Source organism: Danio rerio, chromosome 25 (genome assembly GCF_052040795.2).
Source record: "Danio rerio strain M-AB ecotype USA chromosome 25, GRCz13ab, whole genome shotgun sequence".
Classification (NCBI taxonomy): Eukaryota; Metazoa; Chordata; class Actinopteri; order Cypriniformes; family Danionidae; genus Danio; species Danio rerio.
Genome location: NC_141045.1, coordinates 10,257,501 through 10,315,000, shown reverse-complemented (window position 1 = coordinate 10,315,000; position 57,500 = coordinate 10,257,501). Strand labels below are relative to the sequence as shown.

At 34.6% G+C, this 57,500-nt stretch overlaps 1 non-coding gene across 2 annotated transcripts; it reads right to left on the bottom strand.

Annotated features, from left to right (window-relative positions):
• Nucleotides 1-4,907: 4,907 nt before the first annotated feature.
• LOC147830798 (uncharacterized) lies at nt 4,908-49,245 on the bottom strand. Of its 2 annotated transcripts, XR_015526202.1 has the most exons (4): nt 49,112-49,245; nt 9,055-9,124; nt 6,554-6,696; nt 4,908-5,716 (listed from the first exon to the last, which is right to left on the bottom strand). It is a non-coding gene; the product is annotated as an uncharacterized LOC147830798 (transcript). The 2 variants fall into 2 exon arrangements; XR_015526201.1 differs by lacking the exon at nt 49,112-49,245 and having other exon boundaries at nt 9,055-9,574.
• Between the last annotated feature and the right edge of the window lie 8,255 nt (nt 49,246-57,500).

The window sequence follows — 57,500 nt, the reverse complement described above, 5'->3', positions numbered from 1 at the left end:
ATGCTTATGATTGCTTGCAGTTGGTCTCGCATTATCCAATTTAAGATTCACCAATCAGATGATTCCTAAGCCACTATAAATACTCTAAGTTCTATATTACAGCCATCTTCGTTTCGAAGAATTTCCCCTTCCACCCCTACTCCTCCTCCAACCCTAGATGGGTGGCCTAGTGGTTAACACTGTTGCCTCACAGCAAGAACGTCACTGATTCCAGTCCTTACCAAGCCAGCTGGCGTATCTGTGTGGAGTTTACACGTTCTCCCTGTGCTCACGTGGGTTTCCACGGGTTCCCCGGTTTCCTCCCACCATCCAAAAACATGCTACATGCAATTGACTAATCCAAATCGGCACCAGACATGCTCCTAGTAAGTAGTTATCTCTTAAGAGCAGTCGCTATCTGTTCATTAGCTATTACAGCAGGGGCGTTCTCCAGATCTACCTGAGCTCAAATTCCCCTCTCACCTTGCAAACGGGAGGGAGGGAGTCCCGGGCTCGAGGATCTTATGAGCTTAGGGCTCTCTCCTGGAACAGGATACTAAACTAGCTTTATAATCAATCATCAGCTGAACACTTTTCAAGAGTGAACTCTTGAAACATTTATAAGCATAATAAGCATTAAACAAAATCTCTTTAAAGAGCCCATATTATGTTTTTTTGAAAATTCCCCTCCATGTAGTGTGTAACACAGCTCTAAGTGAAGTGAAGTATCTGAGGCCCCGCCCTCTGACACAGAAACCCAGACACACACACACACACACACACACACACACACACACACACACACACACACACACACACACACACACACACACACCCACAAACACACAAACATGCCGGTCGATTGAAGTCACACTGCAGATGGATATATTGAGTCTTCCCAAAGATGAAACCTCAGCATTATAGCCAAGCAGTTGGAAACTACTGGAAACTTCTGGAAACTACATGCTACAAAGAATACTTCATCTGCGTTTGTTAAAGGAAGGATCAGTAAAGAGTAACTTACTGATGGACGTCAGGATGGATTTTTCTTCCTCCATTTCTCAAGTGTAAGTACGTGCGATTAAAGTTGCTTCGTTGACTCTTGCTTGCAAATGTATTTAGTTGTGATTTGTTACTTGTAACCGCGTGTACTGTATCAGGTTAACTGGCTATATTCTCTTATCACGTGCAAAGTCACGTTAAAAACGCGACGCGTGCTGCTTTGTTAACGGAGCTCCGTGGACGAGGAGTAGTGTGTGTGTGTGCATGCACTGTCGTCCGGAGGTGTGTGTGTGTGTGTGTGTGTGTGTGTCTGTGAAAAGAGCAGAGTTTTTGGAGTTTTTGCTCAATAAAATAGTTAGTCGTCTGAATTCAAGTCCATAGTCTGTATTTACATTGACCCACTGGCAGCTAAAATCCACGCCTACACTATCGAGCGTGTATGAACTGTGATTACTTTTATATTGCTGATTAGCTGTTTGGCATTTCACTCTCTGACTGAAGGCACTCGACCAATCGCAACAGACTGTCATTGGTCCAATCAGCGCAGATTAGCTTCGCGCTAAGTAGGGGTTTGGGAACAAATGAATCACTGGACGATTCATATGGGAGTCGCTTGGATAATTAGGTAAAAAATAAATGCAGATTATAAGACCATGAAAGTGTTTTTTGACCTTGCATGCATATTAAACTTGTTGGAGACCCTTACAACCAAGATATGACCCTATTTCATGTATAATATGGGCTCTTTAAGAGTAGTATGCTTAAGTGTCCTCCTAGGCTTCAGTTCAAGGCACCAGGTAAACACAGTGGGGGTTTCCCTGCTTCAGCCTATGTAACCTGGTATACGATAAAGCAATGCAGTCCTGTTTAAATTGTTTAGAACACACCTCATGAGAACATGCAAACTCCTCGCAGAAACACCAACTGAACCAGCCGAGGCTCGAACCAGCAACCTTCTTGCTATGAGGTGGCTGTGATACCCACTGCGCCACCGTGCAGCCCCATTGAAATTGACATTTTAGTGCTGAAATTCAGTATCGTGATGTCTAATATAGCAAAAATCAGTTAATTTACTTGAGTTTGATAAATGGCTTCTAAAACATGTGTTTGGGAAACAACTTTAGCTAACTAGTGCCATTTCCCTTAACTTAGCGGAAAATGAGGTCCGATATCCCTTTTTATTTTCACTATCCATGCAGAACAGACCTTCAGGTCACTCGGAAAGCAGTAAAAGGATACATACACAAATGATACAAAGAGTCACTTTCTTTTTGCTGAATTAGTCTAAAAAGGAATAAGTCTTGTTGCTACTGTCCCATGTTGCAACCGTCCCCACTCTCCCCTACTCTAGATAGTTCACAAACAGTTTACTATCTCCAGTAGAAAATCGAAGTGGAGATCTCTGTGTGCTTTATTGGCTAATATTGCATGCAATACATTGACTGTTGGATGTGCAATCCTTTTAGAACTACAAATGCGGCGAATTTTTTTTTTTTAACAAACTACAAACATGGCTGATGCGCGAGAGTCTTCAGTCAAGACGTTTAAATGATCAGTTATCGCCTAACTTTCAGTACTGGAAAATATTTAAATCACATTTTCCGAGTTCTATTTCATTTGCAACAACAACGCGGACTTTTAAAAAAAGAGGTGTTTGGCCATTAACCTCTGAATACATAATTCTGCAGACACCTGAGGAGATGTCTCTGCTTGAAAGACTCACAGATGGCAGATTAACCTGCTGCTGCTTCTTCAATATGGAAAGAAATTAATTGCGAAACAATTGTGGGTGATGTCACAAGATGATTGACAGGACAGGTAACTGAGCAATATAAAAGTCAGTTAATGAGTAAGTAGTTTGTCACAAAGCCATACTTTTCTGTTACACACTCAAAATGTTCTTTCTTCACTAAAACGTAGTAGGCTATAAGTAGGCGAATTTGGACACAGCAGAGGAGACTGTAATGATATTAAATGAGCTCACAAAAACACAGAGCATTCAAACAGCCGGAAATGTCCTGAAATCACCATGAGAAATGATGAAATATCAGCAGGATAGTCTGTTTGAGGTCAGTATCAGAGGGATTAAATGACTTTATGATGAAACGAGAAGTTCATTTGAATCATTTGTGATGGCCGGCCATGTTTTCATCATTATCCACATGAATGAGTTTAGTTTGATGGCATCAAACTTGTTTAATATGTTTTGCTAATCTGCTTAGTGAATGCATGAAACTGTATTTGGAACAGCACTGATTTGATCAGAAGTGACTAATAAAACATTGTCATTGCAAGTGTCTTTTATTATTGGCTCACAATTCTGAGATATTATAGACAATAACTGTTTAACTCTGATGACCTGTTTTATTTAAAATAGACATTAAAATATGTGCACAAAATATTTCGGAAAAGCAAAAATAAATGAATGTTTCGAGCATTTATGTAATGTAATTTTGAGTGTCTTACACTCACCGGCCACTTTATTAGGTACACCTTACTAGTACGTACCATGTTGGACTTCCTTTTGCCTTCAGAACTGCCTTAATCCTTGGTGGCATAGATTCAACAAGGTACTGGAAATATTCCTCAGAGATTTTAGCCGATATTGACATTAAAGCATCATACAGTTGCTTAAGATTTGTTGGCTTCACATCCATGATGTGAATCTCCCGTTCCACCCCATTCCCAAAGGTGCTCTTTTGGATTGAGATCTGGTGACTGTGGAGGCTGTTCGAGTACAGTAAACACACTGTCATGTTCAAGTCTGGCAATTCTTTGACATTAACAAGGCATTTGCGCCCACAGAACTGCCACTCACAGCATATTTTCTCCTTTTTGGACCATTCTCTGTAAACACTATAGATGGTTGTGCGTGAAAATAGATCAGCAGCTTCTAAAATACTCAGACCAGCCTGTCTGGCAACCAAACACCAAGCCACGTTCAAGGTCAGTTAAATCACTTTTCTTCCTCCATTCTGATGCTCTGTGTGAACTGCAGTAGATCGTCTTGACCATGTCTACAGCTAAATGCATTGAGTTGCTGCCATGTGATTGGCTGATGAGAAATTTGCAGCAACAAGCAGTTGGACAGGTGTACTTAATAAATTGGCCAGTGAGTGTATATATATTATGTAAATATATTTGGTAAATTTCTACTATTTACTTATTTTAGACATTTTAGTAGCCTAATTAACTAAATATTACACTTTTAATGTAATAATATATTGCATATAATCTTAATTTGAATTAATTACAAAAATCGTAAAAGCTTTATTTTGATATAGTAGATTTTTTTTTATAATTTATTAATAATTTCATATTTTTTAGTTTCATTAAATTTTGATCATTTTATGTCTTCAATATTTATATTATTTTGTTGACTTGTTTTAATATATTAATAGATTTTTATTTTAGCTTCAGTAAAAACACCAAAGAAAGCAATATATTTTGAGTAAAACAAAAATACAAGACAAAAGAGCACCATAATAACAATACTACTACTTCTAATACTAGTAATAATAATAATAATAGTAATAATAATATGAAGAATAACAACAATACTACTACTAATGATAACAACAACAAGAATATTATTAACAACAACAACAATAACAATAATAATAATAATAATAATAATGATAACAACAATACTACTACTAATAATAATAACAAAAACAATACTAACAATATTAAGAATTATGATAATAATATTAATAATAATATTAATAACAATAGTAGTAAGAATAATAATAATAATTATTATTGTTATCTGTATTATTATTGTTGTTGTTGTTATTTACTAATTATTATTAATAATACTATTAATACTAATATCTGTTTTTTAATAAAAAAGTATGAATGAAAATGATAGGGTGTGTTATCTGTTTGTTTCTTTAAAATAATTGTTTGTGTTCTTGCATTTTCATAAAAGACATTTTATTATTTATTATATTATTTTGTAATATTGTTTATTGCACTATAATACATTTTTTGTTTGTTTCAGAAAAAAAAAACACCAAAGAAAATAAAAGCTTTTGAATAAAAGGTAAAATATTTGACAAAAAAGGCTCCAAAATAATTATTAATAATTCACAAAGTTTAAAAAAAAAATAATAAAAGTAATCAGGATAATACTCAAAGGTTTCGATTTTTCCCTTCTTCTTTAAAATAGTTTGTTTCCCACATGAGCCCTGATAAACCTACAGCATCAAAACCCAAATGACATGTTAAAAAGACATTTTGACTGCAAATAATATTTTGGGTATGGATATGATAGATATGAACATAATGTTCCAGGGAAAAAAATATTTTGTTGAGGCATAGAATGTGCCGAATGTAAACAGCACTAGAAAAAAAAAATCTCGAAACAAACTCATCTCAGGTGAAAAAGAAAACAGCTCCTCCATAACAGCTGTTAAGCCACCATTTCTCACATTTTCAGCAACGGTTCCGGCCTGAGATTGCACTCATTTCTCACACTCTATAAAACACACACACATACACACAAGCTAAAATGGTGAGCCACATGTGCGGCACACGCTGTGCCCAGTCCTTGTTCTCTTTGACAGAAAGGTCTTTTCCAGGTCGGACGTCCATGCATTGCTTGCTTCAAAGCGCTGGGTGCAAAGGGGACACCTGGTGCTCCTGACGCCCTGCCAAACGGCCCCAAATGAAGGGCTCAGCTGGTACAATGTCATGGGATTGTTTCGAGCAAGCCTGCTGTTCGGCCCACACGCTGAAACAAACACACACACGCTCATGTACATGATTCTCCTACAGGTACATCAGTGCTGCTACTCGCTCATCTATGAGCAACAAAAAAGGTTGTTATTATTACTTTATGTTCCTGTAAACGAGTCAAGAATGGTCAAGTTATAAATTTTGTGGGTTTTTTTTGTTGAGCATAAAAGAAAATATGTTGGAAACCGGTATCTATTAGCATCCATAACAAAAAAATATATACAATTGAAGTCAATGGCAATCGGTTTCCAATGATATTCAACATATCTTGTTTTGTGTTTTTAAACAGAAGAAGAAACTGGTTTGGAAAAGGAAAAGGGTAAGTAAATGGTGGACAAACTTACATTTTTGGGCAAACAATCTTTTTATTATGGTATCTGACAAATTTTTTGGCCAATCCGGGCTCATTCTGAAAAACTACCCCTGTATTCATTTCCAGAGAGTGCCAAATACATCCCAGGAGGTACTTTTTTTTTTTTTTTTTTTGCAGTTTTTGTTTTTACAAATTCACCAGAGGTCTCTGTGTACACTTTTTGAGATCTCAAATTTTTCTCGCAAGTCCCGTTTGCGCCTACTCTTCTTGTATACATCTTCTTGTAACATCGCTGTTGACTGACCCACCCTCCTTCTTCCCTAAACCCAACCAATAGTGTTTTCAAAAGCACAGATTGACCCACCCACCACCTTCCCTAAACAAAACCGACAGTTTTAAAAAGCAATCGTGAAAAAAAAAAACCCTTCCCTGATATTTACCACGTTTTCAGATTTTACCACATTTTCACTCTGTTATTTACTTGTTTATTTTATTTTTTTGTCTTCTGTTTTTGTCTACCTGCTTTCTGGAACTGTTCTTCACCAGACTCAAACCCAGTCCTCGTGATCAACTCCTCTCTGTGTCTCAATTCCGCCAATGTTCATGGCGAGCTACTGGACAAACTGGTAACAGCGGGAAAGCCATCCTTAGTAAGCGCCCAGCTGGCAAGTGAGAAAAAGAACGGCATCTCCATAAATGTATATAGGGCTACGTTTTCAGATTGAGCCTGTGTTGTTTGGGCAGCTCCTACAAGATGTTTACATGGATCCAAGGTAAAAATAAATACATTTATAAATGAATAAAGGACACTAAAATTAATAGTCATTGCAATATCTGTTAAAAAGCCTGCACTGTTGTGATTGATCAGATCTGCCCCAGTCAACAAATTGGTCAACAAATACAAGTGTGAGAATGAAACAGAAAATGAATCATTTTTCAGGTACATCACCTTTTATTTTTACAAAAAAATTGAAATAAAAAAGTCATTTCCTTGTGCAGTATTATTCTACTTCCTCTGTAAAAAAAAAAAAAAAAAAAACAAGAAAGACCAAGAAACAAAATGACTTGTACCGTTCAAGTGACTCAATTATGATTTTTTTTTCTCCTATGTGGAACAGATCGGATATGGCCCATGTACGTGTAAGCAGGAACAAATCACATGGATTCTGGTTTGCTCAAATCATATTCAGGCCGTGTTCATATGTGAAAATTTATCCGATATGAATCGAATCTGTGTTCTCATGTCAGCAGTGTAAGCGGGTAGATCGGGTTTTCACCTGTCAATCTTAGTCGCGCATCATTAAAAACTTTAGCGAATGACGTCAAGTCTGACACTTTCATTTGAGAACAGACTTCAGCAGAGTCCCAAACCCTAAATCTCATACACGAGGACTTAAACAGCTTTTATATTGTCATATAGCACAGGTATATAAGCATGTTAACGAGAGCAAGAGAGCGCAACATCTGCCACGTAATCAATATAAACTATTATAAAACTAGTGCATTCATCACGTGCATAAATCACGCTATGGACATTACATTAAGATGCCTAAAGATATAAAAAAAAAGCCTATATATCAAAAGAAGATAGACAATGAGAACTTTTCTGTCATAAACTACAGTAAAACAGCTTGTCAAAAGTTGCGAACAGATTACATACAGGAATAGAGAAAAGAGCACTCTTCAATTCTCAGCTGTTAGTCAGCGCCTGCTCTTTTTTTCCTGGTCATTGCGCCTTTGCTGTGTGCTGTGTAATTGCAGACGATCGGATACAAGTCACTTTTAAAAGGTGATGTAAGCAGGCCATCAAAATAATCAGATACAGTCACAAAATCGGAATTGACCATCAAGATCTGCAGTGTAAATGCAGCCTTAAAGTGTCCTTATTATGGAATTTAAAGTTTGTTTGTCTCCAACCACAGGTTTAAATACTTTGTGGATGGTTCAGGTAGGGAAGATATCCCAAATTTGTACTGTTGGTGTGCCTCAAGGAACAAGGTTTAGAAACACTGCTCTATATTACAGATCATTAAATTTGACGTTTAAAAAAAAATTGTCAATAAAAAGCATATTAAAATCTCTCTCTCTCTCTCTCTCTCTCTCTCTCTCTCTCTCTCTCTCTCTATATATATATATATATATTTATATATATATATATATATATATATATATATATATATATATATATATATATATATATATATATATATTTATAAAATCAAACACAGGCTCATTGTGAAAACATACCCCCATGTACATTTCTGGAGAGTGCAAATTATGTAGCCAGAGCTACATGCTGTATGTATGGTACAGGGCATTATGACACCACTGACGACTTCTGTTTCTTTTTGCACCACTAGCTGACCGCTTAACTCTGTGTGGATGGCAATTCTGCTGTTACCAGTTTTCCCAGTCGCTCACCACATACCTCCCAGACTTCTAGAGTTGACCACGACAACAGGATTCGAATAAGGCGAAGAACAGTTTCAGAAAGCCAGTAAAACAAAAACAAAAGGCAAAAACTAAACAAGTAAATAAAAGGGTGAGAATGTGGTAAGATTTGAAAAAGGGGGAAAAAATCAGGCAGCTGAGATCTGAAAAAGTGTACACAGCAGCCTCTTGTGGATTTGTGAAAACAAAAACTAAAAAGAAAACGTGTATCCTGGGCTGTTTTGGGCTTTCCAGAAATGTATACAGGGGTACATATCAATAATGAGCTTGGGTTGATATGTTCACATCCATCAAAAAAAAAATTAAATAAAAAAAAATCTCTAAATAGGCATTGTTGTTTCTGAGGCCTGAGTTTTTCACTCAGTGACAATGATGAAAATTACCACCACCCCCCCACCCCCGCTGTAACAAAATGGCTTCTATTGTTTTATGAAGCTTATTTGATGGCATTTTATGCATCTAAATAGACATAAATAAAGCATTTTGACTCACGCAGCCTGCATAATTTGACAGAATTGCTGCTTGATTGGAAATGACTCAAAAATATACTGTTCTCAAGTGATACTTACCTTGATGTTTCTTTTCTTCACGCATCGCATGCCTCACATTTCCTCTCCAGCTCTTCGGTGACACCGCTGTCTCCTCGGTAAACAAACAAATGATGAAGTCAGGCTAAAAAAGTTTGTAAGAAAACAGTCATCGTGACAATGAAAGCTAGAAGTTAGAGCTCCAACCCAGAAAATAAAATCATCACTCAATTGTTGTGGATTAAAAGTAATAACCCAGCATTCTTTTGCTTTTAAATAATGTCAAATAGATGTCTAATAGACGCCTCAACATAGTCGTCTTGCCTAAAACAAGGCTAAATTTTGGCTGTCAGTAAAAATCAAATAGACGTCGAAGAATAGGCTAGACTAGTCATCAAATAAACAGAAATTAATGTCTACACATATAAAGTCTGTCTAATCTGTCTATTGACGACTAGTTTTGGGTTATTTTTAGATGTATATTAGATTTTCACTGACAGCCCAAGTTTATCCTTGTTTTTACTTGTTAATTTTGTGTTGCCTTTGTGGTTTTTTCACTCTCAAGGTGTAGGTAAGCATTGATGTGCATTTTGCAAATCACCACAGACCACAGTCTCAGCTAAAAACCTAATTGATTGATCTACTGAAGAAGCAAAAAAGTAATCTACTGTACATATCTGTTTTTTAAATAACTTATATTTTAAAAACGTATATTTTACATTTCTATTTCTGTTAAGTAAACCATTTTACAGTGTTAACAAAGAGTGTAATCAATCGATTAAACTACATTGGAAGTTTGAGGTCATAAAGGTTTTTTTTTTGCAGCAGCATTATGCAAAATGTATGCAGCAGCATTGATTTACAACAAAATGTAAATACTATAGGATAGCAAAACACAAAAAGTGAAGCAAACGATGCCAAACATTGAGAAAATGCATCATTTCTGGCTGCAAATCTATTTTTAAAAAAGTTCCGTAAAATCTTGGAGGGACTGTAGAGTTGTCACAATACTGGAATCTGGTACCAATCGATACAAAAAAAATTTGTAAAAACTTCCATCCACTAACATTTGTGCGCTGTTAAGCACGTTCTTAAACAGTGCTGATCTGCCATTGTGTTTGCGTGCTCAACAGAAATGACTGTGATTGGTCGTGAAGATCATCAGTTCACCAAACTCAACGCTGTTTACCACAGATACAGGGACACGTTTTAAAACCATTTCTGCAGTGGTTTGATTGTGTTAAAGTTGTAAAAGTTAACCTAAAAAACAATAGACTTCTCAAAAAATGATATATACGATAGATAGATAGATAGATAGATAGATAGATAGATAGATAGATAGATAGATAGATAGATAGATAGATAGATAGATAGATAGATTGATTGATTGATTGATTGATTGATTGATTGATTGATTGATTGATTGATTGATTGATTGATTGATTGATTGATTGATTGATAGATAGATAGATAGATAGATAGATAGATAGATAGATAGATAGATAGATAGATAGATAGATAGATAGATAGATAGATAGATAGATAGATAGATAGATAGATAGATAGATAGATAGATAGATAGATAGATAGATAGATATATTTTAACACATTATAATAAAAACATGTGAACTGTGTGTTGAACTGAACCTAAACTGGCACACTCAGAAGAATCATAATATTAATATTAAATCATAAAAAAGGGGTAAACTTTAAAGTTTTCGGAACTGAATATTTACAAAAAAACGATTGCTTGGGTTGTTTGTTTGTTTGTTTGTTTTTAATGACAGAAACTCCAGATTCTCCTTATCATTCCTCTTCTAGAATGGCTAACATCCTTGAGCTTCAAAAGCTAATCGCTAGCTCTCAGAAAAAGAAGGACAAATATCAGCAAGTCCTCCAGCAGGTTCTTTCTCCCTCTCACTCATTAACCAGATAGAAAGAAGATACAGAGAAAGAAATTAAGCTCACATAAAGCATTATTAATGGCAAAAATAAACAGAAAACACTCATTTGTGTATGATGACACATTTGAGCTCAGATTGTTATTAGTAATTATAAGCTATTCCTGTCATATACGAATATCTAAAGTTCTTCACGGAGTCGTTCTTAGTTCCTCTTCGACTTCAAAGCATTAAAAGCACAAGGTCACTTTTAAAGTTCTCCGAACTGAATATTTGCCAACAAACGATTGCTTTGTTTTTTTTTTTAGTTTTGTTTTGTTTTATGACAGAAACTCTAGAATCTCCTTATCGTTCCTCTTCCAGAATGGCTAACATCCTGGAGCTTCAAAAGCTAATCTCTCAGAAAAAGAAGGACAAATATCAACAAGTCCTCCAGCAGGTTCTTCCTCCCTCTCTCTCATTAACCAGACAGATAGAAGATACAGAGGAGAAAAAAAAAAACGGATAATTCTCATTCCAAGCAAACAACCACATATCCCTGACTTTTAATTAAAAACGCCATCGCAATTAGACACGCCGGTTTAAAGGGAAAAGCAGAAAAATAAATAAAAAACAGAGAAAAGTTCAGAGTTGCAAAGCAGATCAGGCAGGGCTCCAGGAGAATAAAGCTCTAGACTTGCTCAAATATGATCACAAATCGGCTTATATGTTTTCTCCGAAACATGCAAGGATATACAAAAGGGGGGGTAGTAGCGGGAAAAGCTGAAAGTCATTCTTCTGATGACGAAGGACGATGGGAGATTGGGGTCAGAGGGAAAAGAGGCGACTGTTGCGTTCACCACAAATGAGATCAATTAATCACCAGTTAATGGGGGCTCGGCTCGTTTATCTGTCTGTTCCATTGCATTTCATTAAGAAGCAAAAAAAAAAGAAAATGCGCAAATGAGCGCGTGCTTATTTTGACCCTGATAAGGCGCCTGGTGTCACTGGAAAACAATATTTGTGTCTGGCCTTTTCAAGGAAGCTTATTAAAGCCTAACATCACCTTAATGAACAGTAATATTAACGCCTGCAGGATTACTCAGCGTTATCAGATGCTCTAATCTGAGTTATGAACTTGACTCTTATGCGGACGATTGAGCAATGAGGATGTTTTGTAAATGGTGCGGTGTGTGTATTTGTTTTGCATGATTGCTTATGGGCTAATCATTAAACTGACTTATTGCATGGTATAGTGTACAGAGTTTTTTTTAATAAACTACTGCATGCCGTGAATATAATTGCATGATACCTTTTTTGTTATGGATAGATTTGTTTTTATTATGATTTGTCAACACGATCTTATGGAAATTTGTAACTTTTTGATTTATGGCCCATTTCTGAGTGGTACCGTACGGAAATGTACGGGTCGGTACAGGTCACCTTTATCAAGCTTGCATTTTCACTGGCGAAAGGGTACCAATGGTTCACCAGCACATGTAACCTCTTGTTACTAAGTAATTTCATCATTCCAAGTTCATAATAGACCAAAAGGTGAGGATAATAGTTAAACATGGCAGTTTATGTTTTAGGTTGCTGAAAAAATAATTTGGTTCGTTGTTTTGTCGGGTTTCTCCTTTGTTTTTTCCACTCGTCCACAAGTTTTTTTCCACACGTTTTTCAATTTCTGAAAGGATCTGATATCAGAAGCACTTTAATAATCACCTAAATGCCATTGTCATCAGCTCAAGAAATTTATTTTTTCAAATATAGACACGCAATTGTGAGCTCCCTCGAAAAAGTGCTCGCACTTTATGGCTTTGTGAAGAACAAGGCACACTGTAGATTCTGCTCTTATTCTTGGCTTTGTGGCTGTTCCTCAAGGCGACGACAAGGTTTGTTTAAGCTCGGATTGACCATGGCTCGTTATTATGTGTACATTATTATGGTGTAATGTCTCTGCTGTGTATTTAAAAATGGCGCTTCCTTTGTTTTCATTCTCCTGTCTTGTGCACAAGCTAATGACTTATCTCTGTAAACCAATAGCCTTTAGCTGCGCATCTTGCTGCACCTTTTGGTACCCTTTTGTTGCGATAGGTACCTTTCAAAAGGGTGCCCAAAAAGTGGTAAGGTACGGTTTGCTTTTTTTGTACCTTTTGGCGGTGGAAACTGCCATAAAAGCGTACCGAACTGTATTTTACCACTCAATGGAAATGGACCATTAGTGGCTTATTCATATGAATTTGTACAGTCTCATTCGTACTATTTAGTACTATTTGCTCATTTCCCAATGGCGGTTGGGTTTAGGGGCGGAGTTGGGTGCCTTTTTAAAATCGTACATTTTGAACTAACCACTAAAATGACAAAATGTAAAATAGTTACGTTTCCTTGTGAGATCAGGCTACATTTCTGTATTCAAATGTATTCATGTGTTTCTTTTTTTGTCATTTAATGGTGCAACCATGGAATTTGAGAAGGCAAAAATGTAGTTAAGTATCAATATTTTTATTGTTCGCCAATTTTAGTCAAACCATAGTTTGGTGTACTCATGCAAAAAGTGTCAAAGAAATTAATTGTATACATTTAGGATATAAACATTATTGTGTTTTTGGTCAGATTTGTTTTATTAATACTTTTTTTTAAATGACATGATTTAATGATATTAATAATAATTACATAACATTTTTATTAATTAATTAATTTATTTGTTTATTAATTAATTAATTAATTTATTTATTTATTTTTGAATTAAGTTTTTAAATTGGAAACAATTTACAATTTTTCATTTTACAATTTTTCAGTTCATCCTGCTGTGGCGACCCCAGATTATTAAAGGGACTAAGCTGAGAAGAGAGTAAATGAATGAATTATATATCAATCTTTTATTTTACATCACTCCCTAGAAAGCTGTAATTTGTAAAAAAAATTCAAAGAAAACACTTTTTTATTAATAATTAAATCATGAACAACCATGTTGCTAACTTCTTAAATTAGCAAAATCGAGAAGAAATCCACCAAATCATTTATGTCACAGAACAAAATGTGATTTGAAATGTAATGCAAATGGGTGGAATGGTGGCTCAGTGGTTAGCACTGTTGCCTCACAGCAAGAAGGTCGCTGGTTTAAGTCCTGGCTGGGTCAGTTAGCATTTCTGTGTGGAGTTTGCATGTCCGTGGGGTTGCTCCGGTTTCCCCAACAGTCCAAAGGCATGCGCTATTAGTGAATTGGATAAACTAAAATGGCCATAGTGTGTGTGTGTGTGTGTGTGTAAGAGTGTATGGGTGTTTCCCAGTACTGGGTTGCAGCTGGAAGGGCATCCGCTGTAGACAAAAGTTGATGAAACAGCACATGATGTTCTACTGCAGCGGTTCCCAACAGTGGGGTGCGGCCCACAAGGGGGCCTCAGTGAGCTTTGTGGGGGGTCGCGTCATATTTAAAAAAAATCTTAGCAGTGGACAATTAGGAGAATGATCATGTTGCCATAGTTCATTTTATCCTCTTGCTCAGTGGTCCTCAACCACCGGTCCATGGATCAATTGGTACCAGGCTGCACAAGAAATCATTATTTCTGTTTTATTATTATCTGAGTCTAAACGATCTTTTATTTTGAAAAGTCTTTTATTTTGAAAGCACCCAAATTTAACCCAAGCACTTAAGCACCCAAATTTAACCCAAAAGCAGCAAAATGAGTAAGAAACAGACGTCTTTAGAAAGTTTCTTTGCTAAGGGGAAAATGCCCAGTGAACGACCCGCGACCAGCCAAGGAATAGATCCGCAACCCATTTGTCAACAAATCAGGTGAATCCAGCATGGCTGTGTAAAAAGGTCAACTGATGGAGATTGCAAATGGCGACGGCCTTTTAGGGGCCATTCGCATATCGCATATTTCTAGAGTTTGCACAGTTTTGTTGTTTCCAATGGTGTGACGAGCTCGCACCAATGAACCCTAGGCCGCGAGCGCACCGCAAGTCACGTGACAAGAATTGACCGATGAGCTTCAGCTTGTATGGAATATTCAAATTTCGTAAGACTAATTTTCTCAGACAAACACAGAACACACAAACACTGCAGTCCTTTGTACTTTTCTTCATAAATAAAATTTGTATCAGAGAGTGACAGCAATGTTTTGTCAGTTTGTCATCCTCTGAGAAAACAGTCAATGATCGAAAAATTGTCAAGCGTTGACCGGTGTGTGGTGATAAACAGGTTGAGGACCACTGCCCTATACTGACCAAAAATGGACACATTTGTAATCTGTTCTCCACAAAAAAGTCTCACTGATTCGCCTCACAGCAATACTCACACTAATTGATAGAGTATAACAAATAACATGCAAGTAATAAATTGTAATAGCCTATATTATTTTTTCCCATATACATCAGTCTATTATTTGTGCATAAACACATCTAGATATAGTAATAAACATACAGTTTGTTTGAAAACAACATTTTTAGTCATCATTACTGCAAACTTATATAAGCGATTATATTATTAAATGTGGAGGGGGCCTTACAATATTTTCCGGGGAAAAAGGGGGTCTCAGGCAAAAAAAAAGTTGGGAACCACTGTTCTACTGTACATAATGTTTTTTTGGGGTTTTTTAATTCAACTGTATAGGATTAGTGTACTTACAGAAACCAGAAAATAAAGCATCATTTTACTCTGCTAAAGACAAAGAAATAGCAAGTTCAGTGTTTTATTTATTTATTTTATTCTTTGCGTTTTTCTCACTGTGATCTGGCCTCCTCCAACCCAAGGTAATTGGTTTTCAGGAGTGGCGGCCATGTGGAGATGAAAAACAATCCGTAAAACTCTTAACAGATGCTGTAATTACCTGAGTAGAAATGCTTCAGTAAGCTGCACTCTTCTACTTTCTGTCTTTCTTTATGCCTCTGAGGCTTCCTATTGTCTCGTATTGTCTTGCCAGCTTTACTCTTTTTTACTGTAAAAATTAATTAATAAATAAATGAATAAATGCTTAGTTCCACACAATCAGTGTTGGTACAACATGAAGGAATTAGGTTAACTTATTAGTGTTTATGCATTTAAGTTTCCCTCTAACTAACTCAAGAATTGTTATGTTTTAATTGATTTTAAATAAGTAGTTTGAACAAAGAAATGCCATTTTTGGAGTATTAACAAAACTAGACACTAGTTTTATGTGGACTCACAGAGTAAAAAAAAAATCAACGTTTTTATTGTTTATTGTATTATGCACTAAACAAATGTTCCTTTCTTTCTTTCCTTCTGTCTTTCTTTTTTCTTTCTTTCTTCATGTGTTTATTTATTTATGTATTGATTGATAGGTTGATTGTAAAAAAAAAAATCTACCCTTCTTTCTGTTTTGATTTATTTATTTATTAATTGTAAAAAAAATCTTTCTTTCTTTGTTTCTTTGTTTCTTTCTTTCTTTCTTTCTTTCTTTACTAATTAGTTGTAAAAAAACATCCTTTTTTCTGAATTAAAAATATATATATTTCTTTATTGATATATTATAAATAAATAAACATATTTCTGTTTTTCTTTCTTTCATTGACTGGTTGTAAACAAAACTTCCTCACTTTGATCCTCACTTGATTTATTGTAAAAATTAGTTATTTTTGAAACAATCCATTTATTTCTCTTTCTTTCTTTTTCTAGGTGAAAAAATAATTTGTTTGTATTTTTATTGATATCGTAAAAAAAAAAAAACTTCTTTACTGATTGGTTTTTAAAAAAAAACGTTTTAATATTAATATAAATAAATATAAATATAATAGAAAATGTATTTCTTTATTGATATATTGTAAAAAACTTTTCCCTTTTTTTCTTTCTAAATTAAAAAATATTAATTTCTTTATTGATATATTGTAAAAAAAAATACAGATTAAATAAAAATTAAAATCAGAAACAATCACTGCTTAAACAATTGAACAAAACTCTCAATCCATCCTTAAACCCATCTTTTGAATTGTTTATAATTACAAAATAAGTATATATTACAGTTTCTTTAAACAATAATATTATTAAATCAAATAGTTTAATAGATTGCAGCATTTCCGCTCGAGCTCTGGTTATATTTCAGACCCTGAAGCATACAGTACAATTAGTATGTTTTTTTTTTTTTACATCCAATCTTCAGAGGTTAGTTATAGCTAAAGGAAACGGTGATTGAAACTGCAGTGAATAATACAATAAATGCCTACGCTGAACATAAACATGTTTACAATCTGCAATCATTTCTTGAGTCTGAAGTGGCGGTGATGAATGAATTTCAGTCGCCTTTCAATCAGCGCAGGCAAAATAAACAAGAATTATGTCTTTATGCGTTATTATGTTATTTTAAATTGCCTCTTTTTTTCTTCTTCTTTTTTTCACGCTGTCTCACAGTTTAGCAGGCTGCTAAGGAAACTGAATTGGCTTTTTGCATAAAAGAGTCAAATAGATTTGTTCAAAATAATAATAATAATAATAATAATAATAATAATAGATATGACCCAGAGGTCAAACTGCTGTGGCATTTAAAGTTACAGAATCCTTTTTCTGACACAAAACATATTTAGCTGCAGCACATACTGTGAATAAAGCTACATTCATTCATTCATTCATCATCTCTCGGCTTAGTCCCTTTATTTTACGCAATGGATGCCCTTCCAGCTGCAACCTAGTACTGGGAAACACCCAAACACTGTTACTAGTACAGGCACACTCAAACACTATGGTCAATTTAGTTTATTCAATCCACCTATAGCGCATGTGTTTAGTCTGTGGGAGAAACCGTAGCACCCGGAGGAAACCCACAAGAACATGTGGAGAACATGCAAACTCCACACAGAAATGCCAGCTGACCCAGCTGGGACTCAAACCAGTGACCTACTTGCTGTGGAGTGACAATGCTAACCACTGAGCCACCATGAAGCTCCAGTTCTGAGAAAATCTTACTTTTTGTAATGCTTCCCTCTTTAAAAAAAAAAATAAAACTCCAATTTATTTACTTTTAATTTGTGAAAAGCTGCACGCAACAGAACGTCGCGAGCTCCTGCCGAGGATCTGTGTGATTAAACCCAACGGCTGGCTGGCAATATGGATTTCGACACCGCGAGTCATTTTTCACTGTTTTCTTTCTCATGCTTTGCAAGTCTGCGTTATTAAAACAATGATTTTTGGTTCACTTCACTGTGCCTGATGAGATGCAATTTATTTTTCCCCAATCTAATCCCTGAGTGCTTTTCTTAATTCTCCTTTCTTCTTCTACTCCTTCCAAGAACAAAATTGCTTTTCATTAACTTTTTCTTCTGTATAAAACATGTTGCCATTTATTTTTTATTTATTTATTTGTAAAATGTTACCCAGATCTATAGTTATACCATATACACTCTTGTTTGTTCGAACTACTTAATAAAACTGAGCTGAACCAACACCATTATTGATTTTTTTTTGTGACAAATTAATTATGTTCAATCCACTTAAATAAAAACACTGATAAGTTAACTTAATTCCTTCATGTTGTCTTAACACAAATCGATTGTGTGGAACTCAGCATTTTTTACAGTGAGTGTCTTTTGATTAGGATCTCTCTCTCTCTCTCTCTCTCTCTCTTTCTCTCTCTCTCTCTCTCTCTCTCTCTCTCTCTCTCTCTCTCTCTCTCTCTCTTTAAGTTTGAATAATTATTATTTCAACCAAATAGCAATTAGAGCCAATTAGATTCAAACTCTTGACCACAGAGAATTTTTTTACTGCAATGTTTTAGAAAGAGTTTTTGCTAAAAACATTTCAACTGTACAATGTTTATAAATGATTAAACGTTAAAAGTCTTTAAATATATCTATATGTAACAATTTTTTTTTTATATGTAACAATTTTTTTTTACTGAATTCTGTCCTCTTTATATTTATTCTATGTATATGTGTCCATTCAAATATTTTTTTGAGAAAACAGATATTTTGAGAGAACTGATTTCATTCACAACAAAAATATTTTGTCACATTATAGATATCCTTAATGACTACTAATTTCAAAATGGAAGGCAAAAATAATAATAATAAATAAATAAAATAATAATAAGTATTATTATTAATATTATAATTATTATTATTATTCATTCTTTCATTTTCTTTTCAGCTCAGTCCCTTTATTAATCCGGGGTCACCACATTATTATTATTATTATTATTATTATTATTATTATTATTGTTGTTGTTGTTGTTGTTGTTGTTGTTGTTGTTGTTGTTGTTGTTGTTATTATTATTAATATTATTATTATTATTATTATTATGTAATTTAGCCTTTCATTTTGAAATTAGTAAAGCCATTAAAGATATTTATAATGTGACAGAAAAAAATATATCTGTGGTCAAGAGTTTGAACAATAATAATAATAATAATAATAATAATAATAATAATAATAATAATAATAATAATAATAATAATAATAATAATTATTATTATTATTATTATTATTATTATTATTATATATATACACTGATAAAATATTTAATGCTTACAGATAAATTATGTTCTCTCTATATTTATTCTATCTATTATCCGTTTAAATTATTTTTAGAGAACAGATATTTGGACAGAACAGAACTGATTTAAAATAAAAATACAACATTTCTGCATTATAGATACCTTTAATGACTTTACTCAGTTTGATAAAATGGAAGGGAAAAAAAGTGTAATTATAATAACAATTGTAAAACACGCACACACACACACATATATATATATATAAATGGGAATGAAAACTGCAATTTTTTATGGAGAGAACAGACTTTATTACAAATATTTTTTACATTCTAGATATCTTTAATGACTTTATTCATATAAAAATGGAAGCTAAACCAAGAAAACTAAATAATTGTGAAAATATAAAATTGCACTGACAAAAATATTTCATATTAAAATGAAATATTTTGTCATATTATAGACATATTTACTGGTTTAATTTTACTAAACTATTATTATTTAGCATGAGTTTACTTACACTTTAACATATTATTAACAAAATATATTTTAAATATTTTAACAAACAAAATTATGAATCAGTTTTGAATTAACCTGAAAATGCCACCGACTCAAAAAAAAGAGAATTTATGTTTGCCAAATTCAATTTAAACTATTAACAATATTTTAGCTATTTTAATTTAGCTCTGAGCTGAAATGAACATATGCAACTGGGCTTTTGTTTTCCCACATACGCTATGAACAGTAAACCAATCACAACAAGCTGGCCTGGATTTAACAAATCAGAGCCGAGCACATTCTAAGAGGGAGGGGTTTACAGAGACCAAAACAAAGCATTTCAGGCAATGGATATTACCCAAAAATCAAAGCACTTTTGACCTTGAGTGGGATGTAACCCTATTACGGAGCTCTGTAAACAAAATTAGGATTCTTAATGGATATCAATTAATCAGCAACAACTGAATCTGACAGAAAACTACTAGCACAATATAAGGTGTCATCATAACAAATTACAGCATTTTATCCAGCATTTGCCACTCTTGACTAATATGATTTAAATTATGGTTTATTAAAGGGACAGTACACTCAGAAATGTACATTTGGTCATCATTTAGTTTACTTCTTTTTTACGTTGAACACACAATACATTATTTTGTAGAATGTTTGAAACGTTAGCCATTTCAGCTTATCCTGTAGACCAGAGTTTTTTAAGTTGATACTGTGTAAATATAACTAACTTATAGTGTTGTACAAGCAACTCTCTTAAGAGTGTTACTTTTACACTGAAAATATTTGGACAATATGTTTACTCAATCAGAGTTGATTTGAACTCATTTAGAGTTGAAATGGCACTCCAAATTTTGCAGTGACAAATGAAAATGACTATTGGTTTCTAACATTTTTTATAAAGATTTGGAAGCACTTAAGGGTTAATAAATAATGAGTAAAATCACATTGGCTATTCATGGTCTGCTGAAAGTAATTTGCTTGTTCCAATAAGGTGAATTTTAATAGCTGATGGTTGAGAGGAGAATAATGACTGCTCATTGTACCCATTTTTTTTTTTACATTTAAAATGCTTCTCAGATTGTTTAAAGTATAACAAAAGTTACTCCCATAATCCACGCTGAGCATTATGGGGCAAAAGCTGGATATCTTAAAAAGAGACAGTTTCTCTGCCAGCCTGGTGCGAGGAAGCGTATCAGCCGCACCATCAAACCCTGCACCTCCCTCCAGCTCTATTTCCTTTCATTGAGCTTCCGAGAGGGTGACAGAAATTTAACGCGGTGAAATCAGGCCTCTAGAGAAAAGAGTCAGAGAGAGAGAGAGAGAGTCTTTTCAGTGAGAGAACAGGGTCTCGGCAGTGTCATTATTTCCATTTCTGTGAAGCGGCGTTTTGTCAGGACGCATCTCTGTCCCGTCCTACAGCCTGACACCTGCCTCTGATAGACGCTCTTCTCTACACACCTCTGTCTTCCAGATTCGGATCAGCTCTGATAAGATAAAGCTGAGATGACTGGCTATTTCAGGCCTTTCTCACATCTAATATCAATGATGTTATGGCAGAGGCTCACAGACTGAAGTCATAATTATGATATGATGTGCATTCAAGTGGATTTAAGGCAAAAACATTGTCCATTTTGGCCTGTTTGTCTTTCTGTAAGGTTTTTTTTAAGTCATTTGTGAAGAAACAATACATCATATGCATTTAAGTGTTTGTTTTGTGACACTTCATCTGTTGCGTCTGTAGATTTCAATGACAATAGATATTTTTAAAGGCTGTTTTGTCAAAGGAGTCTTTTTTCTTCATACATATCCACTTTAGCAGCTCTTATACATCAGTGTACACAGTTTTATTCATATCTATACTCTGAAAATTAAGATTGTGGGAACTAGAAGGATGAAGTTGAATTAACTAGAAAAACTTAGTTGAATTAAGTTGCAGGAAATAGAGAAAATAAGGCTGAATAAATAAAAAAATTAAGCTGAATTAGCTAGGAAAATTAGGTTAAATTAACTAGAAGAATTGTGTAAACTATAAAAAATTAAGTTGTGAGAGCTACAAAAATTAAGCTGTTTATTTAATTGTTTTATTTAATTCAAGACACGGGAACTAGAAGAATTACGTTAAATTAAATGAAAGCTGAATTTGCTAGAAAATTTTAGTTAAATTAGCTAGAAAATTAAGTTGAATTAGCTCAGAAATTGAAGTTGCAGGAACTTAAATTAAGTAGTTAATTTAACTGGTTAAGTTAAATTAAGTGATAGGAATTAGAAAAAATGACACTGAATAAAGTAAAATTAGGGTGAATTAACTAGAAAAATAAGTTGAAGTCACGGGACTTCATTTACATTGTAAAAAATTACATTGAATAAAATAAAATGAAGTTAAATTTGCTAGCAAATTTAAGTTAAATGAACTGGAAGAATTAAGGTGTGTGAACTATAAAAAAAATTAAGTTGAGGGAAATACAAAATTACAAAGTTACTTTGACTGGTTAGGTTAACTTACGTCATGTGAATTAGAAAAAGGGTTAAATAGTTGAATTTGCGAGGAAAATTTAGTTAAATTAACTGTAAAATAAATTGTTGTGTAAGCTATAAAAATTAAGTTGCTGGAACTAGAAAAATTATGTTGAACAATAAAATTAAGTTATTTTAGCTTTGAAAGTTAAGATAAATTAACTAGAAAAATTAAGTTGAATTAAGAAGAGAAGTTAAGTTGAATCAAGTTGTTAATTTAACTAGTTATGTTAATTTAAGTCAGAGAAACTAAAAAAATTATGTTGAATAAAATAAAAGTTGAATTCGCTTTAGTAGAAAAAATGAGTTAAAATAATTTGAAAAATTAAGTTGTGTGGGGTGGAAAAAATATGTTGATTTAAGAAGGGAAATTAGGTTGAATTAAGCTGTTAATTCAACTGGTTAGGTTTATTTAAGTCGTGTGAACTAAAAAATAAATTAAAATAAAGTTCAATTCACTGAAAAAATTAAGGTAAATTAACTAGAAAATAAGTCGTGTCAACTATAAAAATTAAGTTGTGGTCTAATTGTTCAATTAGATCGCTGGAAGTAGAAAAAATAAGTTGAATTAAATAAAATTAAATTAAGTTTAATTAGCAGGGAAATGTTAAAATTAACTAGAAACAGGTTGTGTAAACAACAAAAATCAAATTTGTGCAAACTAAAAAATAGGTAGAAAAACGTTATAATAACTAGTTAATTTGAATTAAGCTGTAGAAACTTCAAAAATTAGGTTGCAGGAACAACAATAATTAAGTTAAAATAATATAAATATCAAGTTGAATTAACTAGAAAATATTAAGTTGCTGTTCTTTTTGTCTGTGTACGTATATTTTGTTTTGTCTTATTGTAAGGTGTATTGCAGTGCTGTTATGCAAGAAAAATGTCATATACAGTATATTAAGTCTAACAATAAGGTTTGTATTGTATTGTAGAAAATGTAGTTGCGGCAACTAGAAAAAAAGTTTAATTGACTATAAATATTAGATTGAATTAACTAGATAAATGAAGTTGTGGTAACTTAAAAAAATTAGTTGTGTAAACAACAAAAATTCATGTTAACTACTGCAATAACTACACTAATACAACCTTATTTCATATCGACTCCAGACATTTGACTGCAGTGTATTTTGCTACATTTAGTTTATGAGTAGAAAATTTAAAAATGTCTGACAAGTGATGAAGAAAGAGTATTTTGATGTAAATAATCATCATGAGTAAAATATAATTCCTAGCCTAAAAAATGAGCCTACTAAGCAGTAAACTCTGTCTCGCTCCATAGTTTTCTTTTCATCAATATTACCCAAAATACGTACTGTAGAGTCAACATTTACAAAGACTTAATTAGCTTATTTGTGACCGCTCTGGGTAATTTCTCACAGTTTTCTTTCTTATGCTTTGAACGACTCCTGAAATTAAAACAATGGCTTTTGGTTCACTTCACCGTGCCTGATGAGATATGACTTTTCTTTTTCATTTGCATTTAATCATTTAGCAGACGCTTTTATCCAAAGCGGCTTACAAATGAGAAAAATCACAAGCAATTCATCATCAGAAGCTGTGAGTATTTGTAAACCACAGCGATAAAGAAGCCGGAGCTGAAATTGTACCGTGTTGTGTTCATAAACATCCACAGAAAACAGAAGGGATACTGAAGTCCTGAATGCCAGTGATATTACTCTGAAACTGAAGCCACAGGTTCTGAAAATATTAAATAGTAAAGTTCATCCCAAAACAAACATTCTGTCATGAATTCATTATGATATTTATCTATTAGCTTATGCAGAGCTATCTTCTTTGTAACTTTCACTTCTGAAGCATCTATATTTTAATTCATGTGTAAAAAAGAACATTTATAAAAAAAAAATATGATTATGGGAGTACTTTTTACTGATAATACCTTGAAATTTGACATCTCTTTGCATTACTTTCCATGTCTTTTCAATTATTAAGTAGGAATACAGTAAATACAAATTGTAATAATTATTGTAAGCATCTAAATAAATTTGTTTATTCAAAATTTCACATTTGACAGTATTCAGTGTGGTACTTGACATTTTAAACATTCATTCATTCATTTTCTTTTCGGCTTAGTCGCTTTATTAATCTGGGGTCGCCACAGCGGAATGAACCACCAACTTATCCAAGATATGTTTTACGCAGCAGATGTCCTTCCAGCTGTAACCCATCACTGGGAAACAACCATACACACTCATTCAAACACATAGACTACAGACAATTTAGCTTACCCAATTCACATACCACGTCTTTGATCTTGTGGGGGAAACCGAACAAACCATGCCATTTTAAGTGAAGTTTTTTTAACTAATTTCGAGAGGAGCACGGGATATGATTGACTGCAGCTGGTCTCCTATCTACACTCATTAGTTAGCCAATCGGATCTATCCTAACTCACTATACTGTTAGTAGCCTAGCTAGATTTACTCCCTTATCTTCGTTTTCCGAAGAAACCCCCCATCCACCCCTTCTCCTCCTTTCCTCCTTTAAAAAGGGGTGCTCTCGAGAACCCCCTGATCTCGTACTTCCCTCACATGCTCTATGGACCTGGCGGGAGCCCTGGCCTCAACTATCTCCGAGCTCAGGGTTCTCTCCCGGGACAGCATACCAAACCTGTTAACCGTTGTCAACCAATATCTAAGTGTGAACTCTTGAAACATATTTTGTGAAATTTACAAGCAATTTTGAGTTGAGTAGTTCCTCTTTTTTTTCCATGTAAACTACTGTAGATATTGTCGTTTAATAATATTTTTTTATTTCAAAGTGTCAATTTTCTTTTCTTTTTTTTGTTGTCATTTGTGAAATGTATTAGCAAAATTGTGTTAAATAATTTTGTTAAAATTATTCAACATAATGTTAAAATTGTTTCTAGACCATTTTGTCTTGCCAAAACACCAAAAACATGTCAATTGTTAATATTCCTATGCAAAAAATAAAAAATTAAAAAATAATAATAGTCTAATCTAAAACTAAAAAAAAAAAATCTACATTATTTTCAGAGATAAATCTGCTCAACAGAAATAAAACTCTGCATACAGATCTGCACAAAATAATAATATTACATTTTAATAATAAAATTTTATCCACTTTGAAACATAAAAACAAAAAAATCATAATTTCTCTAATAAACAAAACTGTAAAAGGTAACATCTTATGTTGATGGTCCATTTAATAATTGGTAGACTGTCTGCTTAATATCTGTTGATACTGCTGCTAAACAGACATTTAAAAATTTGAAAGCAGCAAGATTTTTTATGGTGTAATTAGGAGTAAGTTTGTTGCTGCACTGTAAAATTAGTTGACTCAATTTTAAATTGTAAGGCTACTTGCAGCTTTTTAAACCGACTTAAACTTAAATCGACTCAAGTGCTGTACTTGGGTTAAACGTTGAGTCAACCCAAAAAAAGCTGTGCAGTTGCCTTACAATTTGAAGTTTTTTTGCAGGGTCAAACTTTATTTTAATGGTTTTAATGTTAAAGTAATTTTAATGTTGATTTTAACTTACATTGCATTTTCATGCCAGCTAATTCCCATTATATTATAAGCAGACTGTCAGGTTGGGGTTAGGATTATGTTTAGTGTAAGTTGACAGGTACATGCAAAGTGTCTTATAGTCAGTTAAATGTCTGTTTAGCAGTATCAGCAGATATTAAGCAAACAGTCTACTAATACTCAAATTAACCATCAAAATAAAATATTGCCTACTTGTTTAAAATATTAAGTTAAACTTTGTATAACTTTGAAAACTTTAAGTAAATTAGTAATATAAAATATTTGTTGTCTTGAATTTTCGTAATAATTTATTTCTCAGTGTACTTCCAATAATTGCATGCAAAATTGCAAAATTAACAAATAAATAGAAAGAAAACCTGTTACTTTTCATTTAGTAAAATTAATAAAAATGTTATTTCTGTTTTTCTACTTTCAAACTATTTATTTTTCCATAATCCTCTGAAACAAACAACCAACAACGCTATCTCATGACAATTCGTAACTTTTTGATTTATGATTGGATTTTTCATACAGTTTAGAATGATTTGCTCATCATCCAATGACAGATGGCTTTAGGGGTGTGGTTTGGTGCTATCCGCCTTTTAAAAATCCGTCCCTTTAAAAAATTCAGTAAAATAGTTACGTTTCCTCATGAGGCTGCAAACTCAGTGTATTAATAAAGCATTAGTAAATGTTGAACTACAATTAATAAATGTATTGTTCCAAGAATTGTTCATAATCGATTTAAGTAATTACCTTAACTAACGAACCTTATTGTAAAGTGTGTTTTTCAGTCATACATAAAAGATGTTCCTAAAAAAAATACTTTTGTACTTTTGTAAAAAAGAAAAACGGTCAATTTCTCCTCAATATTTTGTGAGATTTAAAAGCAATCTCTGAGTAAAAGTTGTTGCTTCACAATTATAAAAAAAAAAAGCTCCTTCAAGCCCAGAGAAGTTGACGACACTTCTGGACACTGTTAACATAGGGCTTCCTTTTGGCACAGTACAGGTTTAAATGGCATTTGTTGATGTAATTACATATAGTGGTACTTGACAAAGATTTGCCAAAATAGCCCTAAGCTCATGTGGTGATATTGCTTAAAGATAAATAACTATTTTTGATGCAATGCCACCTGAGGGACCTTGTCCTTGTCCTTTATGCACTGAAGTTCCTTCAGATTCCTTGAATCTTTTAATTATGTTATGCACTGTTGATGGTTAAATATCCAAATGTCTTCCTATTTTTCTTTAAGGAACATTGTTTTTAAACATTTCAATAATTTTCTCATTCATTTGTTGACAAACTGGCGATCCTCTGTCCATCTTTGCTCCTAAAATGCTAGACCTTTCTTGGATGCTGCTTTTGTACTAAATATTACATACAATCACCTGTTGACATCACATGCTTCAAACCACTTCATTATTTACCTGATTACTAGCCCTAAATTGCTCCTGTACCAACTTTTTTGGAATGTGTCGCAGCTTTGAATGACAGGAAAGGAAATGAAGATGACCAGACAAAACATTTAGAAATCACTACTTTCTTTTTTTATTTTGATAACTTTTTATGATTTGGGGTTGTACATGAATATGTGATTATGCACAATCCATTAAAGCTGCTCATCAACACAACCTAAAACCCTGCACTCAAATTTGCACATAAAATGCCAACATTATCCGTTCTGAAACATTGGAGCAACCCCAATTCCTCTGATTCACCCCAGGGACAAACGTACTCCTAATCACTGCCAGTAATTACATGCAAAGTTCCATTTCAAAACTATTGACGGCCGACCAGAGCTTTTAAAAGATGATCGATGGCTTGCGATAGGAACTTAATAGAAACGTATAAGGTTTCTCAGTAGAGGATAATCAACTGAATACACTAACCGGCCCGTCTGAAGAGCCCATTACACAGTAATTGCCGATAACTAATGACCAATGTGTATGAATCCTGTTTGGGAAAAAAAAGAGAGCTGTCGCTTTTGGGAAACGCAAAAACAGGGTAAAATAGGAGACATCGGTCGCCTGAAGGTCAGAGCGAATCATCAGCGGAGGCTTCAAACAGAACAGCCCTCACTCGGCCTCAATTGAGGTGCTAATAATATTCAGAAAAATGACAAAAAACACCCACTGAGAACAAAGGCTGTTCCCCTCCGTCGTCTCCTCCGTCCTTCAGTGTGGCTCACAGGGCCTGCAGGCCTCTGAAAAAAATTGAGGAGGAGAAATGACACGAAACAGCTGCTTTTAGAAATATAGATGGCGATCAAGTCAGATTACATCAGATGCAGATTTAAGGCAGGGTTAATTATGGACGCATCTATATATTACAAGTTTGGAGAGTACTACATTTTACGGGTGTTGTGAAAAATTAAAGATATTGCTTATCGGAATAAAAAAAATAGGTTTAAACTACTGTACACTACCTGACAAATGTCTTGTCACCTATCGAAGTTTTAGAACCAACAAATAATGACTTCTAGGTAATCATTTGGTATCAGAAGTGGCTTATATTAAAGGCAAAGGCCTCTCGATTAGGCTTATTTTACCAAAATAAAATGATCATGTCTTGTTTATTAATTATTTAATTAGGACAGTAAGGTCTGACTTTGCTTTTGTCATTTAACAGAAATAATATATAGAATATAAAGTCATGGTGCAGTGGAAAAAGAATTAATATTGTGAATGACGCCCATGAGCTTGCATCTATACATCTCTGCAATGACTCAAATAACTTATTAATAAAGTCATCTGAAATGGCATCTGGAGTTCATCAAGATTCTTTGGATTCATCAATGCCTCCTCCTTCTTACCCTAGACATGCTCAAAAACTATCATGTCTGATGACTGGGCTGGCCAATCCTGGAGCATCTTGACTTTCTTTGCTTTCAGGAACTTTGATGTGGAGGCTGAAGTAAGCGCTAGGGGCGCTATCATGCTGAAGAATTTGCCACTTTCCTAAACACAGAATTCCTCTCTGTGTCTTAAAGAGCACATATTTTACCCCTTTTTTATGATTTAATAAAATCATAAAAACACAGCACATCAGACAATCTCAGTGGCGCGGCAGAAATATTAAGTGTCCCAGTCGTTGCGCCACGCAGCGGTATGCATTCCAGAACTCCAAACACAAGCCTCCACAAGGGCAAACACAATGGCGCCGTGGCCGCCGAGCCGCCAACCCGAAGCTCCGCCGCGTGCACCCCGACAGAAACCCATGCCCAGAACTCCAAATACGCGCGAGAAATGCAACAGGGTGAAGATTAAGGTAGACGCAATGAAAAGTACACATATTTGCAAAACCGACCAAAAGGTACAAGCAATAATTCCGATTACAGCGATAATGTGGAGAATATTGATCTTGTGTTGAGCACAATAAGCCTTACATATAAAAATAGAGCAAGGGTGTTCCTTTAGTGATATCGTTTTGACTCACACGCTGGAAACGGCAGACGTGAAACAAGAAACTGAGGACATGATCGTGACGCATGGCTGTCAATCAATATTGGTGGGCGGGGGGACCACTCTCCTACGTCAAGTTGTGGCCGCTCTGAAAACCGCTCCAATCGGTCCACCAATTTTATGTTGTTAAATTGAAAAAAAAAAAAATGGACTGTGTGTGTTTATATCACCCCAATTTGAAGGTCTACACACTATACTTACACATATGTCTGTCCAAACAGCTTGAAAAGTAGTTTTTTCACCATATAGGTGCCCTTTAAGTCTGCCAACGTACATGGCGAACTTACAGACAAACTGGTAACATCGGGAAAGCCATCAGTATGGAGGTAAGCGGTCAGCTGATAAGCATGAAAAGTAATGGTGTCACACCGCTCCATAGTGTTCATTTTAAAGAACATATGCAGTCATACATACTTCTTGCTACATAATTTGTGATGTACAGAAATGTATGGTGCTGCGTTTTCAGAATGAGCCTGTATTGTTTTTATTATAAAATACAATGTTGTATATATAAATTCTGATATATACACAAACCTCCCAGAATACATATATGAGTAAAAATGGGTAGTTTGATTTACGTAAAAGCTGCTTTAGAGGAGATTTGTCACTCAAAAAAATAAAAAATAAATAAATAAATTAACATAATTGAAAAAAAAAATTGCCTTTAAAATGATGTATCATAACTGAAATCTACAGACACAAATTGACAGAATGTGACAAAACAAATCTTTAAATAACATTCTACATTAGAGTGAGCACAAAAACACTTTCTGGCAAGCCAAAAAGGCCAAAATCTTTTCCTTTTTTCCTCTTTTTGCCTGCCGCGACTCATCTTAAAGTAATCACACATCTCTCCCCCTCTCTCTCTCTCTCTGTTTCTCTCTACAGTCAGATTGATTTTCAGCACACCAGAAGAGTACAAGAGTGACAAAATGGGTGAGATGCATTTTCCAATTTGTAAATTAAAAACAGCGTCTGTCCACAGGGGCCGAGAAGACGGTTTTCATTCAGATCTAATGAAAAATACATTCTGCCCTGAGCTGCTAAGTAAATATGTAGAAAAGCGTGACATGCAGAAAAGCGCTCTGTCTGTCTCTGTATCAGCATACTGATGAAGATGTCATCTGCTGCTGCATTACTTAATCTAGCTGTCATTACACTATAAAGGCTGCATGTAAGTGGCTTATATTATCTCTGCAATATATTTGTGACAAAAAAAAGCAAAGATTATGCCATGCCGACTGAAGCTTTTAGAATGTTAAAGTCAAAAGTTATACTAAGTATAATATTATAAAATACTTACGCAGAATAAATAATAAATATCTAACAGGAGCCTCTTGAATGTTAATATACAGCAGGGGCTATAAGTATTGAACATGATGCCATTTTCTCAGAAAACATTTCTAAAGGTGCCGTTGGCTTGAAATTTTCCCCAGATGTTTGTAACAATCAAAGAAATTTGATTAACTTACAAATGAAGTAATGCGTGATCATATTAAATGGCACAGGGAAAAGGTATTGAACACATGAAGGAAGGAAGGTGTAGAAAGGCAGTGAAAGCCCAGACAGCAGCTGAAATCTCTCAGAAGTTATTCAGCAACCCTCTGTCCTTTGTTAATAGGTGCGTTCAGGGCTGGACTGGGGCAAAAAAATCGGCCCTGGCATTTTGGGCCAGAGCGGCCCACTACATTCAATCAAAATGCTATCTATCTATGCACGTCCAATATTTTTATCAACTCATATTTTATAAAGCACAAAAGCCATATATATGAAATAAATACATACAAACTTTAATCTCAATTAAATTTCTGTATACTGTCCATAAAGATATTTGTTGAGTTCTAAAAAATACACTATTAATTCATTTATTTTTCTTCGCATTAGTCCCTTATTTATCAGGGGTTGCCGCAGTGGAATGAACTGCCAACTATTCCAGCGTGTTTTATGCAGCAGATGCCTTTCCAGCCCCAACCCAATATTGGAAATCACCCATACACACTCATTCACACACACACTCATACACTACAGCCAATTTAGCTTATTCAATACACTATTTACTCAGCCTATATTCAATAATAAACATAACAAAAACTGCATGCTAATGCGTGGGTAAATCTTCAAAGGGAACAGTGTACTTTATAATCTCATTCACCTCATCCTGCTTGCTGTTTCACATTCTAAACAATGAAAAAATAAGATAAGTCAAATTTGTTTCATTTTGATATTATGATTAACAGACACCAAACAGCCTCGTGTAGCTGCATATTTATATGAGCATCATCTCCACTCTGCATATTTATAACAAAACAGGGCTTAAATATAACTGCCTCCTTTCATTTTCTTTGAAAAGAACAGACTTTACCCCATCTCTTTTGCAGAATATCAGTTTTAATAATTAATAATGGCCATTATAACAATACCGTACAATAAATTTATATGATAAATGTAAGCAATCAGTCAATGTGCAAAATCAGTGTATGTGGTTACATAAATTAATACAGTATATTAGCTTATCTATGAACTCAGCCAAAACAACAAGATGAATTCAATATCACGTTTAACAACTATAGTGAGATGAGATCCAGCAGATGAACTGTCTGACATGCACTATACTCTCACCTGGGGTTTATGCTCACCCGCTGAACTACTGGCTGCAGCTCTTGGCAGAGTGTGTGTGGTCACGTGATTTGCGTTTTTAGCCGTATGGTAGAATGAACGGAGAACTTTTCAGAACCGCAGAATGAAACGGCGGTGTATTTCCCACGATTTCTCTGCGCCTCCCTTGCGTTTCTTCTCTCTGATTCTCGACTATTTTGACAAATACACACAGACAATGCACGCTCACACAGAGTCCAAAATAGGAGTTTGTGATTGGGCCAGCCCAATGTCAATACAGAAAAGAACCAATGGGCTGCAGAGTGTCACATGGGCCGTCCCGTCTGTCTGTCCGGGAAAAAAAGCATCTTACTTTCAGAGTCACAGATCACAGCAGCGTCAATTAATAAGGCAGAAAAAAATGATAGGCTGCTAAGCCTTTCATGGGCCGATCAGATCATAAGACGATGATTAGCCCGGCCCAAAAAGTACGTCGGCCCACCGGGAAAATGCCCGGTCTGCCAGATGGCCAGTCCGCCCCTGGGTGCATTCTACTTCATTCAGCGCTGCGCTGATTGATCGAAATCTGTCAAAGTGGTGCATGCTGGTTAGAAATCTTGTCTGGATTGATGCTGCGCCGACACTACGTGACTGTCACATGTGGCATCAAAGTACTGCGACAGCGCTCCGAGATCAGACGACTGATTCAGGCCGCGCAGCATCTGAAGAGTGACTGCACAAGCTCTGATGACGACATTGATATTACATGATTGGCCGAGTTTACTGCATCACAATAACCACGTGTGTTTCAGGTTTATTATTGGACAAATTCCGATTCCAAAGTTTCAAAACAAACAATTCACGTTTCATACCCTCTCCATCTTGTACACATCATGCTTATTAGAAAACTACAAATATTTTACTGCATTAATCATGTTGTGTTAAATAATCTGCTTGTTTGCCCAGGTTTATTTTCAACCTTTTTTAAACAGACTATTTATGTATATATGACATCGCGACCGGCCGATCGGCCGACCCTGTCAGGGTTGGTGAGGGGAAAGGAGCGAGGACTCAAGTGCAGGAAAATGGGGAATTTATTAAATTATAAACATAAAATAAAATGCAAAATAAACTACCCCGAGGGGGAAAACATTAACAAAACAAATACATACAAACAGGACTGGGCAGGCTGACAAGGATGAGGACTGGAAAAACAACAGGACAAGACTTCATACAACGACATGACGAACTGGCACAGGGCAGCAAAGGTGAGGGGTCTATAAACTGTAGAAAATTAACACACAAACAGGTGAACACAATTAACTAATAATGGGTTAACAAGGAGGGTGGGACAACACAATAGACGGGAGAGCGCATGACACAGAGAGACAACACAAGCCATGCGCTCACTTACTGTAACAGGACAAGAACATGCAGCCAATGAGAGAACTCATTAACCGCATGTTCATGACAACACAACACTGAAACACACGACAAAAGCACGTGACCACAATGTAAACACAGAGCCACGTGCTTTGACAAAAGACGCAAGACACAAGCACACGATGAATGAAAACACTCACCGTGCGCTCACACACGCAGCGTGCATGCTTCATCCCAGCGCCGACCAAAACCGAAACCAACAAGACTGAGACGCTGGGAATGAAACACCACGCTGCTGACAGACGAAAACACAAACACGAGTACAAGAGCGCACGCGTCTGAGGGACGCGACGTGTGAGCCCACGACGGCACGCGCGCACACAGAGACAGAAACAGGACCAGACATGAGTAGTGTCAGAGCTCTGCCACCAAAACAAGAATTTACAAAACCAAAGTGGCAGAACCCTGACAGACCCGCCCTCCTCCTTCGCGGAACCCAACCAATTTTACCGATTGACCCGCCCGCCCGCTCACTTCCCTAAACCCGAGCAACAGTTTACAAAAAGCCGTCCAAAAAAATAAAAGCCCCAATTTTTTTTTTTTTTCTACCACGTTTTCACCGCGTTCTCACCCTGTCACGAAACTCGTTCACTTAATATTTGGGATTCTGTTTTTGTCTTACCTGATTGCTGGAACCGCTCTTCCCCGAACTCAAAACCGATCGCCGTGGTCGACTCCTCTCTGCATCTCGAGCCTGCCGACGTACATGGTGAGCTGAGTGGACAAACAGGTTGCAGCGGGGAAACTCTTCACAGGGAGGTAAGGCAAGCGCGAAAGGAAACAGTGTCACACCGCCCCACAGCGTTCGCTTGAAAAAAATAAACGCGGCCGTACGTACCCCCCGGGACGTATTCCGCTGTCTCCAGAAACGTCCGCGGGACTACGTTTTCAAAATGAGCTTAGGTTGGTTATTTCTGTGAAGCCGTTTATACCTGGTCTTTCTGGTAAACTTCTACTTAAAGTATGGCACACCTATTTTAGGAATGTTCTTTTGTTCAATCTTTTCAGATTAAAGTGCTTTTTTGAAAATGCTTTCATTATCCAAAATAATCCTAATCATTGTTTAAGACTTAATCAAAACACCTTGTTTTGGGTTTTACATTATTATATATTGGAAAGTTTTATATCTATAAAATGTAAATAAATGTAAACCTATTTTTACAATATTCAAACAAGAAGTATTAGCTTTGAGTGATGTTTAAACTCCTAGAATTTGTGCTTATTGCTTTGTATTTAATACACTGCAAAAAAATGCTTTTCTTACTTTATAGATTTTTTGTCTTGCTTCTAGCCCAAATATCTAAAAATTCCTAAATCAAGAAGAATTTTTGGTCCCAATTTATATTACATGGCCTTAACTAATATGTACTTACAAAGGAATTAATAGTTTGTTAAAACGTTCTTATTGTGAAAATACATGTATTTATTGTGTACTTATGCTTGATTAAATACCTGTATGTAATTACATTTGTAATTAACTTTTGTAATTACATTTGTAAATACACTGCTGATCATTCCCTACACCTTAACCCACCCTTAAACCTACCCACACCACCAAACCTGTCCCTAACAACCCCTATCCCAACTCAAGAGCACCACAAGTGTTCTCAAATACTTTATGAACAAAGTAAGTACATTATATTTATTTTTTGATGTAAGTACATAGTAGTTAAGGACACTCAATATAAAGTGGGACCGAATTTTCTAGACAAGCAAAACATATTGTCTTGTTTTGGGAAATAATATGCCAATATTAAGTGAGTTTTTACTTAAAACAAGCAAAATAATCTGCCAATGGGGTAAGCAAAATAATCTTACGTCAAAAGAAAAAACAAGATTATTTTGCTTACCCCATTGGCAGATTATTTTGCTTGCCTAATCTCGTTGATCACCAGCTGCAGCTGTGCTTCACGTCGAATGCACCTATTGTAAATTAACATCAGCTGCTTCAGTCCAACATCTACATTATCAGGAGGATGAAGATAAAACCAGGGTGGACGTTTTAGCAAGACAATGATCCAAAACACAGCCAAGGACACTTTCAAATGCTTTCAGAAAAAGAAAATCAAGCTGTAGAATGGCCCAACCAATCACCCGAATCCAATATAAGATGCAAATAAATTTACTAATGCATTATCAACATCCAAATTCATGCTTAACATTAGTTAGAGCACCATGAGTTAACATGACCTAACAATAAACAACTGTATTTTCATTAACTAACATCAACAAATATTGTAATAAACAATTTTTTCATGTTAGTAAATTCATTAACTAATACAGCCTTATTGTAAAGAGTTACCCATTTCTATTTTAGACTGTCATTAATCAGATGTGACATAAACAAAATGCCATTTGTTATTTAAAAGGGGAGAGCGGCTACTCCATATGAACACAGCTGTGCATTTCAAGGCACTCCATCAGGCCTTTAAGAGAAATATGTGACTCAGCACATTTGGTCTTCGCTCGAGTGCAAACAACGAACGCAGGGATGAACCGCCACATGCCTTCATGCCATATGAAGGAGGTCTTTCCATGAAAATGAGCACACTGGCAAATCTAGAGCAGAGTTTGCTACTGGCAAAGCAGCATCTTGTAATCTGTTATAGGGAAACGGGGGTGTAACGCTGACAGGACGTCCCACCACCCCCACCTCCCACATAAATGTGCTTGAATCAGTTACTTTTGGTCCACTTAAATGTTAATACATACATCCAAGCGCGAATGTTTATAGATCTACGCCACCTCATAATGCTGAGGAGAACATATTTCCTGGAGACCGAATCGATAAACATGGTAAAGACTTTAAAAAGGCAGCAATCCCGATGTATTTACATTCATTTGATCTGGTACACAAAATATCCTAAGGGGAGACTTTAATTAATACCGTACGCCCCAAAACTGCTGCACTCAGGTTTGCATAAACATGGAAATTAAAGCAGCATGATGCTCGGAATCAAAGAGGAAAACTCAGACTTACTGCTGACCTCGTGGACAGCATCTTCCAAGATCAATGCGCTCATCTCACCGACTTTCTGGTCCTGTGTGTTTTACAAAAAGTATGGAGCATATAATTGAGCCACTTTTAATTTGTCCTGGATGAAAGAACACTGTGGCCAGACTAAGCTTATATAAATACACTTGTATAACATTATAATATAATAGATGGATGAGCGGACTGAAGATTAGATGATTGATTGTTTGGATGGATGGATGGATGGATGGATGGATGGATGGATGGATGGATGGATGGATGGATGGATGGATGGATGGATGGATGGATGGATGGATGGATAGAGAAGGATGATGACTGGATGAAAAGCGAATCAATAGACGGACGAACGGATGGATGGTAACAGGATGGAAATGGAAAGATAGATGGATGAGATGGACAGAAGGATAATCAATGGATGAATAGTTGAATGTTTGGATAGACTGAATGATTGATGGATTGATGTTTGAGTGGATAGACAGATGGCTGGACAGAAGATTAAATGAAAGATTAATTGGATGGATGGATGGATGGATGGATGGATGGATAAACAGATGAATGGATGGATGGATAAATGGATAGAGACAGATAGCTGGATGATGGATGGATGGATGGACAGAAGAGTAGATAATTGATTATTTGGATGGATGGATGGATGGATGGATAGAGGGATGGATATAGGGAGATGGATAATTGATGGATGGATGGATAGAAGAGTAGATAAATGATTATTTGGATGGATAAATGGATGGATGGATGGATGGAGCATTAGACGATGGATGTTTGAGTGGATAGACAGATGGATGGATGGATGGATGGATGGACAGAAGATCAGATGAGTTTTTGGATGGATGGATGGATGGATGTGGAATTACTGGATGGATGGAGATGAACGGGTGGATAATAGATGAATAAATAAATGGATGGATAGAGACGGACAGATGGGCGGTTGGATGTATGTGTGGATGGAAAATTAGATGATGGATGGATGGATGTTTGAGTGGATAGATGGAAGGACGGAAGGACAGAATATTAGATGATTGATTATTTGGATGAATGGATGGATGGATGGAGATGAACAGATGGATAACTGATGGAAGGATAAACGGATGGATGGATGAATGGATGGATGGATGGATGGATGGATGGATAAATGGTTGGGTGCATGGGTGGGTAAAGAATTGCTGGATGGATGGATAACAAATTGATGGAATGATGATAATGATTAATTTTACAATTAATTAAAAGTATACAATTGAATCTGAATAAATGCTAAAATGGAAGTCAACACCAAACTCTCCTGAAAGCATCTGTTTACCCAGTCTATGTTCGCATGAGTTGCTGTACACGAAGATCCACTGTGACATCACTACATGGAGAAGGTGGAGCTCATGAATATTAATTAGCTTCTGCCGACATTGCTATGTAATCTCCCTAGAACATTCAGTCACACTGAATTAATATTCTCTACAGCTGGACATATTTACAGACTGCCTTGCAATGACGTGCTCCAGAGCCTTCCCAACTTTTTTGACTGCCATTTTATGCACGTTTTTTAATACTTATATTTAAATGTAACAAATACAAATGAAAGAGTTCTAGTAACTTTATTTTTATACACATTTTGCTAAATATAACATTAGTAAATTAGTATAGTAGCATTAATATATATATATATATATATATATATATATATATATATATATATATATATATATATATATATATATATATATATATATTAGTTAGTATATAGTATTAATATATATAGCAGTTATATTTATAGTTATAGTGAATTATATTGGAACTGTGATTTTGAAATTGCTTAATGTACAAAAATGATAAAAGCAAAAAAATATATAAGAAAACAAAAGAAAGTAAACCTAAATAAGACAGAAAACAAGCAAAAACAAAAAGATTACATATTAATACTAAAAAAAAGACCATTCAAAAGTAAAAGCCCCCTAGAGCTTGCTATTGTTATGGCACTGATAGAGTGATTAAATGTGTTTTCTCACCACCGTACTGTACTTCTGTCTTCTGAAGGAGGAGCCAATTTCCAGACCTTCATTTTCCCTTCCTTTTTACGACAGAGCCACTCAGTCATAGTCATCTCTCTCTTACTCTCCCGGTTTCATCTTTTTTCCATCTATCTATCTTTGTCTCTCTGTCTGTAGTTGACTTAGACTGTGAGTAAAAGATGTTCAGATGCAGTTTGTTTCTGTCAGGTTTGATTAATGACCGGCAATAACATTATAGCTTACATGGACATGGCAGAATGCATCTCTACTACGGGCAATCGATAAATCAGCCATCCGCCGCCAGGATTTACAAGCTCTTTGAACTTGTGCAACTCCTCATAATTCATATGCAGATTAATAGAATTATGTCATAAATGTATGCCGCATGAGTCCATCGACTCGAATGGCTTTAATGGGTTGTGTTTGATCATGTGTAATCAGGTAAGCAAGCCATGTTTAATGACTTACAGTATATGACAGGAGTGTGCAATACTGTAAACTTAGATTTATGAATCTACAGGAAAGATTCTTTGACCACCACTATCGCCAGTTTAGACAGAATCGCCAGTTTAAAGAACAAAGTTATTATTATTTTAATAATTTTTTTTTTATCTTGCTTATTTAAGTGGTAACAAAATAGACATGAATGAATGTAGAATAAAAAGTAAGGTTAGACAACAATGCAAAAAGCAGAAAAACAAAATGCAAAGCAAAGAAGTTCTGTAAACTGAAGCAAAATATAAAAACAAAGCAAAAAAAAAAAACAATGCAAAACAAACCAAAACAAAAAGGTAAGCAAACCAAAATAAATAAGTATTAAGCAAAGCAAAATAAAGTAAATCACATCTAAGCAAAACAAAACAACCAAACAAAAATGAAAGAAAAACAATTAAGTAAAATAAAATAAAAGTAAAAAATAATGCAAAGCAAAACAAACCAGCTAAGCGAAAAAAAAAAATCTTTAAAAATATAAATATAAAGCAAAAGCTAAATAAAATAAAATAAAAGAACTGCCAAACAAAGCATCAAGGCACAGAAAAATTCTGTAAAGGAAAGTTAAAACATTTAAAACAAAAACAATTCAAAGAGCAAAGAAAAATGTTAAAGTAAAATCTAAACCAAACAAAGCAAATCAAAGCTAAGCAAAACTGAACAACAAAGCAAAAATAAAATAAAATAAAATAAAATAAAATAAAATTAAATTAAATTAAATTAAATTAAATTAAATTAAATTAAATTAAATTAAATTAAATTAAATTAAATATTTAAAATGAAAAGTAAACACATTTCAAACAAATCAAAAACAAAAACTGAAACCAAACTAAAACTGAATTTAAACAACAAAGCTAAGCTAACAAAGCAACAACAACAATCAAAACAAAGCAAAAACTAAAGCAAAAAAAAAAAAAAAACAAGCTAAACAGCAAATAAAAACAAATGATTAAAAATAATGTTAAGCAAAGCAAAATTAAATTAAATAAAAAACTACCAAACAGAGCATCAAAGCACAACAAAGTCTGTAAAGGAAAATAAAATCATTTAAAACAAAAACAATTCAAAGAGCAATGAAAAAACTATACAAAAAGTAAAATCTAAACCAAACAAAACAAATCAAAGCTAAGCTAAACAGAAAAACAAGGCAAAAATTAAATAAAATAAAATGTAAAGCATACACATTTCAGACAAATCAAAACAAAAACCAAAAACAAAGCAAATCAAACCAAAACACAAAACTAAAACTAATTCAAAACAAAAAGCAAAGCTAACAAAGCAACAACAACAATCAAAACAAGGCAAAAACAAAAACAATGCAAAGCAAAAAAAGCTAAGCAAACATAAACAAATATTTAAAATAAATATTAGGCAAAGCAAAATAAGATCAACAAAATAAATTAAAAAACTAAGCAAAAAAAATTTTACCAAACAAAAAAAAAAAAAAAATCAAAAGCAAAGCAAAGCAAAAAAAAAAGAAAAAAAATAAACAAAAAAGAAATGTACAAAAAAATCTAAACCATACAAAGCAAATCAAAGCAAAAAACAGCAAAGCAAACATCAAAATAAAAAAATTATAAATAAAGTTTATAATAATAAAAAATAAATTAAATACATTTTAATTGATTATTTTTTATTACCTCAAATGAATATTTGTTTAGTTTATTTGTAATTTATTTTAATTTAATTTGTTTTAGGTTATTTTATATAAAACAAAATACATTACAAAGTAAAACAAAAAGCAAAGCAAATCAAACCAAAACACAAAACAAAAGCTGAATTGAAACAACAGAGCAAAGTTAACAAAGAAACAACAACAACAAAAAACCATCACAAGGCAATAATAAAATCAAACAAAAGTAAAGCGAAGCCAAACACCACAGTAAAGCAAAAGTAATAAACTAAAAAGAAAAAAAGCTCCTACAATCTGCAATTGTTTCAATCACTTTTGAAAGACTATTTCTGAATATGAGCTTAGTTTTGATTCCATTTACACTTTGTTATTCTTTTATTGCAGTTAAAGGGTCATCAAGAATGCATATTAAAGTACAAATATCTCTTTTTTTTTTTCAATGGCACATTCTTGCAGACTTTGCACTGGTCACATCACTGAGATTGAAAGCATTTCATATATTTCAGCTGCCTTAATGAATGTTCTTCTTAAAATACTAATGATTATATCCAGTGCAGAATCAAACTACAGAGATACAAGGTCAGACTGCAAAGAAAGTGTATGTGGTTTGTTAAAAAAAAAAATAATAATAATAATAAAGTACAAATCCACCTCCACAAACTCTACAGTAGTTGCTTGCTTTTTAATTCCTTCCGACTTCCTTCAGCTCCCCCTCCTTTTTCTCCCATAAGATTTACCAGCGTTTTCATATTCATCGTTTGCTGATTCTTACAGTATCTGTTTGAAGCATCAAAGGTAGGCGACGGAAGCACAGAGGAAGGTCAAACTGCGATGAAGTGATTAAAAAAAGGCTTGAATAAAAAGGAGACTCTAATGACTGAAGGCTAAAGGGACGGGTCGAGTTCCTCAGATTCGCCTTTGGTCTAAGCTGTTGCATGGAGTTTCTAATATTGGCACACTTAATAAATAGGAGTAATGAAGAATGTCTTTTTGATCTGTTGCTCAAAATAGTAAAACATTTGCTCTGCTCACATTAAAAAGCAATCAAAGACAAACAAAGCACAGTAGTGAAAAGATAAATGAATATTTATACACAGTTGAAGTCAGAATTAGTAGCCCCCTGTTTATTTTTCCCCCAATTTCTGTTTAACGAAGAGAAGATTTTTCAACACATTTCTAAACATAAAAGTTTGTTCTGTAGACGGTCAAAAAATATTGCTTAAAGGGGCTAATAGTTTTGACTATAAATTGTTTTTATAAAATTAAAAACCGCTTTTATTCTAGCCGAAATTAAACAAATAAGACTTTTTCCAGAAGAAAAAATATTATCAGACATACTGTGAACATTTTCTTGCTCTGTTAAAAATCATTTGGGAAATATTTAAATTTCATCAAAGGGAAGCAAATAATTCTGAATTCAACTGTGTGTGTGTATATATATATATATATATATATATATATATATATATATATATATATATATATATATATATATATATATATATATATATATATATATAAGCAAAAAAAAAGCAAATCAAAAAAATGCAAAACAAAGCAGAACAAAAATTAAACTAAACAAAAAATACAAAACAAACCAAAATGCAAATCAAGAAACAATGCAAAGCAACACAAAGCAAAGCGCAAAACAAAACGCAAAGCAAAATAAAACTCAAAGCATAACAAAATGCAAAGCAAAACAAAACACAAAACTAAACAAAAAGCAAAAAACAAAGCAAAACACAAAACAAGAAATAAAAGAAAGTGAAAAACAAAACATTTGAAACACCATAACAAAATGGAAAACAAAACGGCAAGTAAAACAAAACAAAGCACCAAGCAAAAGAAAATGCAAAGCAAAACAAAACAAAGCACCAAGCAAAAGAAAATGCAAAAAAAAACTAAACAAAGCACCAAGCAAAAAAAAAAAAAAAAAAACTAAAAAGAAAAACAAAACAAAGCACCAAGCAAAACAAAACGCAAAGAAAATCAAAACAAGAGGCAAAACAGCAAAGCAAAGAAATCTAAAATAATGGTTAAGCAAAGCCAAACAAAGCAAAATACTGTAAAGGAAAACGCAAAGCAAGGAGCAAAGAAGATTAAAACAAAACAACAGAGCAAAACAGAAAAAAGAAAAGAATCCCAGCTAGATAACTGCAAAAGTTTGTTGGTTTTTGGAGTCCAAAAGTCTCTAAAAATACAACTGAATCCACCACAAATTTTTTAAGAAGAGTTACAAGAAAAAAACCCTCTTCTCTCATCCAAAAACAATCTCAAGCGTCCTCTGGATTTTTGTTAATATTTTGGAAAAAAGATCAAAAGGTTAAATTATAAACATTTTTTCCCATAGCCTTCTTTGCTCAAGGGTGCCAATATTTGTGAAGGGCACTGTTGGGTCAGTTAAGTGTGTGATTAACAATACAGAATCTGCTTCAATAAAAATTACCATCATGAGATTATAATCAGACGAGACAAAGGAGAAACCGAAAGAGAAAAATGGAAAGCAGACTTTCCCTCTGCACTTTAATTGGTAGACGTCATTTAATGAAAAGCAATGCACTTCTTTCATTTGTCATTCTCATGTGTTATAATGAGTGACGATGCAGTATTAGAACGCCTTATTTTAATGTTTTGTCAGTTTCAAATATTTACATGGATCCATTTGTGGTTAAGTCTATCATATCTTTTTTTTGCAGCTTGTTTTCCATTCCTTTTAATCATAATAGAAACGACAATGTATAATATGGCAGACTGAAACATGGTCATATATAGGGCTGGGCCAATAACAATATTATATCAAATCGAGATAAAATTTATGTCAATAACAATGATAAGCTCTGGACTTTTTCACTCTATATTGATCTAAGAGCCAATCACACAGCAGAAATGTGCAACACTGGGAATCTAAAAGTGTGGTGATATTAAAGATGTAGCAAATTTTAGTCCACCGAAAAATTATCGGCCGAAAATATGGTATGCCATTTTTGTAGCTTCAGTCATTGTTGGGGTACTCTTTTAATTCTCGAAGCGATAACAACTTATATCAAAATATATATTGCTATCGTTCAAGATGGAAAATAACTATTGAGAGTGCATTTTTGACATATCTCCCAGCCCTAGTCATATATAGTCATATATAACCCCTCAGGTTAAGAGTCTGGGGGTCATCTTCGACAGCACCCTTTCATTTACTGCACATGTTAATGTCACTCGGTCCGCCTATTTCCACCTTCGAAATATAAATCGTTTATGTCCTTTTTTCACACCTCATTCATCTGCAATTCTTGTTCATAGTTTAGTCACATCACGTTTAGATTACTGTAATTCCCTTCTGTTTGGCCTAGCACTCTTCATAAATTACAACTGGTGCAAAACGCTGCAACCCGCATAATCACAAAAACTCTGTCACGTCACACCCATTCTACAACAGCTTTACTGGCTTCCCATCCTTTTCAGAATTAATTATAAAATACTTCTTATCACTTTTAAAGCCATCCACAATCTCGCTCCTCCATACCTTGCTAATCTTGTTCATATTGCCACACCTTTTTGAACACTCAGGTTTTCTTCTTCCATTCACCTCACTGTTCCCTCTGTCCACCTTGTCACCATGGGAAGCAGATCTTTCAGCCACTCTGCTCCTCAGCTTTGAAATTCACTCCCTTCTGATCTCCGTAATTTAGACTATCTTTCTCAATTTAAATCCAAACTCAAAACACATCTGTTTAGAACAGCTTATTCTCTTTAACCTGACTGTATTTTTAAAGTTTGAATTGGTGACTTTGAGTGTCATGAAAGGCGCCTTTAATTAAAATGCATTATTATTATTATTATTATTATTATTAGTCATTTTATTGCATAGTACATCATACTAGGGCTACACGATAAATCATTTCAGCACCGATATCGCAATGTGCACATCTTTAATACTCACATTGCAGTATATGCAATGTTGAGTCTGCATTATAGTTGATCAGACACAATTCAGAACACATGAGGTTTGTGGAGTCACTGCAGAATTTAACCATAATAGAGCAAGAGATTATCATCTGTATTTATTTATTTATTTATTTATTTTGTACTATTTAAATTTAATGACTTTGAAGTATTTAGACACAAAAATAGCAACATTTGTAACTTTAAATAAAATAAATTGTATTTAATCATACAATCACCGGCCACTTTATTAGGTACATCTTATTAATACCAGGTTGGACCAATTTTTGCCCTCAGAACTGAATTAATCCTTCAAAGCATAGATTCAAGTTACTGGAAATATTCCTGATATTTTGGTCCATATTGACATGATAGCATCACGCAGTTGCTGCAGATTTGCCGGCTGCACATCCATGATGCAAATCCCCTGTTCCACCACATCCCATAGGTGCTCTATTGGATTGGCATCTGGTGTCTGTGGAGGCCATTTGAGTACAGTGAACTCATTGTCATGTTCAAGAAACCAGTCACGAGATGATTCATGCTTGTGCAAATTAATATGGACCAAAATCTCTTATTTTAATCTCTAATATTTTCAGTACTTTATTGAATCTATGCCATTAAGGATTAAGGCAGTTCTAACGACAAAAGGGGATCCAACCCGGTATTAGCACGGTGTACCTAATAAAATGACCAGTGAGTGTATGTGTGTGTGTATAAATATTTATTTTATTTATTTATTTTTTTACTTTAAGATAAGTGTTGTTTCATAGTTTTATGAAAACTTTGATGAAACATTTGATCCACTTCAAATGTTGACCTCTATAATTCACATCCAGATGCAGCAAAATACACAAATAAATGAATAAAAATAAAAAGTTTCAGTCAATTATAACCTGAGGTCTAGAAGGACAAACAAGTTCTTTATGAACTCAAATAAAACTACAAAATCTACCTTAATTACTATAATCCATTGATAACCTCTCTGTAGGACTAATTTGATCTCCTCTCAAGCTGGTTGGTCAAAAAGGCGCCAATCCGAGATTCAAAACCCAAGCATGAGCCAATCAGCTGTAGTTTAAAGGAACAATGATACTGCAGATGAACTGGATGGCAGTGGTTGAGATTACATACAGCTTTTCTCTAGGAGAAAGAGAGAAGACGACACTGCGGCTGATTACATGAAAGAGGAGCTATTGTTCCATGAATAGAAAAATCGATTTGATTGAGACTGAATTCACTCTTTGATGGCTTCATTTTCCTTTACAGTGAGCCAGATGATGAGCCTGTTCTCATATACTGGAGAATGATGGGAAATGAAGCCATCTATGTACTGTGTAAGAGAGTACAGTAGCTCTGTATTCCATAATGGAATATGTATAACATTAGCCTATAAAAAAAAACAGAAATGATACTACAGCTTAACGGCATGGTTCGATCAAAAATCTAAATTGGTGGTAAATTACTCACCCTCAGGCCATCCAAATGTAGTTTTTTTTTTCTTCGATAGAACATTTTTAGCTGAAATTGTGGTCCTTGCTGATTCATAACATGCAAGTCATTGCTTACTGGCCATTTAAGAGTTGTGAAAATACGTACACCCAAAATAAAATGCCTTCTGATGACACATGGAGGCCTTATGCAGCAGAATAAACCGCCAACTTATGCAGAATATGTTTTACGAAGCCAATGCCCTTCCAGCTGCAACCCATTACTGGGAAACACCCATACATTCTCATACACTACAGCTAATTTAACTTACCCAATTCACCTATTCTGCATGTCTTTGAAACCGGAGCACCCGAAAGAAACCCAGGTGACCACGGGGAGAACATTAAAACTCAGAAATGCCAACTGACCCCCCGAGGCTCGAACCAGTGATCATCTTGCTGTGAGGTGACAGCGCTACCCACAGCACCTCCATGCCGCCAAATGTGGCATTATTTACAACATTATTTGACAAATCTGTAGAAAAATTCGGGATATTTGATCATTTTCTGAAAACAGTTTGTTATGTGTGCAAAAGTATGTTCATGAATTTATGGTTCATAAATGAAATTTGATTATAAGATGTGTTTCTGAATATCCAAATGTACTTTTTGGAGCAAAATAAATAAATAAAAGTGAAAAATAAGTTTTGTGAGAATTATCTTTCTGTCTGATGGCTTGCTTTATATGAAATGATAACATTATAAACATCTGAAAAAAGTCAAATAGTGTATAAATTGCAGAAATGTTTGATTGTTACCGACAGGCCTAATTTCAGCATATTTATGCATTTAAAACCACTCTTAAAAACAATATCAGCTAGTGATTATTTGAATAATGCTTGTCAATATGACTCAATACGATTATTTTTAAAAAAAAAACAATGGACAAACTAAATACTAATAAGCCTATTAGAGCATCTTAATCAACATATCACTCAATCACTGAATTTCCTTCAGCTTAGTCAAGGGTTGCCACTAGGCATGGGACGATAACCGTTTTCAAGGTATATCGTGGTTTGGAAAAGTCGAGGTTTTAAAACCGCCAAAAATTTTTGTTATACCTTTCCTAAGGTATATGTGAGATTTTTTTGTTTTGTTTTTTAGAACAGCAGAATCTCCATCATTAAAGACATCAAAAAATGCTGTGTTAAATTATAAAGAAATTTGTGTTTTTTGAAACTAACGAAGACAGCAGAAGTCAAAGATTGATTTTAATTATTTAACCTGACATGTTTACTGTCCCAAAATATTTTAAATGTTTCTGAAGATAAAAAATATTGTGTTTAAAGGAAAAAAAAGTTATCGTTTTTTTACATAGACACACAAAAGGAATATATTTTAAGTAATCACAATACTGTGAAGGTTATCATACCAGCCCATGCCTAGTTGCCACCAGTATAATTTTGTTGACGAAAAATTTTCATCATAAGTTTTGTGACGAACAAGTTTCTACCGATGAAAACGAGATAAATAATCAAAATTAAAAATGAAGTAATGATGATGTCTAAGACAGCTATATTAAACATACACGGACATTTTCCTTGACTATTAAAAACGAGAGGAGAATGGGATTTAGGGACGTTATTTGGAAAATATCCAATCAGAATTAATCATGGTGTGTGATGTGTGACGCACACACGCACATTTAAAAAGTAACATCATCCATAGGGGTATCTGTTGGATTGAACTAACGAAATGGCAACTGCTGAGAGAAAAACAAGATTCACGTTTGATGTCAGACAAAAAGACCACAAACCGTAGGCCTACAGGGAGCTAGCTGATAAAAACTAAAATTATTCATTTTCTTTTCAGCTTACCCTACTGAAAAAACTTATATCAGCCTAGGCTTTTTGGTTGGTTTTAGCTGGTCAAGCTGGTTTTAGCTGGTCATCTCCCAGCCTGACCAGCTAAGACCAGGCTGGAAATGGCCGGAAACCAGCCTGGAAGTGGCCAAAAACCCTCTAAAACCAGGCTGATCAACCAGCTAAAGCCAGCCAACCAGCTTAGGCTGGTTTAAGCTGTTTTTTTCAGTCCCTTTATTATTCTGGGGTCGCCACAGCGGAATGAACCGCCAACTTATCCAGCATATGTTTTACGCAGCGGATGCCCTTCCAGCTGCAACCCTTCACTGGGAAACATCCATACACACTCATTCACACACATACACTATGGACAATTTAGCTTACCCAATTTACCTACCGCATGACTTTGGACTTGTGGGGGAGCACCCGGAGGAAACCAACGCCAACACGGAGAGAACATGCAAACTCGACACAGAAACGCCAACTGACCCAGCCGAGGCTTGAACCAGCGACCTTCTAGCTGTGAGGGGAATGTGCAACCCACTGTGTCACCGTGCAACCTAAAATTATTCCGAAGACTAAAATATGACTAAAATGGAGTTTTAGTGAAAAGACAAATACTAAAATTAAAACTAAATCAAAATTTGCTCTCAAAATGAACACTGGTTCATTCTGCAGGCAATGAACCACCAATTACGCTGGCATATTTTTTACACTACAAATGCCCTTCCAACTAATCACTGAGGGGAGAGACTACACATCAGTGCTGGAAAACACACATCCTCTGCAGTGAGTAAATGAATGAATGAATGAATGAATGAATGAATGAATGAATGAATGAATGAATGAATGAATGAATAAATGAACTAAATTAATTGTTTTATTGGACCATGTCAACATAAAATAGTAATAAAACTCACATTGGTGGTACAACACTGAATAAAGCACATAATAAGCAAATGATGTGAACTTAGTCGTACTATGTTGTTATTTTTAGCCGCGACGTCGCAGAAATTAAACATTTCTTATCAAAAACAAATTTCGCGCGTCACCGTCACGTGTATAGTCACAAGATGGCGCCAAACAGTCAATAACAGCGGTCAAAGTTGTTATAAAGTGCCCGGATAAATCTGCTGTATTTAACTTAACATACATTAAAATGTCTGAATTAAGTACATTTCTGAGATATAAAAGCTACAATTATAAGATGGCCTAAAATAAAATACTACAAGGGACAATTCTGAGTAAATAAGCTCCTAGACTGAACCTGAATGAACTCAATACAGTCGACCTATAGGAAGTGCAAGTTTCTGTCTCAAGAACTCAAACTGGCTTATTCTTTTCACTTCTCTTCTCTTTTCTCTTGTCTCACCTTGACTCTTGGAGAGGTGAAGCCTGAACGAGGGAGAATCAAGCCCCGCATTTGCATTTACCAAAAAGCCTGTGTGATGAAGTGCTCTGACAGACTCGTGCACTTATGGCTGAAAGCAAATATAACTCACACTCACAAGCAGCTGACAAACACACACACACATACACACAAGCCTGATTCTCACAGGCAGCTTTATAACAACTGGCTGATTTAGATGAAGACGCAATCTGATTTCAGATCAGCCATGAAAAACAGCCCTAGCTGCAGCAAAGTTCATTATTTCCACATTTACTTCTTACTTCAACATGGCTGTGTTATGAATAGTAGGCTATACTAGTAGGATTAGGTTATGTAAATATGAAAATAAATATAGAGTAAAATAGTTTTTGTAGTTTCATGAGTAGAGATGGACAGTAAGACAATACTTACTCTTGATATGGTTGATAAATATATAAATTATTTAAAAAAAATTACATTTTGTGTAACTTTACCACTACTATAGTATAAAATTATAAAATAAAAATTCCTTTAAATGTTATCAAATTAGTATTTTATTAGATTAGAATAAGTGAACGTCCATTCATTCATTCATTCATTCATTTCCTTCAGCTTAGTCCCTTTAATCATCAGGGGTCTCCACAGTGGAATGAACCGCCAACGTATCCAGCATATGTTTTACAAAGCAGATGCCCTTTCAGCTGCAACCCAGTAATGGGAAACATCCATACACACTCATTTACACACACTATGGCCAATTTAGTTTACTTAATTCACCTATAGCACGTCTTAGGACTGACAACCGGAGCATCCAAAGGTATAAGTGAATGTTAGCATATGTAATTTATAAGTAAAAATAAGGAAAAAGTTCACACACAATCACATTCATTTAAAAGTTGACCAATAAAACATTTCAAAAATCTATAAGTTTTCAGTTATGTATTGCTGTGACATTCATTCGCGATACAGTATGAGATGCACGTGACAGATTAATTGGAACCATGTTATTAAAGGCAACTGTTAAACGATCATATGAATGCTAAAATTTGAAAATATCCTGTGCATATAAATAAAAAAACAATAATAATTTATTTTAAAATGGACACTCACCGGCCACTTTAATAGGTACACCTTACTATTACTGGGTCGGACCCTGTTTGCCTTCAAACCTGCCTTAATCCTTCGTAGATACAGGAAATATTCTTTAGAGATTTTGGTCCATATTGACGTGATAGCATCATGCAGTTGCTGCAGATTTGTCAGCTGCACATCCATGATGCGAATCTGCCATTCCACCACATCCCAAAGGTGCTTTACTGGATTTAGGATCTGGGGACTGTGGAGGCCATTCGAGTACAGTGAACTCATTGTATGGAACAAAATCAATGCCTAAAGTCTTGAATTAAAAAGCTTGTTGAATATCACAAACTGAAAAAAATAATACACCGTATTAACAAGTTCTTGCATTTTAATGACTTGAATTCCAGGGTTTGTATTTTTAGGTCCTGAAATTTAACATATCTGTTTATTTAAGCTGTGAATATTTCAACAAAAAATATTTCAAACACGTTTTCATACTTAAAAATTCAATAATTCATATTCAATTTTCAGATTTCACTTACAAAATATTCAATACCCTTTAAAAATACGATGTATAATATTCAAAAGGTCATTTTCAGTTCATTTTATTTCAGTTCTAATATTCGCTTCCATAAATTCAGTGGATCAAATTCGACTGATAAAATTCAACTTTACATCCGGGAACTGCAGGAGAAGCAATAGATTGCAGAGTGAAGATCGCCAGCTGCTCTAGCTTTCACCAGCAGGTGGAGATGGAATAATGTAAGATTTTTAACCCAGTAAACAGGTGAGAAAAAGGCTAATAAAGGCAAAAAAGTAGCATTTAATTTTAATATCAATGCCTTGGACATTATAAATAATAAAAAGTATGAGTAAAATGAGTAAATGAGGTTTTAGTCATCTATATTTGCCCTTATGTGACGGAAGCCAGCTGGTGATCGCGTAAAGCTGACTCCTTGGATCCAGGGACAGACGTTGTTCTGCAATCTTATCGGAGCTTGTCTCCCATGCTGGCTCGTTACCTGCTCGGACCGGTGCGGTTACTTGCACATAAACCATCTTTTGATGAATATGATGTTAAGGGCTAAGAACAATTACGAACAAAGATTTTCAAAACCAGAGAGATTTTATGAGAATGTCACAAAACAGTTTACTTGGAAATGTTAAACAGAGTTCAGGTATGATTTAAGGTTGGTTATGGATGGGGCATCTGATTTAAAATAATTTAATATAATGTGCGAATGCATTAAAGGAGCGTCTTCAGTTGTTCACACAGAACCGTCTAATATGGCATAACTATAAGGAGTAATGTTTGCGCTGTTTAAACGCAGCTATGTCAGGATTGGGATAGGTTATACATTTTCATCATTTAAAAACCTATAGGCGAAAAAAAGGTATGAACGCAAAAGTGGCAATGTCGCAGCCAATGATAAGTAATAAAATGAGTCGCCTGTGGTTTGATAATAGGCAGTTGTAACTGACTTTAATTTGTTTTCAGTATTAAATAAGAAAACCGTTATTTATAACTTTGCAGCGACCGTTTGTATTTTATGATTAGCAATTTGATATTTTTTGCAGTTATTAAACATATAAACTTATTTAAACTGGTTTAAATTTAATATAGTTGTCACTTGAGCTAGTTTCATAAGATTATGTTTAGAATGCGTGATTTGACATGCGTGGTTGAGGGGTTCCTGCAAAGCAGCTCATTAGCCCCTTTCACACATACAGACCTTTCCGGAAAATTACCGGCAATTTTCCGGAAAGGTTGTATGTGTGAACAGGTCCTTTTTGAAAATACCGGTAAATTCGTTCTGGCTATTTTCCGGAAAGAGAAGTTGTAACATTACCGGCAATTTGCCGGAATGCTGCGCTGTGTGAACGCAGAAGGAAGATTTCCGGAATAAGCTCGTGCACGTCTAGAACGTGCTGACGTAAGACTTCTGCTTTAGCCAATCACAACAGTCAGACGCATTTACGTCCGCGCGGTTTGTGAGAATAAAAGCCTTTGAATATTTTTCCAGACACATTTAGCTGCTAGAAGTTAGTCAGATAACGTTTATATGTTCTTCTTAATGCCAACTGTGTAAATGATCATCGATGAGATGCTTATGATAAGCCGTTGTTTGTTTACCTTCAAGCTTTGCGTGTGCCCATGAAACAGCCTGTGAGCGCCTGCACACGCACATATTATGAACATCTCGAAATGCGAAAGTGATCCTGCGAAAGTTGTTTACAATATTGATCATCCACAGAGTTTGTAATTAAGTCAAATGTTTACAAATACAAGCGCAGCCGTTTAAAGCTCATTTGTGGTGAATGATGTCAGAATTTACCGGTATTTTGGAATGGATGTGTGAATGCTCTTTTCCGGAAAAATTCCGTAACGTCCTCGCCTGTGTGAACAGCGCTTTTTTGAATATACCGGTAAAGTCGTTCCGTAAATTTTCCGGATATTTACCGGTATCACTGTGTGAAAGGGGCTAATGTTCATCCTCATGGGGTATAACTGAGCTTTAATCGCCATCTACTGGAGAGAATGTATTTGCTCATTTATTCTATTAACTCTTTTTTGCAAGTCTGTTTTATGATTTCACAAAGTCAAACCATTATGTTTTTATTTTATATTTTGAGATGATCATATTTAAATAAACAATTGCTAGGGTAGCTAATAGTTTCTTTTTTATTGTTTAAAAAAAAAATCAGTAGCCTATAAAATCATAATTTTTGCTTGACAAAGTTATTGGTTTAGGATTCTGGATGCATTTTTGCTGTGTTGGAAACTCATAAGCTCACACTAATCAATTATATTATCAGAAATGACAGATATAAGAAATCCATTAATATTCATCACTCTTTTTACAATTATACAAGCAATTTCTCGCCGACGTCAGCTCCACTTTCGGACATGGTAAACAGCCAGGTGTTATTCATATAAGCCCAAGCATGACATATGTCATGATTAATATAATAATCGAAACACTCTTGTAGGCTATTCTTATGCTTGGCCAAATGTCATGACTTTCACTTTCATTTTACATTATTATGCACACGCCCAGATATCATCTGAAACTTTGGAAGAATTCATATATTGGCAGCCATCCAGCATCTCTTAATCAGTTTGATATGCGGCGCTGGCTCTGACCGGCCACCGGAGCTCGCGGCCACTCGTTCGAATTTGTCGTGAGCAAGCCGCACCGCACATGCATGAAAACGTCAATTATTTCATTCATTCATTAATTCATTCATTTTTCATTTTCCTTTTGTCTCTATTTTAGAGGAAAAGCGATAATCTGGACAAACTAAAGACATTTTGCAAACGTTTAACCGTGGCAGAACCCAAAAAAATCGAAAAAAAAGAAGAGAAAGACGATACCAAAGTGATAGCTAAAAAGGATAAATAGAAATATTAATTTAGAATCACGGATGACTTATTTAAGCGCAATAGCCCAAATACATGTCATTAAATAACCTAATAATAATAACAATCATAATTTAAATAATGAAATTATAACCTATCCCAATCCTGACATAGCTGCGTTTAAATAATAACTGAAGACGCTCCTTTAATGCATTCGCATGATAAATTATTTTAAATCAGACGCCCCATCCATAACCAACCTTAAATCATACCTGAACTCTGTTTAACATTTCCAAGTAAACTGTTTTGTGACATTCTCATAAAATCTCTCTGGTTTTGAAAATCTTTGTTCGTAATTGTTCTTAGCCCTTAACATCATATTCATCAAAAGACGGTTTATGTGCAAGTAACCGCACCGGTCCGAGCAGGTAACGAGCCAGCTTGGGAGACAAGCTCCGATAAGATTGCAGAACAACGTCTGTCCCTGGATCCAAGGAGTCAGCTTTACGCGATCACCAGCTGGCTTCCGTTACATTAGGGCAAATATAGATGACTAAAACCTCATTTACTCATTTTACTCATACTTTTTATTATTTATAATGTCCAAGGCATTGATATTAAAATTAAATGCTACTTTTTTGCCTTTATTAGCCTTTTTCTCACCTGTTTACTGGGTTAAAAATCTTACATTATTCCATCTCCACCTGCTGGTGAAAGCTAGAGCAGCTGGCGATCTTCACTCTGCAATCTATTGCTTCTCCTGCAGTTCCCGGATGTAAAGTTGAATTTTATCAGTCGAATTTGATCCACTGAATTTATGGAAGCGAATATTAGAACTGAAATAAAATGAACTGAAAATGACCTTTTGAATATTATACATCGTATTTTTAAAGGGTATTGAATATTTTGTAAGTGAAATCTGAAAATTGATTATGAATTATTGAATTTTTAAGTATGAAAACGTGTTTGAAATATTTTTCGTTGAAATATTCACAGCTTAAATAAACAGATATGTTAAATTTCAGGACCTAAAAATACAAACCCTGGAATTCAAGTCATTAAAATGCAAGAACTTGTTAATACGGTGTATTATTTTTTTCAGTTTGTGATATTCAACAAGCTTTTTAATTCAAGACTTTAGGCATTGATTTTGTTCCATATCATTGTCATGTTCAAGAAATCATTCTAAGATGATTCATGCTTTATGACATGGCACGTTATCCTGCTGGAAGCAGCCATGAGAAGAAGGGTACACTGTGGTCATTGTGGTCATAAAGGGATGGACATGGTCAGCAACAATACTCAGCTAGGCTGTGGCGTTGATAGATGCTCAATTGGTACTAATGGGCCCAAAGTGTAAATATCCCTACATCATTACACCACCACCAGCCTGAACCACTGATACAAGGCAGGATGGATCCATGTTCATGTGTAAAAATGTCAGTAGACAGTTTCTGAAATACTCCCCGTTCAAAGTCACCTAAATCACCTTTCTTTCCCATACTGTCTCATTCTGATGCTCGGTTTGATCTGCAACAGATCGTATTGACCATGTCTACATGCATGCCTAAATGCAATGAGTTGCTGCCATATGATTGGCTGATTAGAAATTTTTGTCAATGAGCAGTTGAACAGGTGTACCTAATAAAGTGGCCGGTGAGTCAGATTATATATATATATATATATATATATATATATATATATATATATATATATATATATATATAAATATATAAATGAGCAATATCACACTCGTAGCAGTGCGATATGGCTGTATATCGGCACTGGTGGGGCACTAAGGCATCACGCCTCCCACCAGTGCCGATATAAAGCCATATCGCACTGCTATTTGTGTGATATTGCATTTATACAACAGTTTGACAGCATAATTGTGTATATAAAAACAAAATCAAACATGGAGAGTCTCAAAAACCCTTTTGTACGAGGAACTAATTTCTTCCGCATTGGATTTAAATCATAAGCTGACAGTTAAACAGCTGTTAAAACAGTTAAAAGCATCTTTTAAACTTTAGATCTGTTGTGTCTGCTTTGTGCTGGCTGTATGTGTGCAGAGTAATACAAAAAGGGTAAAGAGGCTGTAGGAGTTCTGATATTGCAGAATACCGCACGGCTTTCAGCCAATCAGATTTGAGAACCAGACAGAACTGTTGTATAAATATATATATATCTTCAAAAAACAATATGTCAAGCATCCCTTCACTTATACAAAAATGTTAAATTATTGCAAAATATATCATGTATCTTCAAATCTGATCAAATCTGCACTAAATACCCAGTTACATAATATGATTACATTTAACATACATTCTGTGGTTTAAAAATGTACTATTGATCTTAATACACAAAAACGACTATTTAGTTTATCCACTATGCAAGTATTCCATTCTGAACAGCCAATATTTCAGCGCCTTTGATGCACCTAAGGAGATAAGCAGCCAAACAAGCATTTCTGCATACCTGAAAGCAGATCAAACCAGTATTTTACACGGTTCCATTGTAAAGCAAGCTGCAGCTGGAGAATACATCTGAAATGACTTCCAGCTGGCTTTATTTCAAACAGCACTGCTAAAGTTGTTGTTTTGCCTGAATTATAATGGCAGGAACACTAATCTACCATCCACACGGCTTTACATATTTGCTTCCTTCTTATTGTGTTATCGATGCTGATCTGAAAATGGGGGGAAAGAGAAAGAGAGACGCGCACAATGCATTAACATGCAACGGTATACAGATGTAGGCCTATATGTTTATATCACCTTATAAAAACAATGCAATAAAGACGCTGTAAAAGAGATTCAGCTCTCTCGGATGCCAGTTTCCCTTTGCTTTTATTTTCCCTGTCTAAATTCAGCCAGACTTTAATACTTCCAGATCTATAAAGCCCTCAGCGCAATACAAAAATAAACCATGTCTACAACCGCAGTGGCAGGACAGCCTCAGGTGCGCACCTTCAACACTTCATAGATGATTCATGATTGCCATTTTTATAGGCCTCTGCGTTTATGATTCGTTTATGGGAATAATGGAATAATAATAGGAGAAAGAAATAAAGAACATTTTGGACAATTAAGCTGTTTGTTGAATTGACTGTTATGATGGGGAATATTGTGTATGTTTTCATTCATTTTCCACATTGCGCAATTGTGAAAATGTGATTTTTTTTACTGAATGATTCACTTCACTCGGTAATGACTCAATGACTCACTAAAAAATTAATTGGTCATAGTCGGGTGTTTGTAAATTGGTCTATACTGGTTGTATTGTGTTGTGTATTAAAGAGTACGACAAAGAATCATTCAGCAGAGTTATTTGTTGGTATATCAGACTACACTGATTGATTTTTTTTTTTTATTCACCACAACGAATCAGATCATAAGAGTCTTTCTTTTTCCCTTTTATTTAGTAAATCGAACCACAATGGAAGTGTTTTAGAAAGTTAGCTTTTAACTTTCATTTAAATTAACCTCCATTTGGACATGTTGTACGGTATGTTTTCTTTTCTTCTGAATAAAATAACGGAATCCCAAGATTCATTAATTTGTGAATCAGACCCTCTCATATGTTTCTTTTGTCCATGACCCAGCAGACACACAACATCAAAAGACATTAATATAGGGGTAGATTTAGGTCGCCAGTGTCTAAGAACAATATTACCTTGACATCTAATAACGACGTGTAATGACGTTGTTATTTGGTTGATTTTAGGTTGTGTTGGAAAGTGACCAAAATCCAATGTCAAGCCAACATCTTAAACCAGCCACATATTGAAGTCAAATACTGACATTTATTCGTCAGGTATGGCAACCAAAATCCAACGTCTGATAGTCATCATATTGGTAACGTTTACACAATGTCAAGCTGTTAAATCATAAGACGCTCATAGTTGGTTGTTTTTTATGTTGCGTTGGAAAGTAATCCAAATGCAATGTC